General features: G+C 39.4%; 1 protein-coding gene across 1 annotated transcript; it reads right to left on the reverse strand.

The window, feature by feature from the left end:
• Window positions 1-7,067: 7,067 nt before the first annotated feature.
• On the reverse strand, window positions 7,068-52,696 carry crb2a (crumbs cell polarity complex component 2a). The gene is made up of 13 exons (XM_085358573.1): window positions 52,630-52,696; window positions 32,278-32,970; window positions 30,086-30,281; window positions 27,293-27,432; window positions 26,829-26,999; window positions 26,558-26,671; window positions 24,962-25,915; window positions 18,363-18,925; window positions 13,426-13,591; window positions 8,728-9,598; window positions 7,867-7,983; window positions 7,543-7,669; window positions 7,068-7,289 (listed from the first exon to the last, which is right to left on the reverse strand). The coding sequence occupies exons 1-13, from the start codon at window positions 52,694-52,696 to the stop codon at window positions 7,068-7,070; spliced, it is 4,401 nt and encodes a 1,466-aa protein (XP_085214699.1).
• Window positions 52,697-65,059: the final 12,363 nt, after the last annotated feature.

A 65,059-nucleotide genomic window follows, 5' to 3' on the forward strand; every position in this document is an offset into this window, starting at 1 on the left:
GTGTGGGTTCTCTCCGGGTACTCCGACTTCCTCACAAAGACATGCAGTTATTGGTTAGGTTAACTGGTGATTGTAAATTGGCCATAGGTAAGTGTGAATGGTTGTCTGTCTCTCTGTGTTAGCCCTACAACAGACTGCTGTCTTGTTCAGGGTATACCCTGCTTCTCACCCTATAGCAGCTGTGGCCAACTTCCCCATAACCCTGAATTGGATAAACAGAATAGAATGGAATTGAACTGAATTAAAATTAAAGTTTATAATTACACCAGTCATGCTTTTTTGTCATGTAAAAGCTGGCATCATCAATTTCTTAGCAGTCTTGTCAAGGCTTGCTGTGTGGCTGGCAGAATTTAACCCAACTGGACTCCGAAACAGTTTTACTGCAGAGCATACAAAGTAAACACAACATAAGCCAGTTACAGATCATCCTGGAAAGGATCCTCTGTAGCCATGTGAAGAGGGACACACAGCTTGAGGGAGAACACAACAAAGGGCAAGGGAAGACTACCCCCTGAGCATCTACCAAGGTGGTTGCTGGCTATAGCTCTACCCCCTGTGCTACAACTAACTACCCCAATAACCATCCTGCCCTGTCCATTCATGTCCATCCAGAATTTTTTATTTACCTTTACTCTGTAGCATGCAAGAATGGATGCAACACTCTTGGTTTGAAGCAACCTCAGGGCTCTAGACTAACTTTTTGACATGGGCGCACCGGTACGCCTAACTTTAAAAATTTAGGCGTACCGGCACAAAAGTTAGGCACACTCAAATTTTTCAACCGCATCGCTTAACACCGCAGTTTTACATGTGCACTTTCTTTGGGGGGGGAAGTCCATACAGACAATATTAATTTCTAAATTATTAACTAACAAACTTGTGCTTAAAGTGCTTTGTCAATATTGTAGAAAATGTTAAAAACTTAATCATCATCTTGGCCTCCTCTGACGACCTGTTTGCTGCTGTCTGCTGCTGAAAGGCCGTGGGGAGAGGGGACACTTGGGCAGTGCATTTACTGCAGCATATAATGTGTTTTCTGGATACACTGTGCTTTTTCAGCATTCAAATATTGATGGCACCGTGTCAGAGCACTGGCTATGAATTTCAGACAGATCAGGCCTTAACTTAACAAAAAAGTTATCAATAGTTCTTTTCATCTTTTCTTATTACCCACAGCTACAGTACATCCACTTCTCTCAGGCCTAGGCTGCTCACTAGGGCTGAGTATCATCACTGATTTCTATAATCCATTCAATTCCGGTTCTCAAAGTCCTGATTTGATTCAATTTAGCCTCAGACAGTCAGAAATATTATAATTCTGATCATTTATCAGTACTGATACACATGAGACTTCATCAGAATTGTGAAAATCACAGCAGATGCCTTTGTGTGAAAGTAACTGAGAATAAAACACAGGAAAACATGAAGGAGATTTTCCTGGTCTGGCTTTTTATAGCAGATAACCTTAAAAATATTCTGCAATTTTGCATAATTTTAAGAAATTTAAATTTCTTCAGTATTGAACAGCAGAAATTAGGCTTTCTTGTCCGAGGTCATTTAAGTGAAAAAAGAAAAAGCGCTGTAAACAACGCTAGACTGGTGGGTAATAAGCGAATGAATAATGCAGAAAACAGATTTGAGACGGGAAACTGTTCCTGAAGTACAGAGAGAGAGAGAGCTGTGCAGGAAGTGTGATTTTTATCGTGGTGGAAGCAAAACAGCAAAAGTCAGAGGGAATTCATGACGACATTGATCAAATGTGAAGCGCAGTTTGCTGCTTCTTTTGCTGCAGGCTCGGTGAATTTTGGTTGGAGAGAGGCAAAACCTGCAGCTCAGAATCAGCGCAAAAAGACGTAAACACAGCGCGGACCCGAAGAATCGCTAAGCTCCGACAGCGTGTCCGTGTTTCAGGCCGTCGGGTGAGAAAGCCGAGAAAGACGAAGCTGATTCTGATGTGTTGGGTCCGCTCCGTGTTTAGGTCTTTGTGTGGAATCCGTTAATGAATTGATATCGCTTTATTCAAGCTACTCACCTCTCTCTTCCACCTGCACTTTCAACTGGACCACGGCCAATCAGAGAGGTCCCGCCCCTGACTATCTCTGATTGGTTTAGTCCACGATAGGGGCATAATGTGTGTCTGTTGTTGACCACACGGAGAGTTACAGAGATTTTTTTTTTGTTACCGGAACAGTTGGTCGCACCTGTGCGACCAAATATTTATTTTTAGTCGCACCACTGAAAAATTTGGTCGCATTTGCGACCAAATTGGTCGCACTCTAGAGCCCTGAACCTATTGAAAGAACCTTCTGGTTCTTCATAAAGAACACCTTCTGTGTGATAAGTTTGCTTGTAGTGATGATGAGGATAATTTGCATGGAAATCTTCCAAAAAGACAAAAAACAAACTAAAAACCAGCAACAAACAACTTAAACATAAAAAATCACAAAGAAAGAACAATACAGTATCCACATCTGAACCAAAGAGTAAAACAGTGAAATGTGGATTATTAAATATTAGGTCTCTCTCCTCCAAGTCTCTGTTAGTACATGACTTAATAATTGATCAACAAATTGATTTGTTCTGCCTTACAGAAAGCTGGTTGCAGCAGGATGATTATGTTAGTTTAAATGAATCAACACCCCCGAGTCATTCTAACTATCAGAAACCTCAAAGCACAGGCTGAGGGGGCGGTTTGGCAGCAATTTTTCACACCAGCCTATTAATCAACCAAAGACCAAGACAGACTTTTACTTTTTCGAAAAATTCAAAACCAGTGTTATTTGCTTTGATCTATTGTCCGTCGGGCCTTACACTGAGTTTCTGTCTGATTTCTCAGACTTCTTATATGATTTAGCGCTCAGTTTAGATAAAATAATTATTGTGGGTGATTTTAACATTCATGTAGATGCTAAAAATGACAGCCTCAACATGGCATTTAATCTGTTAGTAGACTCAATTGGCTTCTCTCAAAATCTAAAAGAACCCACCCACCACTTTAATCACACTTTAGATCTTGATCTAACATATGGTATAGAAACTGAACATTTAACAGTGTTTCCTGAAAACCTTCTCTTGTCTGATCATTTCCTGATAACACTTAAATTTACACTAATTGATTACACAGCAGTGGGGAGTAGATTTCATCACAGTAAATGTCTTTCTGAAAGCGCTGTAACTAAGTTTAAGAATATAATCCACCCACTGTTATCATCTTCAATGCCCTGTACCAACACAGAGCAGAGCAGCTATCTGAACGCTACTCCAACAGAAGTCGATTATCTTGTTAATAATTTTACCTCCTCACTACGTACGACTCTGGATACTGTAGCTCCAGTGAAAACTAAGGCCTCAAATAAGAAGTACCTGACTCCGCGGTATAATTCTCAAACACGTAGCCTAAAGCAGATAACTCGTAATCTGGAGAGGAAATGGTGTGTCATAAATTTAGAAGATCATCATTTAGCCTGGAGAAATAGTTTGCTGCTTTATAAGTAAGCCCTCCGCAAAACCAGAACATCTTACTATTCATCACTGATTGAAGAAAATAAGAACAACCCCAGGTTTCTCTTCAGCACTGTAGCCAGGCTGACAAAAAGTCAGTGCACTCTTGAGCCAACCATCCCTTTAACGTTAACTAGTAATGACTTCATGAACTTCTTCACAAATAAAATTTTAACCATTAGAGAAAAAATGACTCATAATTGTCTCACAGATGTAATATTATCCACAGCTACTTTCAGTACCATTGATATTTATTTAGTCTTTTTTTTCCAATTGATCTTTCTGAGTTAACTTCAATAATTACTTCCTCCAAACTATGTCTTTTAGACACCATTCCTACAAGACTGTTCAAAGAAGTCCTGCCATTAATTAATGCTTCAGTCATGATCAACCTATCTCTAAAAATCGGCTATGTACCACAGGCCTTCAAGCTGGCTGTAGTTAAAACGTTACTTAAAAAGCCAGCTAATTATAGGCCAATCTCCTACCTTTTTTTTATATCAAAAATCCTTGAAAGAGTAGTTGTCAAACAGCTCAGTGCTAGGACCAATTCTGTTTACATTATGCATGCTTCCCTTAGGCATTATCATTATAAGGCATAGCATACACTTTTATTGCTATGCGGATGATACCGAAGGTTATCTATCCATGAAGACAGATAACACACAACAATTAGTTAAACTGCAGGACTGTCTTAAAGTCATAAAGACCTGGATCACCTCTAATTTTCTGCTTCTTAAATCTGATAAAATTGAGGTTATTTTACTCGGCCCTGAAAATCTTAGAAATATGGTATCTAACCAGATTGTCAAAGGAGCTTGCAAAGAAAAGCGTCTGGACTTCTTTAAGTTGCTTGAAGACGTTTCACCTCTCATCCAAGAAGCTTCTTCAGTTCTAAGGTCAAATGGTGGAGAGTCCCAGATATAAACCTAGTGGGAGTATCCCCCCACAGAGGGACAAAAGGACCCCCTGATGATCCTCTAATCGCCTGAGCCAAGGTGTGAAACTGGGTGTGGGTCCCAATCAGCCAGAGTTTCGGGTGTGTTCATTGTGAAACCTGGCCCCACCTTATCATGCGAATTCCTGAGGTCAGATGGCCCAGGATGTGAGTGGGCGTTAAGGCGTCTGGGAAGGGATCTCAAAACTGGATTATAGATGGCAGAGAGTTGGTGTCGTAAACCCCCGCCTCTGTTCAAAGATGGTCGCTCACAGTGGACATAGATGGCTTCTTTCACTCCTCTTTCAAACCATCTGTCCTCTCTGTCCAAAATGTGAACATTGGCATCCTCGAAAGAGTGTCCTTTATCCTTAAGATGAAGATAGACTGCTGAGTCTTGTCCTGTGGAGGTGGCTCTTCTGTGTTGTGCCATGCGCTTGTGAAGTGGCTGTTTGGTCTCTCCAATGTAGAGGTCTGGGCATTCCTCGCTGCACTGTACAGCATACACCACATCGTCTTCTAGTAACACAAACGTCTTCAAGTAACTTAAAAAAGTCCAGACGCTTTTCTTTGCAAGCTCCTTTGACTACGATGACCTGGATGACTGAGAACCTTCACAGACCTATCTAACCAGATTCTTACTCTGGATGGCATTACCTTGGCCTCCAGTAACACTGTGAGGAACCTTGGAGTGATTTTTGACCAGGACATGTCCTTCAATGCACATATTAAACAAATATGTAGGACTGCTTTCTTCTATTTGTGCAATATCTTTAAAATTAGAAATATCCTGTCTCAGAGTGATGCTGGAAAACTAGTTCATGCATTTATTACTTTCAGGCTGGACTACTGTAATTCATTTTTATCAGGATGTCCTAAAAATTCCCAGAAAAGCCTTCAGTTAATCCAAAATGCTGCAGCAAGAGTACTGACAGGGACTAGAAAGAGAGAGCATATTTCTCCTGTTTTGGCTTCCCTTCATTGGCTCCCTGTTAAATCCAGAATTGAATTCAAAATCCTGCTCCTCACATACAAGGTCTTAAATAATCAGGCCCCATCATACCTTAATGACCTTGTAGTACCATATCACCCTATTAGAGCACTTCACTCTCGCTCTGCAGGCCTACTTGTTGATCCTAGAGTATTTAAAATAGAATGGGAGGGAGAGCCTTCAGTTTTCAGGCCCTCCCATATGGAAAAGAAATAGAAAAAACTTATAAAAGACTTGCATAAGATGTGGCCTGCTTCATATAGTGAATCATATAACATCATATACTTTCTCATTACTTTCATATATTGTTTTAGTAAGTATCCAAAACATACAAGTTTCATTTATATAATTTTTTATGGGATCTTATATCTGTTTTTATTCTTGTATGCTTTTCATACAAGTTTCACATAAGACAGATACAAACTTTATAAGATTTATATATATCTTTTCCATATGGGCTTCTTCTATGGAACCAGCTTCTATCTTGGATTCGGAAGACAGACACTATCTTTACTTTTAAGATTAGGCTTAAAACTTTCCCTTTTTGCTAAAGCATACAGTTAGGGCTGGACCAGCTGATCCTGAATCCTGACTTAGTTATGATGCAATAGGTGTAGGGGGATTCCCATGATGCATAGAGTATTTCTTCTTCACTCACCTTCCTCACTCACTATGAGTTAATAGACCATAGCTTCATATATGAAATACTTTTTAAGATATACCAAATGATCACATTTTCTCAAATTTGTATGCAAATCAGAGACAGTTGAGCAGAACCCTTGGTTGATTTGAGACCGAATGACCCTAATATCAAAAATGGGATGTTGTTTTTGTTTGTTTGTTTGCTTTTTTGAAAAAAACAAACAAAAAAAAAGAAGAAAAAAACCTTGACAGAAAGAAAATCTGAGCACAAGAGACAATGAAAATCTAGACTAGAATTAAAAATAACAGCAAACAATTTAACTTTATCTCTACTGTCTAAATTCTTTATAACAAGCATTCTTCCTGGCCAAGCAGTAAAAACCTCTAATTGGCCTTTATTACATTTATAGATTTAATTAATGTGCATACAAGTGGACACAAATGTAAATAAATGTAATCTTTTACAAGAAAAAGCATTTCTAAAAATTGCTACAAAGTCCCATATTACCAGGAAAACTGAAAAATAAGTCATGTTGCCAAACATGTCTATCAGAAAAGAAAGAACAGTAAAGAGTTTTCTCAGAGCCATACTGTCTCCACTGGAGCAAAGTTTCCGGCAGCAGCACCACTGGTGTGCCATGAACCTGTTGGACATTTTCCAAAGGTGACCATGTAGTGGAGAGCTTATTTGTCCTCTGTTTAGCAGTTTTGAGCATAAAAAACTGGCATGATTTCTGATAAGAGGGGGTCATCAGAGGATAAATTGATGGCTATGAGTTCCTGAAGTTCATAGGGCTTATTTCCTCAGATGATGAAATATGCACAATTTACATTGTCAATATATTTTTGTAGCACAGGTCTATAAGGAGGGGGCTATAACATCAGATGAGCCTGGACATTCAGAGGATCTAACAGTTTGACAGTGACAGCCCTGTGCACCTCCCCACAGCATCGGATCACCTCTAGCTCCCTTTATCGATTTGTGTTCCTGTCAGATCAGATAAGCCTCTCCTCCGGTGGTACTTTGAGCATGCTGTCCATCTCTAGCCGGGCTCCAGCTAGTTCCTGAGCACTGGGGCTATAAGCGCCCTCTGACTGGCGCTTCTTCCTTGCTGTGAGCACTACAAAGGTCAAGCCAATAATCATTAGGAGAATGCACAGGCAGAGCAACGGGATCACAATTAGCAGCCAGGGGATTCCCTGTATACGGGCTTCTTTCTGCAGAGACAAAAAGTGTAGAGGTTTGGTCTTACTGATGGATGTTTCCATTACATAGTTTGATTTTCAGTCATTTCAAAATTAGAAAGATGTGAATCTAAATCAAGTTTATACTGCTGTTGTGAAACTTCATGTAAAATATGAAAAGTAATTTAGTTTGGGAAACACATATAATATATCATTCGTTAAATGTTGCAACTAAGTTATTGATCTCGTCTATCTAGCTCTGAAGAAGAAATTGAAGCGAACATACGTTACTGTCACAGACTGGACCACTGTAACCGGGCGGGCATTCACATACAAACATGTTAAAGCGATCCAAACAGGAACCTCCATTTCTACAGGGGTTAGACCCACACTCATTGATCTCCATTTCACATCTGCAAGACAAAAATTACCTGAATTACCAGAAATTACCTGAAGTCAACATTAACTGTTACATTAACAACTCTGAAGCTAAGTCATATTTATGGTTATATATTTATATATATCCCCTCTACCATGATATACATACACACATGTGGTATTACTTAAATTTAGTAACAGTTAGAGTAAAATGACTCAGATGTGAGCTTACCTGGTGCCTGTGAAACCTGGCATGCATGTACAGTTAGCCCCCCACAGTCCATCATTGCAGACACCATCGTTTGCACACATAACATCTTTACCACACTGTATAGGAGGATAGACCCACCTGGAAGAAATAGTGTTTATCTTGGCAAGATGTGCAGGAATTCTTAAGTGCATGTGTAGTGTGTGCTAAATCTACAATGTTATTGTCTTTTCAAACTAATAAACAAAAAATTGTAAACAAAGACAGAAAAACAATAACGCTTCCTTGCATTTTTTTTCAATTGTTAAGACAAATATGGTTTAAAATAGGGCAGATTAGTTGTGCTCTTAACTCACTCAGCACAAGCTGCTGGCAGCATGCATATCTTACATACACCATAGGAACAAAAGTATTGGGCAAAACATTTGAATCTTTCAATTTGAATGTTTTCAGTATCATGGCCACATGTATAATATCAAGCACCTAGTCATACAATCTGCCTTTACAAATATTCGTGAAAGAATGGGTCATTCTAAAGAGCTCACTGAATTTGAGCATAGTATTGTAATAGGATGCCAGTGCTGCAACAACTCATTTCAGGAAATTTCTTCAAGTGATCCATAATCACTCATAACTACTAATATTGCAAAGTGGTTTTAATTCAGCCATAAAGTGGATGACCATATAAAACAGAGTAGGATTGGCATTAACATCAGCAAAAAACATCAGTCTGCAGGGAGTTTTATGGAATGAATTTCTATGGCCGAGCAATTCCTCTAGGGGTAATGCACAGGTGGCCCAATACTTTTGTGTAGTTTGGCTTCACTACAGCAGTTCACCTTTAACTACAGGGAATAAACAAATGATCAATTAGTGAGAACTCACTGGCAGTGTGGGCCCCTGTACTCCTTAGGGCATATGCAGGTGTACATGTTGGGTCCATCCTGACAGGTTCCTCCATGTTCACAATTATGATGCTCACACTCATCAATATCTTCATCACAGAGAGTGCCAGCATATCCCAGGTGGCAATTGCACTGAAAACCAGCCAAGTAGTCCTTACAGCTTCCATGAACACAGGGCTGAGATGCACAGTCATCAGTGTCCATCTCACACTGGTCTCCCTCCCAACCAGAGTTGCAGATACATCCAAATTTATTAAAGAGGTCTTCACACGTGCCTCCGTTTAGACATGGATCTGAATCACAAACAGGGGTACCAGTGCAGCCCAAATAAATCTTTGGTTTTCCAATTAAATGAAACTGAGAAGGTTGTGGGGCCTTATAATCATCCACAAAAGGAAGGTAAACTCCTCCGAGCCTCACTGCACCCATGCAACCATTGAAGCTCTCTGCAAGGGCTAGTAACGCCCCCTTCTGATTGAGAAAGCGAATACTACCTGTGCGCTCTGGCACACTGTTAGCATCTGTGATTCCATCCACAGTGATGATCCAGGGGGAGGCTTTGCGGTCCTTTTCAGTCATGGAAATGTTCACGCGGTGCCAGCTCCCGTCTGCAACCTGACGGACGCCTGTAAAGGTCAGAGGCTCAAAGCTGTTGCTTAGCTGGATCTCCACCCGGACTGATGAGTCCAACAGACCCACCATTAGGAGATCAGAGCCCCAGGAGGCCCTCAGGAGCACAGCATTTTCTGACCGGGTCCTCAACTCCATGTATATGTTAGTGACAGGCTCAACCAGGGAGCCTCCAGAACTGTACTGCACAGCGTTGTTCTCAAATGTGGCATTATAAACACCTAGGAGTCAAAATGAACAAAATGAACAATTTTTCCTTATTATTTCAAAATATGGATGTCATGTAGAAGATATTCTCCAAATTGCCTGTAGATTTGAAAGTGAGAGTGAATGGTTGTCTGTGTCTATGTGTTTGCCCTGCGACAGACTGGTGACCTGTCCAGGGTGAACCCTCCCTCTCGCCCTAAGACAGCTGGGATAGGCTACAGCCCCCCCACCCCCACCCCAATATATTGAAAAAAAAAACCCGTTTAGGAGTGATTTTTTGGATGTGCCACTGCTCTCTGTTGAGTGTGGGAGAAACGTGCTTGCACATAGACACATGGACTGAGATGGACCTTATATGTTTACCTCCCTAACTCACCTCCAGTAACATTACAGGTTGTGTGAACACTGTGCAAACTACCCAGAGAGTGTTCTTCCTGTATCTGAGCTAGTTACCCTGGACACTGATCTTCTTTTGCCCAGGCTTACTGCTGAAGATCTTCTCCCTGTGGCTGAATCAGTTACCCCTGAGTCTGGTGATATACTGACCTCTGCAACACTTGATTCAGAGGGTAAGCTCCTCCTAAACCATTCCTCTTAGCTTTATTTTTTTAGCCAGTACCATTGATCCATATGTGCATTTGCTAATAGTAAATCATCTTTAATTCTTAATCAAAAAATATAATCAAAGTATAAGTCTAATCGATATGTTGAATTACAAATGTAGTTTGAGTAATGACAATGATTCTAATGTCTGAATTTTGTGTGTGTGGACATGATCCAGCTTTCATCGTGGCAGATTAATGCCTTTGTGTGTCTGAGACTGGCTGCAGGAATGTGAAAGATAGGAAATGTGTGTCTGACACATCATTATACATAATTCTGAACATAGAGTCATAATTAAATGTGATATTGCTGATAGTTAATCATACTTAACTACTTAATACTGATCAGAATATAATCAGGTATAAGATTAAGCAGTAAAATGAATACAAAAATATAATCTATGAAATTAATAACAGGCCTCTCACTTAGGTTTTGTGTAGAGTGGCCTTTTTATTCCGTCATAGCCTTCGAGGCTGCATGTGTATGTGTGCACAAGAAGGATTGGGAGACTTTAACATATATGATTTAAAAAATAAATTATGCTGAGCATATTGTAAATCACAAACACAAGTGTTTTCAAGATAAAAAGTGTGATTGAGCTAATGAAAAATCTAGTTGAAGTTAAATAGCATAAACTAAATGAAACATGAGGGAAAGTATATTGACATGTGATGGAATTAATGATAAATCTTGTTAAAATACAACACAGAAAATAAAAAAAAATGTAATGAAGGGATTTCAATTGTGTTTTAAATCATTTTGAAGTAAGAAAGAGAGAAGGAAAAAGGATGATAAGGTGTGGCAATAAATTGGCAACAACAGTGATAGGATGTCACAATGTGTGAAGCAAGAGGTAATCTCAGAAGACATGATATCCAAAAAAGATTTTTTCTTAGATGATTATATTTTCATAGGCAAGTATTAGTTAGCTTTTTATTCGCACTTTGAGAACTATAGTCATATAGGAAAACATATTGCAGTATTTGTGACTTATATGGCTTTTTCATATAAGTACTGAAAGTAATAGACAATTTTTATTGTCTTCTCACTGAAAGTGTTTCATAATCAGAAAACCTTGATTTTTATAACTGGGGAAAAAGTAATTGTGAAGAACTGTTTTTGTTTTACTGTTGTATTTTATCAAGTGACTTCAGTTTAACGAGTTATTACACAAAGAAGACCTACAGGCAAGATCATTTTATTAAATCCACTTTGAAGCACTTTGGGCTGTTCCTTAACCGATTCAGTGTTAAGTGTGAAATGTCAAAAAATAATGAAATACAATGTATTGCCAAAAGTATCCACTCGCCGATCTAAATAATTGGAAAGTAAAGTGTCGGACACACACCACTACACAGTGTAGAACCACTCGACTCTGGAGTCTATCTGGCAATCCAATGGGCGAGGCTGGGTATGGTGGTTGCCAAGAGAACAGTACTTGTCTGACTGCACAGGGCTGAGTGTAAAGTTTGGTGGAGAGGGATTATGGTGTGGGGTTGTTTTTCAGGAGTTAGGCTCAGCCCCTTAGTATCAATGAAAAAACTCTTAATGATTCATGATACCAGGATATTTTGGACAATTTCATGCTCCCAACTTTGTGGGAACAGTTTGGGAACAGTCTGTTCCTGTTCCAACATGGCCGCACACCAATGCACAAAGCAAGGTCCATAAAGACATGAAGACCTTGACTGGCCTACACAGAGTACTGACCACAACTCGACAGAACCCCTTGGGATTAATTAGAGCAGAGACTACAAAGCCGGGCCTTCTCGTCCAACATGAGTGTCTGACCTCACAAATGTGCTTCTCAAAGAATGGTCAAAAATTCCTATAAACACACTCCTAAACATTAAGGAAAGCCTTCCCAAAAGAGTTGAAGCTGTTGTAACTGCAACAGGTGGGATAGCATTATATTTAATGTCACTTGAGATGTCACTCAAATTTCATATAGGTAGATAAACAAATACTTTTGGTAATATAGTGTATCTAAGAATCTGGTTTCGGATTTTGTGCTAAAACAGTTACTATTATTACTATTTATTATTTTGCAATAATATTTTATCTTTTTTGTTAATTATCTGTTGGACAAATAAACTAATTATATTTATTCTTTACTTTCAGCCCTTGTTTCCCTAGGCACACAAAAACCAAGAGAATCTGCCTGGGTGGTAGGCAGTGTTGGTCAAGTTACTTGAAAAAAGTAATCAGTAACTAATTACTGATTACTTCCCCCCAAAAGTAATCCCGTTACTTTACTGATTACTTATTTTCAAAAGTCATTAATTACTTAGTTACTTAGTTACTTTTTAAAAACACGATTTACAACCTGAATAGGTGATAAAGCGATAGATCTTTCAGCCCAATTCTACTTTTTCTGCATAATCCATCATACAAAATGTAATCAAATGGAAAAGTCTCTTTTTTTTAACTTGTTTTATCAGTTTTAATCTTTTAACTCTATGCATCAAGCAAAAATTTAATTATATGCAACATTCTCTGACTTGAATAAATTAGTTTAACATTTAAACCTATTTTCTACACATTCCAGCACATAAAATAAAATATTTTTTGTGTTTACACTCACTCTTTCAAATAGATGCAAGTAAAACGCAGCAGAAAAAAAATAAAGTCAAAGACTCAGCGGTCTTGTTGCTCTATTTTCACCTGTAAAGCAGGACTAGGGGTAGGCGGAGGTTTACCTTGGTGCAGGTGTGCCGCGGTCAGTTGTGCATTACGTCGTTGCGCACTCGGTGCTTGCTTGGAAGTTTAGGGGTTTTTTTCGCTGTAAAAAGAAGTTTTCTTCCCACACACGATGGACGCTAATGTTTTTGTCACTTTTTATGGAATCAAACTCAAAGTAAGGTCAGTACTTCCATGCTTTAAATGCTGCACGCTCATACTCTCTCCCACAATCGATATGTGATCCATTGTTGATCTGCACACAGCTGTTGTCACTGTCGTGAGACATTCTCGCAAAGAAATCACGGTTTTAGTAACGCAGTAACGCAGCGTTCCTACGGGAAGTAACGGTAATCTAATTACCGTTTTTGCAATAGTAATCCCTTACTTTACTCGTTACTTGAAAAAAGTAATCAGATTACAGTAACGCGTTACAAGTAACGCGTTACAAGTAACGCGTTACAAGTAACGCGTTACTGCCCATCTCTGGTGGTAGGCGAACAGAAATATATATTTTTTGCTCCATGGCATAATAGGAGTTGAAGTTTTATAAACTTACATTCATATCCATCAGGTAGATCCACACAATGGCCACCATTGACACATGGGTGGCTGACACACCACACACGTTCTTTGCAGGTCTTCCCAGTGTATTCCTCAGAACAAGAACATGTAAAATCGTTGAATGTGATGGTACACCATCCTCCATTTTGGCAAGGCTTCATCTATAAAAGGAAGCATGCAGATTACATTTTTGTAGAACAATGAACTGATATGGAAATAATCAATTACATTTTATTATTTGATTAAAATAATTTTATTTATATAGTGCAAAATCACACCAACATTTGGTTTGATTAATTACGGCCCTACAATAATACAGAGAAAAGACAGAAAATTGAAACAATAAGATGACCTCCTATAAACAAGGGCCTTGGTGACAGTGGGAAAGAAAAACTCCCTTTTAGCAGGAAAAACCTCTGGCAGAACCAGGCTTAGGGAGGGGCAGTGATCTGCTGTGACTGGTTGGGAGTAAAGGGAAGAAAACAGGACAAAGGCAGTGGAAGAGAGACAGAGATTAATAATAACTAATAATTAAATGCAGAGTTGTGTAAAAACACAAGGGGTGAGAGAAGGAGAAACACTTCAGCCCCAGCTAGGCCTATTGCAATGTAACTAAGGGAGGATTTGGGGTTACCTGATCCAGCCCTAACTATATGTTTTATCAAAAAAAAAAAAAAGCCGAATTTTAAAAGCAGAGAGGGTATCTGTCTCCTGAATCCAAACTGGAAGCTGCCTCCACAGAAGAGTGGCCTGAAAGCTGGAGATCTGCCTCCCTCTACTTTTACATACCTCAGGAACCACAAGAAAACCAGCAGTCTAAGAGTGAAGTGGTCTTTTTGGGTGATATGTTACTTGGATGTCTTTAAGATAGGATATTTTATTATTATTATTATCTGATTATTCAAGACCTTGTAAGTGAGCAGAGTGTCACAGGCTGGGTGAGCTGCGGAAAAATTCCACTGGGTTCCTGATTCACCTGTGTCCACATTACTTAAGAACTGCGTTGACGTCTCTTCACCATCAGTTTGTCAACTAATCCATGTTGGTAACAGGCTCTCACACTCTCTCACTGCTATTGTTTCTAGTCCTTGCACTTCCCTTGTTATCTTGTGCTGCAGTTTTCTGGTCACATCTCAGCTCCGTTCTTCAGCTTCGCTCACTCCTCGGATTCCCAGTCATACTCATTGTTACTGGGAAAACTTCCTGCTCAACACCCGCCTGCCCTCCTGCCACCATTGCTCACAGGATTTCTTGGAACCCAGGGTAGTCATTTCTCTCTGTTCAGCTCACCTGGAATTTCACCTCCTCCTCTTAAAGTACCTCTGACTCCACCTGCAGCACAAGCTATTCCCTCTTTTAAGATCCACATTCACCTGGAGAAGTTCTCATTCACTCATTCATTCACTCTAACCTCCTTTTCCCTTTCCGTTCAGTGCAATAACTTGTATTACCTGCCACGACTCAGTCCTCCTCACTAGTCCTCCCAGGCCCAAACCCCTCATCCATCAAAGTTAAATGTTGTGTTCACTTTAAGTTTGCTACTTTTCTATGCCAAGTTATTATTCTGTTTGTTGCAAAGATAATAAAGTCTATTAAAACTACTTCAGCTGACTCCGCACTTGGTTCTGCACTTCGGTCCAGCTTCATGTTGCGGGAATTGCCGTCTTGTGTGTGACTGGGTGCAGTAAGGAGTGTATGTGACGTGTGTGTGAGCATGCGCATGAAGGAAACGCGGGGGAGCGAAAGAGAGAAAAATGGAGAGAGTGTGTCATGGGTAGAGAGGGCGACCGGGAGCAGCGTTCTAACGGGCTACAGGCTATGCAGTGTGTTTTCGAAGTGTGCAGTACTGTTATTAAAGCCTCATCTCTTCAGTACTCTCCGGGCCCTCGGCTGATTTCTGTCTGCCTCACTACTCCACAAAAGTGAAGGGAGTTAACCCCGAAGGAGGACAAACTTCGGCCCTGGAGGAAGCATCTCCCCTCGTGTCTCCCGACCACGGTCAGGGGACTGACGGCGAGGAATGGTTAACATTCAGTACAGGCCTTTGGCCCCCTTTGACACAGAGGGATTTAAAATTTGATTCTGGATTTAACAGGGAGCCAATGATGTGAAGCCAGTATGTGTGAAATATGCTCTTTCTTTCTAGTCCCTGTCAGTACTTTTGCTGCAGCAATTTTGGTTCAAATGGAGGCTTTTCATGGAGTTTTGGGGAAATCCTGAAAATAATGAATTACAGTAGTCCAGAAGTAATAAAGTAATATTACTAGTAGTAATAAATGCATGGAAAAGCTTTTCAACATCACTCGGAGAAATTTTAGGTCAATTTTAAGACTTTCCTGCAGTTTAAACTAATTGGTGTGTGTTATCTGTCTTCATGGTTAGATAAAGTTGGGTGTCATCGACATAGCAATGGAAACGTATGCTATCCCTTCTAATGATACTGCCGAAGGGAAGCATGTATAATGTAAGAACAACTGGTCCTAGCACAGAACCCTGTGGAACTCCATAATTGACCTTAGTGTGTGAAGAAGACTCTCTAAGCCTCTAAAAGGATTTACAAATGAACAAATTGGAATCTATTACATAGACATGATTCAAATCACTGCAGTGCAGTGCTTTAATACCTACAGCATGCTCTTATTGCTGTAATAAAATATTTTGGTCAACAGTATGGAACGCTGAGGTCTTGCAGGACAAGCACGGAGAAGGTTAAAAATGATCCTAGAAGGATCATTTTTAACCTTCACTAGCACTATTTCAGGACAGTGATGAGCTCTAAAACATGACTAAAACTCTTTAAATAAAACATTTCTCTGTAGCTGTTTTGTAATTATTCTTTCAAGAATTTTAGAGATAAAAAGAAGTTAGATTGGCTTGCAGATATCCAGTTTATACATGTAAATGGATAGTCCTCTTCACACAGCTACTTTCTTCAGTCACTTTTTTTTCAATCTCTGTGTTTATACACCTCTCTGCATTTAATTATTAGTTATTATTCATTTCTCCCTCTCTTCCACAGTGTCAGTGTCCTGTCTTCCTCCCCTAACCCAGCTAGACGTTGCAAATTGCTGCCCCCCTCTGAGCATGGTTCTGCTCGAGGGTTCTTCCTGTTAAAAAGGAGTTTTTTCTTCCCAATGCAAAGTGCTTGCTCCAAGGGGGTCATATCATTGTTGTAATTTTCTGTTTTCTCTATATTATTGTAGTTTTTTTTTTTAAACTAAAGTGTAAAGTACCTTGAAACTTGTGATTTGGCGAAATATAAACAGAATTTAATTAAATTGAATGCTAAGCTTATTTATGGAGTTCCACAGAATTAGGCGCTATGACATTATACATGCTTCCGTTAGCAGTGTCATTAGAAGGCATAGCATGTATTTTCAATACTATGCGAATGATACCGAAGATTATCTATCCATGAAGCCAGATAACATACCATACAGTTTAACAAGTAGTTAAACTGCAGGAATGTCTTAAAGGTTTAAAGACCTAAATTCAGATAAAAATAACCTCAAATTTTCTGGTTCTAAACTCAGGTTATTGTATTCACCCCTAGAAATCTTAGGAATATGATGTCTAACTAGTTGTCTACTCTGTATGGCATTACCTTGACATCCAGTAACCCTGTGAAGAATCCTGAAGTCATTTTTGGCCAGGATATGTCCAATGCGTATATTAAACAAATATGCAGGACTGCTTTCCTTTTATTTGTGCAATATCTTGAAAATGAGAAACATCAACCAAGGCAGCCCTACAACATCCAGTGCCTTTGGGAACTCAGGGCGAACCTCATGCATCCCAGCCTGAAGGCCTGGCAGAGAGAGCCTTGTTCAGCTTGCAGGTCCTTCTTCTGGGAACCAGCTTCCAGCTTGGATTGGGGAGACAGACACCCTCTCTACTTTTAAGATTAGGCTTAAAACTTTCCTTTTTAATAAAGCAAATATTTAGGGCTGGATTAGATGACCCTGAATTTTCCCTTAGTTACACTGCAATTGGTCAAGGCTGCAGGAAGCTGTTTTCATGCCATATGTCAGAACAAAATCCAGTGTGATTAAAATAATGTGTGGTTTCTTTTACATTTTGAGAGAAGCCAGTTGAGTCTAATAATTGATAATTGACTTAATGCTGTGTTGAGTCTGTCATTTTCAGTATCTACACAGATCTTAAAATCAATAATTACATAACATAATAACAATAATTATTTCATATCACATGAGCACTAAATCAGGGGTGTTGATTCATATAAACTAACGTAATCATCTTACTGTAACCAGTTTTCTGTAAGGCAGAATAAATCAAAGAAAGGTTTGTTGGTCGATTAATAATTGATGTACTAAGAGAGACCTAATCTTTAATAATAATGGGGTTTCGGGGGGATAACAGGAAGTGATGAGCTACAGAGAGAATTGCAAGACTGCAACTCTGCTTTCTCGTCCTGATTCTGCATAGACACGTTTTTGAGGGTTTAATAAATTTGGCCAGATTTCTAGAAATGAAAGCTGCTCCATCCAAAGTGGAATAGTGGGATGGATGCTGTCTCTTCTAACAAGACCAGGTTTTCCCCAGACGTTTCCCAATCATCTACCAACATGAAGTGAGAGCCGCCCAGAACTGTTGGCTTCGGACTAGTATCAAAATGGTCTGTGTTTCATTTATAACACTTGGGTACCATTTTGGCCTAAATATCACCTCATTAGTTTAGAGAATGGTTTAAGGAAAAGTGTAACCTGTCTTTTTATAATAGCAGTTTACTGATGTCCATTAAATACATCATAAGCAGACAGTTAAGTTACTTTTTCAAAAAGACATTAGTTACACACTCACTGAGAACTACACATCCAAACAACATGAAGGTGAACAACATACCTAAAGGTATTTTTCACAAGAACACAAAGACACAAAAGAATATAAAAAGATTTAGGAGGTTTGTCCTACCTTGCAGGTATTGTCACTGACACATCCCTTCTTTACATTCTCAGAATAGGTTAATGAATAAATGTCCACTTTATTCAAGGTGTTCCAACCATCCACATCCAAATGCACGGAGTCTAAACGAAGATCCTGAAGGCAACCTTTGAAACGTCCCCCCCAGGTATCAGAGGGCCATTCCTTTGGAAGTCCTCCCACATAGGCCTGATCTCCACTGTTAACACTAACTTCAGGGATCTCTCCCATTCTGTAGCGAATTCCCGCATGCTCAAAGATGACCTGTCTGTGTTGCACTTCCACCTGCAGAAGCTGCTTCTCACCATTAGTCACAAATATTGGAGCTGTAAGTGGAGCACTACTTGGCAGAGAGCTAACAAAAACCCTCCCCATGCCCAGGTAAACTGAGAAGTAGGCCTCCTCTGTGGGCCTCCTCAGCTGGAAAAGCAACCCATCTGGCTTTAAAGAGCGCAGGATGAAAGACACACTGAAGCTGCTCCCGTGGCTTTTAACAATATCATATCCACTGGAACTCACTGTGTCTTCATGGTTGTAGGTCCACCAAGAAAATTCTGTCAGGGAACAATAATTGAACTACATTAAAAACATCATGTACACCTCTGCAACAATGCCCCAGGGTGTTCCATTAATAACGTCCAGTTATATTTTATGTTTAGCACACATCTAAGTTAAAATGTTCTGTAAAAAACATGTACACCTGGATGTCTGTAGTAAAAGTAGTAAAGTCTACATTAGGTGATAGCAAGGTAACTGGACATGTATTTGTGTTGTAATTTCTGTTTTTCTGACCACTCAAAGCACTTTTACACTAAAAACCATATTCACTCATTCATACAGATAGTTTATACATAGCTTTCAATTTCACTGTAGTATTATTGGTAAAAAAAAAACCTGGACCCCAAAACACGAACAGACAATCCCCTATGAGCAAGCACTTAGCAACAACTGGAAGGAAGAAATCCCTTGCAACATGAAAAGCCCTTCAGCAGAACAAGGCTCAGTGAGTGAAACTGTAAGCTTTACCAAAAAGGAGTCTTAAGCCTAATCTTAAAATTAGGCAGGGAATCTGGTAACTGGTTCCACAGGTGAGGGATCTGATAGCTGAATGTTCAGCCTTCTATTCTGCTTTTTGAAATGGCAAGTAACCCTGCACTCTGAAAGCAAAGTCCTCTATTGGCATAATATGCTACTAAGAGGTCTTTAGGATAGGGTCTGATTGTTTACTTTGTATGTGAAGAGAAGGAATTTAAATTCAATTGTTTATTTAAGAGGAAGCCAATGAATAGCAGCCAGTATAGGAGAAATAGGACATCTTTCTAGTCCTTGTATTCTTATGGTGACATTTCAGGGAGAGTTGAGCTAAACCTAAACCTCCAAGTTGTTTGTTGGACTTCTGTACTAATCACAGTTTGTCCATAACAAACACCATGGGGAGCATGGTGGATAGGTCTGGTGTAACCAAACATAGAGTGAGGGTACATTGAGAGTGTCTGACAGAAGCCCCATGAGATTTTTGAATCACACCACCAACACAACTTTATGATGGAGAATAGAGAGATTGAGCCTGAATGGCTTGTGTTAAATGCCGAGACAGCAGTACAAAGCTGTGGCCTGTCGTGGCAGTAATCCCCTGAACAAATGATGGACACCAGAGGTGGGAGGGACCTATCAAGCGGAAGTAGGAATCAAGTGTGGTGAGTTTGTGGGTCTCCAGAGTTGGAGGCGAGTTCTGCAGATGATCAGATAACATTTACTCTTTCAAAAAATGTTGAGATAAAAGGAAGATTGGAGATTGGCCTATAATTAGCTGAGACAACTGGGTTAAGCAATGGCTTTTTAAGTAATGGTTTAATTACCTCCACTCGAAGGCTATAGTATGTTGCCCATTTATAAACAGATTAATCATGGCAAACATTTAATAGACACATTGATGACTTTGAAGAAGATATTACTGAAGTTAGCTCAGAAAGTTTAAACGGAAAGAAAAAGTCTAAATAAACATCAGTAGTATTGAAAGTAAATGTACGTAATGATACATCTAATTCAATTCAATCCAATTTTATTTATAGGGCACCAAATCACAACAACAGTCGCCTCAAGCCACTTTATATTCTAGAATAAAACATACAGAGAGAAACCTAACAATCATATGACCCCCTATTAGCAACCACTTTGGCGACAGTGGGAAGGAAAAACTCCCTTTTAACAGGAAGAAACCTCTAGCAGAACCAGACTCAGGGAGGGGCGGCCATCTGCTGCGACCGGTTGGGGTGAGAGAAGGAAGAAAAGACAAAATACATGCTGTGGAAGAGTGCCAGAGATTAATAACAAGTATAGTTCAATGCAGAGAGGTCTATTAACACATAGTGAGCGAAAAAGGTGACTGAAGAAGAAATACTCAATGCATCGTGGGAATCCCCGGCAGCCTATGCACATAACTAAGGGACGATTCAGGGTCATCTGATCCAGACCTAAGTATATGCTATAGCAAAAAGAAAAGTTTTAAGCCTAATCGTAAAAGTAGAGATAGTGTCTGTCTCCCGAATCCAAAGTGGAAGCTGGTTCCACAGAAGAGGGGCCTGAAAACTGAAGTCTCTCCCTCCCGTTCTACTTTTAAATATTCTAGGATCAACAAGTAAGCCCGCAGTTTGAGAGTGAAGTGCTCTAATGGGGTGATATAGTACTACAAGGTCATTAAGATAAGATGGGGCCTGATTATTTAAGACCTTGTATGTGAGGAGCAGGATTTTGACTTCAATTCTGGATTTAACAGGAAGCCAATGAAGGGAAGCCAAAACAGGAGAAATATGCTCTCTCTTTCTTAGAGTTCATTTAAAAATTCTCATGTTTGTGTTTAAATGTTTAAATGGTCTTGCCCCAACTTACCTCTCTGAGCTTCTGCATCCTTACTCACCCCCCAGGTCTCTCAGGTCAGCTGACAAGCTGCTCCTGGAGGTACCCAGGTCCAAGAGAAAGCTCAGAGGGGACAGGGCCTTCTCTATTGCTGCTCCTAATCTGTGGAACAATCTTTCCCAGCACATTAGAGAGGCCCCTTCACTGTCCACTTTTAAAACACGTCTTAAAACCCATTTTTACTCTTTGGCTTATGACACAGTCTGACCCTGATTTTATTGTTTTAATCTAATGTGCTGATTTTATTGTTTTAAATGTGTTGTTTTTTTGTTTTTTTTATATATATGTTTTACTTATCTTATATTATTATTACTATTTTTCTCATTTTTTTAACATGCTCAATGTATCATGTTTGGCATGTCAAGTGTACAGCACTTTGTGTTCAGCTGGTGGCTGATCTGAAAGCGCTATATAAATAAATTGCTTGCTTGCTCTTTCTAGTCCCTATCAGTACTCTTGCTGCAGCATTTTGGATTACTTGAAAGCTTTTCATGGAGTTTTTAGGACATCCTGAATGAAATGAATTACAGTAGTCCAGCCTAGAAGTAATAAATGCATTAACTAGTTTTTTTAGTGTCACTCAGAGACAGGATGTTTCTAATTTTAGAGATATTGTGCAAATGGAAAAAAGCAGTCCTACATATTTGTTTAATTGAAGGACATATCTTGGTCAATAAAATGACTCCAAGGTTCCCCAAAGTGTTACTGGAGGCCAAGCTAATGCCATCCACAGTAAGCATCTGGTTAGATACCATATTTCTGAGATTTTTAGCGCCGAATACAATAACCTCAGTTTTATTTGAATTAAGAGGCAGGAAATTAAAGCCTGTAGTTTAACTGATTGGTGTGTATTATCTGGCTCCATGGATCGATGTTGGGTATTATCTGCATAGCGGTGAAAATGTATGTTATGCGTAATAAATGGCCCTAGCACAGAACCCTGTGGAATTCCATAATTAACCTTAGTGTGTGAAGAGGACTCAATTTACATGAACAAATTGGAGCCTATTAGAAAGATATGATACAAACCAAAGACCTTATAATTTCTGATGAATTCATCTCGCTGTTGTTGGGATTACCCCCTCCTGAGCAGCTCCCCAGCTTGGTCCTACTATCCATCCCTGCTAGTCTTGATTCATTGCCAGGCAGCCTCCACAATTTTTTGGGATTCTAGTGCCCTTTTTTCTTTTGGGTGGTTCATGTTTTGGGGGTTTAATAAATTTGGCCAGATTTCTTGAAACAAGAAGGTGGGATATATGCCATCTTTTCTAACAAGACCAGAGTTTCCCCAGAAGGTTTCCCAATTATCAGTAAAGCCCACATCATATTTTGGACACCACTCCGAGAGCCAGGAATTCGATGAGAATGTCACTACTGGTCCGATTGGGGAGGGGACCAGAAAAGAAGAGTCTGACAATATATTGTATTATTTAATTTAGTTCAGTTAATTACTGTTCTTACTGTCTTGGAGCAACTGTAACCACGTAATTTCCTCAGGGATGAATAAAGTCTGATTCTAAATGTTTTGGCAAAGTTACACAACAAATAAAGATTCATTTTAAATGTCTCTGATTGATTTAACAGGATTTCATTATTATGGGAATTACTGTTTCATGAAATTTCCGTTTATCCTTAGCTAACAGTTTCAGCGTTTTTTCAGTGCCCCCTGCTCTGGCCCCTGGACAACAATTAGCAATGGTTGCTGGTGTCTCTAGTCTCTAGTACTTTCTTAAAACTGAATTGCCAATAACCAAAATTTTTTCCTTGGTGGGTGTGCACGAGTTCTGTTTAGGGCTGCAGCTCCAGAGAAAGAGAAATGCTGTCTATGACCCACAGAACAACATCCACAGTCAAGCACAGAGTTACATTATGCTTCAGGGCTATTTTTCTGGTAAGGGTAAGGATCTGATGAGGATGATTTTACCACAGTGAGAGGACAATAGTTGGGGCCATGTATCATGAAATCTTGCATAAGAAACTCCTTTCCTCAGCCAGAACACGGAATGGATTGTGAATTGGTCTTCCAGCATGATAATGATCACTTACCATTAAGGCAATAATGCAGTGGCTAAATAAGAAGCATATTAACCTCTTAAGCCCCAACGCCCCCTGATACGGGGGCAAAAGGCAGGAGATCAGTTAGGCTTGGGGCTTAAGAGGTTAAGGAATGGAGTGACCTAGAAATTCTTTAAACCTTAAACCTATAGAAAATCTGTGATGGGAGCAAAAGCTTCAAGTTGCCTTCAAGTAGAGTTTCTGTAAAGGGGAGTAGACCAAAAAGGTTTTCTCCACCAAGTACTTGGTCATGCTTTGCTTGTGATTCAAATACGTATTTCACTCAATAATGTCTGCTGAATGTGTTTTTTCTTGATATTTTCTTTCTTGATATTGGTTGATATTTTGACTCTCTCCGTGAAAATAAAAGGCCCATAAAAATTTGAGACTGTTCTTTATAAGTGAGGAAACTTAAAAATTCAGTAGGGAATCAAATAATTATTATTCATTAACATTTTGATGGATGCCAATTGGAATGTTATTATTATTTAAATGTAATATAGAAATAAAGTGCCCAACAATAATTATTTTGTCTATTTTGGTCAAAAGATGATAAGTGTCTATACATGTCGCCACTGGTTACATTTCAGCATTACATTTATAGATCTGTCATTGATTCGACTGGATATCACTTGAATATCACTCCAGTAATTCTTCCCCAGCTGTTTTAAATTGGTTTCAACATCTCCTGCTGGAGCCCATGCAGCTGGAAGAGCTAGAGTGTACTTTAGCTTCGTATTTTTGAGTATGGCGTACATAGATATGCTTAAATTAAGTATTTTAAGGAGAAATGACACAGGGAAAAAGTATTGAACACACAAAGAAAGTTGGGTACAAAAAGGCATGGAAAGTCATGACATCAGCTGAAATCTATTGCTATTAAATCTATTACTAATCTAATTACTATCAGTAAGTAGAACCTCTCACCAACAAAAGCTTTTGTACCAAGTGTTTCAGTAATTTTAAAAATTTCAGTTAGCATGTTTAATATTTTTCCCTGTGTTGTTTCTCTCACATACACTATGTATATATACCTTTTACATTCATATCTCTTTGAAACTGAAATCAAATGTGAATCTCAGGCCAGCAAAATTAGCATTTAAAAAATAAAATGGAGACTGATACTTTTCAAAGGAAAACCATATAATCAATATAAAGTGATGTCTGTCTGTGTGTGGTTTACAAAGAGCTGGTCTACTTGTCAGCTGGTCTAATTTCCTTTGAATTCACATTCCTTCTTCAGTAATATGAATTTGAGTTCCTTTAAACTGACTTTTATTTGCTTATTATTTTAGCTGGACTATCTCAGGTTTTAGTTTTAGTTTTAATCATTATTGTCTGTGAAGGTTCTCAGTCATCCAGATCATCGTAGTCTAAGGAAATTTAATCATTATTCTTTACATAATCATTATTATTCTTTATAAAATCAATGAATTTGATTTCTTTTTTTTTTAGAAGGTAAAGCAAAGTAATAGGTAAGAGGAATGTATAAATCCCTTCAATTACCCCCCCAGTGGTTCCCCATATATATTATTACAGGCTTTAGTTTCTGGGAAATTGGGATTACAACATATAACAAGCTTGACAAGGAAAGATTTGCCTGTGGTAAACATTTTTACCTTCAGAACAGTTTTCACCGTGGAAGGGACGGTAGCAGTCACACTGGTAACTGGTCCACAGGTCCACACACCGTCCATGGCCATTGCAGGGTTCAGTATTACACCATTCAGTCTTAGTACATCCCAGTTCATGGCCTTGGTCCTCTGGAAGTGTTTGTGGTAGAATAGGCTTAGAGTCAATCATCAGGTCTTCCATACACCCAATGAATCCTGCACCACTTTTAGAGTACTCTAAAAGGTCCTCTGGTGCTCCGCCTATATAAATATGAGTAAAGGCTTCAGAGAGCTCGAAAGGTGGTTCACCTGCACCACTATCTATAACTGTGCATCCATCATTGTCACAGTCAGGACCTTTCAGATTTAAGACTAGACCTTCCTGAGCCATAAACACGTGAGCGTCCCTCCATTTTCCATCACTAACCAAGCCAGGAAATATTACATCCAACTCCGATTCCTCAGAAGAGGCTTTTGCATGAAGACTACCATTCACAATCTCTAGAAAGAGGTGGTTGTCCACATCCCCTCTGAAGAAGACCAACATATTAGATATAGTTGTCCGGAAGCGAAGCTGTATCCCGAGACCTTTGTGAACATGGTGGTCAACTTCCCGGCGAATTCTTTCTTCTACAACAACTTGAATGTGAATAAATCCAGGAGTGGAGAAGGAGAAAGTTGTTCTGGTGGAGCATTTCTCATCTAGGAATCCATGAGGGCACAAGCATGTGTGACCATGTTCTCCATCCTCTAGCCATGGATGGCAGGTGGCTCCATTCTGACATTTATGGTCAACGCAACCAAGGAGTTTCAAATTACAGTGATGACCTCCCCAAGGAAGGTCACCTGCAGCTGCCTCAGGACAGTGACAGGTGTAGGTGGCCCTGCCATCTTCACACCAGCCACCGTTCTGGCAGGGCTGGCTCTCACATTCATCAATGTTCACTTCACACAACTCACCTGGAAGGAGAAAATTGGTGGTTAGATATGGTGGAGGTAGATGACCACCTGATACTGTGCTGTATTAGAAAAAACAGAGATGGTAAATGGACTGGTATATAGCGCTTTTCTGTTTTATCTGAAGACCCAAAACGCATTACACAACTTGTACATTCACCCATTCACACCAGCACTTTCTTTCTAAGTGCTTCCTATCTAACATTCACACACATTCATACATGCATTGGAGAGCAGCATGGGTTCAGTATCTTGACCAAGGGTACTTCTGGTAACCCACAAAGTGACCTAGATGAGTAGTTTTGCTGTCCAGACTTATATAAACAGGTTTAAAAAAATGAATAATAAAGATTAATTGTAAAAATAGAAAGTTGTGTAAAGGTCACACACAGGAGTATATTCCTCATCTTCAAGGTGAAAATCCCAGGAGACAAAGACTTTTTTTCATTTGTTTGTTTTTAACAGAATTGAAATCCAATGTTGCTTAATTGTGTGCATGTATTACTAATTTATTTTTATAAGAGAGAATGGTCACCTTTTGTTTAATTCACTATAAACTAGGAAACACAGACACACTAATACAGAATTTAAATTTTGAGTGTGACAGGGAATTCTGTCTCTGTATTACAAGATTATAAGACCCACCTAAAAATCCAGCAGGACATGTGCAGGTATATCCATTGATCTTGTCTTTACAAATGCCTCCATTTTGACAGGGTTCAGATTCACACTCATCAATGTTGACAGAGCAGTTCTCTCCTGTTATACCAAACAAAATATAACATTATCAGTAGTTTTAATATCTATCTATCTATCTATCTATCTATCTATCTATCTATCTATCTATCTATCTATCTATCTATCTATACGATAGATAGATAATTCTTTGTTCACTGATTCCTTTACTTTTATTGACCTGCAAATCCCGACTGACACTGGCAAATATATCCAGCTGCATCTGCAAAGCTCAGCTCCCAGTCTAGCTCCCAGTGAGATGCATCAGAGCGTTCAAAACACTCCCCATTGTTCTCACAGGGCTGATCAGCACACTCATCTATATCAGCTTCACAGTTTGGTCCTTCATAACCTAGAGAGAAAAAAAGGTGTGCGTCACACACTGAAAATATTTAAAAAACAAACACACACAAAAAAAACATGACTCTGATTTAGTGAAGTGCAACTCTGATTTCTTCTGTAGGCAATTCCAGTATCTCATTGTGGTTTGGTTAAAAAACACACAAAAACAACAACAACAACAACAACAACAACAACAACAGATGGGGGTGTTATTAGAGAGAATCGTGAACATCAGAGGCATTCACAGTTTGTACTCTTGTGTCTGGGACAGAAATGTTTGGATTGGAGCTTGTAGATCAGTACCTTGCCAGCAAAGACAGGTGTATTCTTTGACTCCTTCTTGACAAGTACCACCATGCTGGCAGGGATCAGACATACATTCAGGAATATCTATCTCACAGTGATTGCCCTCATATCCTGTATCAGAGCAGTCACATGCATAGCTGTAAAAGACACAAGGATATCAACATTTAGAGAGCGTGGAACAAAGAAACAAAAAAAAAAGTTGTTATGTATAAACACATATTTGATAGTGAATTATATAGGCAGATTGACGGCATTTTTGTCTTAAGAGAATAACAATATTATTGAGCTTATAGAGCTAAGTGGAAGTTAATGACATAAAAAAGTAATTTGAGGTCATGGAAATTCATTATCTGATCTGAAGCAACTTAAGCAGAAATTATTAAAGTTTTAATTGTGTTACATTTAAGATGCATTACATTTAGTTACATCACATAAGTATTGTAATGTTTATAGCTAACTTGCAATAGATGAATGCTGAATATCTTTGACAGCTATAATGTAACAATTTCTATCGTGAGGTAGCCCAGCATTTAAAATAAATATATAAAATAAGCATATGAGCATGGTGAATGTGGTTAAAAGGGTATTCTATACATTAGTGCAGTAGCTATGATAATAGAAACAATGATAATGACATTACTAACATGACAAAATTAAATGAGCCTTACAAGGACTAAAATGATAAATACTGCACATTGGAAGCCCAGAGTTTTACATCATTTTATAATGTAAGCCCGCAATCTGAGGCAAAGTGCTCTCATGGGGTGATACGGTAGTATAAACTCATAAAGATAAGAGGGGTCTGATTATTGAAGACCTTATATTTGAGGATCAGGATTGTAAGTTTGATTCTGGATTTGACAGGGAGCCAATGAAGAGTAGCCAATATAGGAGGAATATACTCTCTCTTTCTAGTCCCTGATATACACACTGAAGGACATATCCTGGTCAAAAACAACTCCAAGATTCCTCACAGTGTTACTGGAGGCCAAGCAAATACCATCCACAGTAAGCATCTGGTTAGATACCATATTCTAAGATTTTAGCGCTGAATACAATAACCTCAATTTTATTTGAATTAAGAGGCAGGAAATTAGAGCCTGTAGTTTAACTGATTGGTGTGTATTATCTGGCTTCATGGATCGATAAAGTTGGGTATTATCTGCATAGCAGTGAAAATGTATGTTATGCATTTTAAATGATACTGCCTAAGGGAAGCATGTATAAATGGTCCACAGAACCCTGTGGAATTCCATAATTAACCTTAGTGTGTAAAGAGGACTCTCCATTTACATGAACAAATTGGAGTCTATTAGAGAGATATGATTCAAACCACTGCAGCACAGCAGCTTACAAGACCTACTGTATACTCAAATAGCTGCCATAAAATATTACAGCCAACAGTATCGAACTGAGCACTGACGCTTAGCAGGAGAAGCCTGAGATTCAATTCAATTCAATTTTATTTTATTTTATTTTATTCATATAGCACCAAATTACAACAACAGCTGTCTCAAGGCGCTTTATATTGTAAGGTAGACCCTACAATAATACATACAGGGAAAACCCCAACAATCATATGACCCCCTATGAGCAAGCACTTTGGTGACAGTGGGAAGGAAAAACTCCCTTTTAACAGGAAGAAACCTCTGGCAGAACCAGGCTCAGGGAGGGGCGGCCATCTGCTGCGACCGGTTAGGGTGAGAGAAGGAAGACAGGATAAAAGACATGCTGTGGAAGAGAGCCACACAGATGAGTCCACTGTCAGAGGCAACTAGTACTGTTTCTGTACCTGAATGAAACTCTTCAGCTCTTCTTAGATGTGTTCACTATGTTCATTATCCATTTTGGATAATCCATAACACTGGATAGAGATCATACAAAGCCAGGCTGCATCACAGACCACCCATTCCCAGTTTACTCCTCATTAGTTTGTGTGGCTTTCACCACACAAACCTGAAGTCTGTTTTACCAAAACAAAAAACAACACAAAAACATCCACATGGGAACATGGAATGGAAAAACACTGGACCAGGTCTACACTGAAGTCTACCCAGCCCCCATCTCAGAGAGTCATGGACTAGGTTTTTTTTTTTGATTCCCTCCCCTCTAGCAGGCTCGGGGTCAATAAAGCACACACAGAAAGACTGAAAAAGAGCTTCTTTCCAAGGGCTGTGAAAGCTCTGATTGAAGATTGAGCTGGACTGGCAAATTGCACCTTACACCCAACACGTCAAATTCATTGGACATTCACATGAGCCATAATTTGTCTGATATTTATTATTATTTTTCTTTTCATAATTGCACTATTGAACTCAAACTACTTAGTAATAGTCAATTTAGTACCTCCTATTTCTTGTTTTCTTTTTATATCATTTATTCTATATGCTGCTTTGAAAAAGACTGCCATCAAAGAATTTTGCTGAACAAAATTGCACAATGGCAATAAAGAGCCTATCTAAAATAAGGTACAAGGATTTTTTTTAAATATGTTAAGTTATTATGATTATTATGTCTATTTTTCATGTTCAAAAAAGCACACATTATAGTATATGATATTACTGCTTTCCACATGTTTAAACTGTATGTTGTGTATTAACAGCCTCCTGCACAAATCAAACTCTTGCACAAATCATTAGTGTTGACTGAGAGAATTAGTGTGACTACTCGACTACTGCCTTTAGTGGGTGTGATCAGCTCCTTAAAACAGTAACCTGGTAGCTTTCTAGTATCTGTCTTTAGTATTTCATGGTCTATGCTATTGTGACAGCTACAGATGGACTGGCCTACCTGTTAATCATATCATGACAGACTGCACTGTTCTGACAGGGCATACTGGCACACTCATCAACATCAACTTCACAGTGGATGCCACCAAATCCAGGTAGACACTCACAAGAGTACATTCCTATGAGGTCATGACAATCGGCTCCGTTGCGACAGGGATTTGACTCACATTCATCTATTTCAGTCTCACAGTTGACTCCTGGAAGAGAAGGGGGGAGTCAAGCAAAGGAGATAAATCAAAGCGATGAAAGAATAATAAGTTGTCATGTCAAGAAAACAAAGCACAATCAACTACCCATTGAGATCAGCGACCATCAACATTAGTGTGCCTATTCTCGTCTTCAGATACCCTTGATGATTAAAAGCTTCTGGTAAAATCCTTAAACAAACTAATTGAATGAGAGATGAATCTAACCTAAATGCTTAAAATACTCTCTGTGCGGCTGTGCCCAGTTTATCAACGACAAACAAAACAATAGAATTAGCAGAAGCAGAAATGCTTCTATGATGTGAGCGAGCACCGGTCTTCCTACTGATGCATTCTTAGTGAAAATGAGTGTGTGATATGAAACAAAAATTTATGTGTGGACTAAGCAAATAATCAAATCAACCAGTTTCTGTTCAGACCAAAATTAGTGGTAACATATACTGTTGAAATACATATTTTGGAAGTTTATTTGTCAGCGCATTAACAATGTGGAGGTTCTTTCATTTTTCCACTTTTTCACAATACATTTTGTAATTAAAAAGGTAATCCCCGTGGTCCATTGATTTAAGGTAGCACCTTGCTGCAGTTATGTACAAAACATAAAGACTCTTTAGCTTCTGCACAACTGAAGAGTTAATATATTTATAAAGACCCTGAAAACTTTCTGTGAAATTGGGAGCAAATATACAATGAACCAGTGCAAAAATCTCAGAAGAAATTTGGAAAGCAGGTTAACTTCCTACTTCTAAATTCAAATAACCCTGAGATTTTTGTACTCAGTCCTAAAAATCTTGGTTAAACATACCGGTAGTATTTAACCAGATACTTACTCTGGATGGCATTACCTTGGCCTCCAGTAACACTCTTGGAGTTGTATTGGACCAGGATATGTCTTTTAATGCACATATTAAACAAATATGTAGGACTGCTTTCTTCCACTTGCACAATATCTCTAAAATTAGAAATGTTGTGTCTCAGAGTGATACTGAAAAAGTAGTTCATGCATTTATCACTTCATGTCTGGAATGAAGCCTTGAGTTGCCTTGAGTTGATTAGACTCGATGGAGAGCATATTCCTCCCAAACTGGCTTTGCTTCATTGGATCCCAGTTAAATCCAGAATCAAATTCAAAATCCTCCTCATCACATACAAGGTCTTAAATAATCAGGCCCCATCATCTCAGACTGCTGGCTGTTGGCTTTTTACTTCCACCTGTCACCAACTGCTTGTTCATCTGTTTTTTGTTTGTTTGTTTTTATTTATTTATTTTTTACTGTTGTTGCTTTCTCTGTATTATTACTACTATGGAAGTCTTGCCTATGTGAGACTTTGGTTCACATTGCCTAAAAGTGGTAGGAATACAAAGTAAATGACATCCCTACCTGTAGCTGGAAGCACATAATACATTTCAGTTTGATGAATAATTTCTAAAAATGAACATCTGTTTTATGTGAGAGAGCACTCCTTGGGAACTCCTACCGTAGATGTTGCCTCTGCCTATACTTGGATTAACTTTGGTTAAGGTGGGCTCATGAATTTAAGTCTGTTTGGTGATTATATTTTAACAATTCCATATCTCAGTTTGCTGAGTGCGTTTTCAGATATTCTGGTCATATTCTTTGTTACAAATTGCCTGCTCATTTGAGAGCCATTACAACTCTGTGTACGTTCAAAAACATGCTCAAAACCTTTCATGCATACACTTAATTGCTACTGTTTTGTTTTGTGGTGCTTTGTTGTTTTGCTGTTTTCATTGCATCAAGGCACTGTAAACCTTTGCAGGTTCTTATGTCTTTATTTTCTCTGTTAACCACATTGAGTTTTCATATCATGAAATGAAAATAAATTGCCATTTAAATAAATTGTAATTGGCCTTAGCCACTTTAGTATTAGTATAGTTTTAGGCCTTTTTAGAAATATATGCCTATAACGTAATATGGACACAGTTTTCCTCTTTGATGTGTGTGTATGCAACTTTTGAATGTACCTTTAAAGCCCATCAGGCACTCACACTTATAGTGGTCCTTCTCATTAATGCAAGTGGCGTTGTTCTCACAGGGTCTTGAAGCACACTCATTGATATCAATTTCACAGTTATAGCCCTGAAAACCTGGGACACAGAAGCAGTGAAATTCTCCCACTCCATCTATACAGATGGCACCATTCTGACAGGGCTCTGATGAACACTCATTTATATCTTCCTCACAGGTCTTTCCCTCAAACCCAGGTGCACAATGGCATTCGAACCCTTCAGGTTGTAATAAACACGTTCCATTGTTCTTGCAGGGTTCATCAATGCAGTCGGTTACAGGTGTCCTGCAGTCTCGTCCTCCATACCCAGATGGACACCTGCAGAAGTAGCCATTCAGTTGGTCTACACACAGAGAACGAGGCTCGAAACAAGGATTGCTCTGACACTCATCCACCTCCTCTGTGCAGTTATCTCCTGTCAGTCCATCTGGACAGATGCAGTGGTACTCTGTGGTGCCAGGAACACTACTGCAGTCCTCGCACGGAGCAAAAGAGCAGGCGTCATAGAGTTCATCACAGTTTTTGCCCATGTACCTCACCCCATCTCTGGCACAAATACAGGCATAATCATCCATTGTGTCCACACAGGTAGCACCATTTTGGCAGGGTGCAGACAAGCATCTGTCTGCTGTGGCTGTGCAGAATGTTCCTGTGAGAAAAAAAGGAAATACATTGAGTTAATGTCTCTGTTTAAACATTTAATATGTCTTCTATGTTCTATTGCAGCGGTCCCCAACCTTTTTTGCGCCACGGACCAGTTTATGCCCGACAATATTTTCATGGACCGGCCTTTAAGGTGTCGCGGATAAATACAACAAAATAAAACTAGTACCGGTACCGAAAAAAAGAAAATTTATTCATAACACACGTGAAAAGACCAAGGAAAACCGAGTAAACGATAAAAACGATAACAAAATAACGCTGAAAACCGATAAAAACCCTGAAAACTATACATTTCACACCTGAGCCTCAACTCTCGCAGCCCGGTACCAAACGACTCACGGACCGGTACCGGTCCGAGGCCCGGGGGTTGGGGACCGCTGTTCTATTGGGTATAAAACATGGATTTATGAGATTTGAAAGTCATTGTATTCTCTTTTACATTTTACATAGCTTCCCAACTTCATTGGGATTGGGTTTATTTCCAGGCTGGCTGTGTAGAGCAGATCATTTTCTAGGTTTCTGTGTTAAAGGTTGGTGGGTCGATCCCTCGTTGCTCCAGTCTACATGTGAAAGGACTCTTGAACAAAATACTGAACCCCAAGTTGCTCCGGATGTGTTCATTGGAGCATGAATATTAGTAAAGAAGAAGTGAGTGAAAAAGAAGAGGAAGAATATGCTGTATCTAATTGCTAAAAAGACTCTCAATATCTTTTACTTCATTCCAGGCTAATATATCCGATTTTATTATCCTATTAGAATACTGATGCATTAGTATTTAGTATTTTAGTACTTATTTGTGTTTTTTCATCCATCATAATAGATAGAAACTTGGACAGCCTTTATAAAATCTGTCAGATTGTCTCTTTTCAGTTTAAACCTTTCCGAGCATACATATAGCTCCGTGGTCAAATCACTCCCTTACCTAGTCCCTTTCATTCAGCATATTACTGCCACCTCCTCTGTATTCTCAAAGTCTTGTTACAAAGATGACCTATACAAAGATGAGTAACTGGAGTGTGTGGCAGACATGACAGCTCTCGATCAGAGCGTAGGAGAAAAACTATATGTTTGTCCACTGTACAGATTTCCTGCAATGTACAGTGTTACGTTTTGTTAAGTCTTGGTTTTTTTGATAAACTCCTCATAATTTACTGTTTTTTTTGTTTTTGTTTTTGTTTTTTTGTTTTTTTGTTTAAATTTTATGATGACAAAGTTGTTCTTGAGCTGGTCTTTAAATGTGTAAATCTTGATTAAAATTCCTTTTTGCTTTTAAGTTCAAATACCCCCTACCACTCCACATCAGTCAAGACCTTGTGTTTCTCTGCATGTTTAGTCTCAAAATGGCAATTTTAATTGTAATCTAGACAGACTTGACAATTTTTACAAAGTCACAAGCAAAGGAAGATCAAAAAATGGCCCATGTCTAAACAAGGATGGTTTATTCATCAAAATTATTAAATTAAATAACTTTTTTTTGTTTTTTTTGTAAAAAAAAAACATGTTCACAGGAGCAGAACGGTAGCCCAATATCACAAAGAATCGTCACATGATATCAAACAGAAGCTGTCAAATCAGTTCTCTTGAGCAGGCAATCATGATGAAGCAGTTCGTTTTGATTCAGGCTGGTCTTAATATTTCTGGCCACCAGATGCCACCAAAGAGGGCTGTGTTGAAAAGCTTCAAGTAGCACCTCTACTAGTAGATCCTTCTTCAATACAATCTTCAGTAAGTTTCATTTGGCCATTGACCATAACTAATGGGAACTAAAACCTACACTGGAAAAACACTGTAACTGCCAATTTAAGGCAGATATGCAGTATCTAAATATCAGTCCATATTTCACATTTGTGGGTATCTAGGGAAAATGGCTGGGCAAGTACAGTGAATTCTTTCAATACATATTAATGTGTGCCCTCATCAGCCAGTGCTACTAGGTCTCAGTAGAATCAGTTCACATTCCTTTTAAATAGGCCACTCTCAACACACTATCCAAAATACCCCAGTCTACCTCCCGGTCCCCAGTTCTTTGATCAGTGTTATGGCTCCAAATTCTCACTGAAGTGGAAGATATTAAAAGTGACTGAGTTGCAGAGGAGAGGAATGTGGGAGCAGCGTGACAGTGTAAAAGAAAAGAGAGATAAATAATAAAAGTAAAGAAACATGGTTATGATTACAAATTGTCTGCATTTTTTCTGTTACAAAATTCTGTTACAAAATAGAAAGCAATCAAGCCAAAAGATTATACGTGTTATTCTTTCTTTTTGCTCTTATATGCAGTTTATGTTCCCAGTTTTCATCATAGTGAAAAGTGGCATACACAAGTTGCAATTGCGTATAAATTTATTAGACCACCACCCAATGTAATGTTTATGCCACAGGTACCCTAAGCTAACAATACTGGTAATTAACGAAATCATTTTTGGTTATTCAACATTAATTTGTGATTTATCAAACATTTAAAATTTGTTTTATGTCTAAAACATGGAAGTGTGACAAATGTGCAAAAATATAAGAAATAAGGATCAATGACTGTAAATATACTATGCCACAAATCTTAACTTCCATCATTATAAAATCATAGACCACAAAACCTCAACCTGGGATTACATCACCTACAGTGCTGTTTTGTTTTCTTCTTTACACCAAGTCAAATCATACTGTGAACTTTTTAGAACTAGAGCATTTAGTCTGCACATCTTTATTTTTTAAAAGCCTACTGAGTTCTCTATTCTATATCTGTGTCTGACTTCTTGTCTTCCATAACTGCTCTGTGCAAAGCTTGAGATTTAGAATCTCAAATGCTGTTATCTTCAGTGACAGCAGGTGTAGCAAAGTTAGAAAGTGATGCAGTCAGATCAGGTAAATTTTTAAAGTCCAAGGAACAGATTAAACATGTACAAAGGAGAATTGTAGATTTATACAAGTTGGAGAGGTCTCTTGGAGGCATTCCTGAACAACCACAAATTCCAAGTTCAAACATCACATAAATCAGTTCAAATAGTTTTTCTGGATGTATGACTTTGAGATAGGTCTGGGGAAGGATGAGGAGAAAATGGTTTGGAAATTCAAGAATAACCTAGGAACCACCAAGCTCAAGCCTACCGTGAATTGGAAACCGCCAGAACACCAGTATCACTGACACTGTGCCCAGTGAAGCAAGTTTTACATCACTGTGGACTAACTGAAATCATAGTAGAACAGTGATATCAAATGATTGCTCACAGCCAGAGACACTACCTTTAAATAAGAAGACATCTCAGCTTATGGGACTACCAGAGCAGACTTGAGAAAAGCTAAAAGAAATTAAATAAAAATAAAAATAACTACATGCTAGGATTGGAGAGGACTTTTGTAGTACTGGCAGCAGACAGCAGATGTGGCAGGGCACTCAGTCCATCACAGATCATACCAATAAAATGTAACATGTACAAACCAACAACTTTGTCAGCATCCTAGATTACCTTAACTTACCTTAATTGTACAATTTGATAGCTGCAATAGCCCAATATTTCGGGTCCTGTTTTCTATTGACTCATCAGGAATGATGGTTTCTCCATTGAATCAACAGAAGGAGTAGCTTCTCCTAATGGTGTACATGGATACCCACTACAGTCCTGTGCTGACCAACTGGCAGAGGTACTCACACATCTTTATCTGGAAATCTTGAGAGATGAAGACAAAACTGCCCACCATTCCTCGTCTCGTGTATGTAAAAAAAACAACAACCCCCCCCTCCCCAAAAAGTTCTTACCCCAACCTTTTCAAAATGCGTTAAATGACTGATACCCACTCTCATCAAGGAATCCATCCCAGCTGATCTAGATCAAAACCAGATTGTCTACTGAGCAAAAAGATCAACTAAAGAGTCTGTGTGGCTCTTACACACAGCCCTTACTCATAGAGACAAACACAACATTTAAGTCAAACTTAAGACAAACTTCTCAAACTAGTGCCCCCTCAATATGTAACTGTATATTATATTTTCTCATCAACCACCCTCAAAATGTTAAGATAGGGACAAGCACACCATCTTCACTTTGAGCACTGAAGTTCCCCAAAGCTGTGTGCTGAGCCCCTTCCTGTATTGTCTGTATGCACATGACTGTATAACCATCTGTGTATGTTGTTACGTTTCGGTGTTGTCAGTGTTTTGTTTTTTGCGTGACTGTCATGTATTTCCTGCTTTACTTTGAAAGTCTGTGTCATCTTAGTGTGTTCAGTTTACGTTTCCTTGTCTCGTCAGGTCTAATTTGCCCCAGCTGTGTTTCCCTCCTGTGGTCCATTCCCTGATTGCTCCTTCTATGTATTTAAGCCTTGTGTTTCAGTATGTCATGGTCGCGATCTCCCCCCGTGTTGTAAATAAATAGTTTGTTGTAAATAGCTGTAAATGGGTTTTGTCAATACTTTCGTTTTGAGACACTTCCGTTTTGGGAATTTGGTGGAGAGCCTTAGTGGGGGGTTTTTTTGTCGTGTGTTTTTTCCTTATTTTTATTTTCCTGCGTTGCACGCCGGTTGCCTAGGCTGGGGTGTAACAATGTGTACCAATCTAAAGACAGTTTTAACATGCAATATCCTTATATCTGATCTTATTGTTTATGTATGTATATACAGTGGGGTAAAAAAGTATTTAGTCAGCCACCGATTGTGCAAGTTCCCCCACTTAAAATGATGACAGAGGTCAGTAATTTGCACCAGAGGTACACTTCAACTGTGAGAGACAGAATGTGAAAAAAAAATCCATGAATTCACATGGTAGGATTTGTAAAGAATTTATTCGTAAATTAGGGTGGAAAATAAGTATTTGGTCACCTCAAACAAGGAAAATCTCTGGCTCTCACAGACCTGTAACGTCTTCTGTAAAAAGCTTTTCTGTCCCCCACTCGTTACCTGTATGAATGGCACCTGTTTGAACTCATCATCTGTATAAAAGACACCTGTCCACAGCCTCAAACAGTCAGACTCCAAACTCTGCCATGGCCAAGACCAAAGAGCTTTCGAAGGACACCAGGAAAAGTATTGTAGACCTGCACCAGACTGGGAAGAGTGAATCTACAATAGGCAAGCAGCTTGGTGTGAAAAAATCAACTGTGGGAGCAATCATCAGAAAATGGAAGACATACAAGACCACTGATAATCTCCCTCGATCTGGGGCTCCACGCAAGATCTCATCCCGTGGGGTCAAAATGATCATGAGAACGGTGAGCAAAGATCCCAGAACCACACGGGGGGACCTGGTGAATGACCTGCAGAGAGCTGGGACCAAAGTAACAAAGGTCACCATCAGTAACACACTACAACGGCAGGGAATCAAATCCCGCAGTGCCAGACGTGTTCCGCTGCTGAAGCCAGTGCATGTCCAGGCCCGTCTGAAGTTTGCCAGAGAGCACATGGATGATACAGCAGAGGATTGGGAGAATGTCATGTGGTCAGATGAAACCAAAGTAGAACTTTTTGGTATAAATTCAACTCGTCGTGTTTGGAGGAAGACGAATACTGAGTTGCATCCCAAGAACACCATACCTACTGTGAAGCATGGGGGTGGAAACATCATGCTATGGGGCTGTTTTTCTGCCAAGGGGACAGGACGACTGATCCGTGTTAAGGACAGAATGAATGGGGCCATGTATCGTGAGATTTTGAGCCAAAACCTCCTTCCATCAGTGAGAACTTTGAAGATGAAACGAGGCTGGGTCTTCCAACATGACAATGATCCAAAACACACCGCCCGGGCAACAAAGGAGTGGCTCCGTAAGAAGCATTTGAAAGTACTGGAGTGGCCTAGCCAGTCTCCAGACCTCAACCCTATAGAAAATCTGTGGCGGGAGTTGAAAGTCCGTGTTGCTCGGCGACAGCCCCAAAACATCACTGCTCTCGAGAAGATCTGCATGGAGGAATGGGCCAAAATACCAGCTACTGTGTGTGCAAACCTGGTAAAGACCTATGGTAAACGTTTGACCTCTGTTATTGCCAACAAAGGTTATGTTACAAAGTATTGAGTTGTATTTTTGTTATTGACCAAATACTTATTTTCCACCCTAATTTACGAATAAATTCTTTACAAATCCTACCATGTGGATTCATGGATTTTTTTTTTCACATTCTGTCTCTCACAGTTGAAGTGTACCTCTGGTGCAAATTACTGACCTCTGTCATCATTTTAGGTGGGGGAACTTGCACAATCGGTGGCTGACTAAATACTTTTTTGCCCCACTGTATAGATGGGCCAGATATTAATAATAACTAATGATTAAGATATAATAACTTCCATCATTAGCTGAAGGCTCTGCCTCCCATTCTACGTTTTAAATACTCTATGAGATTGCTTATTTAGCTAACTTCATCTTATTAGCAAATGTTCTCCAGGCTATGTTGATGATACTCTTTAGCTTTAATCTGTATGCTATTGTTGATTTCAGAATTATGTTGTTTATATTTTGTAAGTTCAGTTAATTGATGGCCTAACAGAGATTTAGAAGAGAGACACCTAATGTTTAAAAATCCACATTTCACTGTTTGACTCTTTGGTGCAGTTTTAGATACTACATTGTTCTTTTTTAAAATTGGTTTTGCTGAATTTCGAATGTTTTTTTGGTGGTCTGGGGGCAGACAGTCTCTTACAGGATGGAGTTTTGGGGAGATAAGGGGAGGAAAGGAGCTGCAAAGGGGTGTGTAAGATTAAAACTCTTACACTCAGCCAGCCAGCAATGTATAGAGTCTGACATTGTTTTGGAAAAGTTATACAGCAGTAATTTTAGTGTCCTCCAATTCATGTTACCTGTTGTCAGTACTGTTGACATGAATTACAGTTTTAAGGTATTTACATTAATCCTTAGCCAGCAGTTTCAGGTTTCACTCAATGTTGGACAGTTCACTAGACAAATAATGGACACTATGGTTGCTGTTGTTTTACATGTCTCAAAAAAGTTTATCCAATAACTGCAGCATGTTCCTTGGCAGGTGTGTCGCTGAGTGGGGAAAAACAATTATAGACATGAATGGGTTGGTGGTCCCAAGAAATTTCTAGAAATAGTAGATCAAATGGAAGATTAAAGTAACTAAATATATTAATAATATCTTAATTAAGTATAACACAATTCGTGACACCGTTAAGACAAAAATCAGATGCTTTGGCACTCAAATCGACATTAAAGTGAACATACTACCACAACTGCTCTATCTTTTTCAGTCTATTCACCATACAATCTCTGACACACAATTTAAATTCTGCAATAAAGGTATTTTGAGATTTTTATGTGCAAAAGACAGAGGGTCCATTATATCCAGGCAGAAGGGAGGATTAGGCTTTCCTAATTCAACGTGGTATATTTATGCAATATTAAAATATTGACATAGCCCTTGATCATAATTCAAACCAAGATCTAATGATAGTGGATTCAGATAGTAGTGGGACAAGGGCATTACAGCAGTCTGCACATTAAGTCATAGAGGATACTTTTAAAGGTTTGCAGAGCTACAGGAATGTGGACTGGAGTACAAGGTTTTCTTCAGATACTTACAAATGAGTAAATACTATGCTAAAAAGATCAAACTACCGATATCCAGGCAGGTTAATGTATTAACTGACATTTTGACTTACAAGAAGAAGATTATAAAAATAATATTTATCAGAATTTGAGGAAACAAGATGGAGCCATGTTGGAGGTAGTGTGGAAGTTTGGACACCAATCACTCGCACATATTTTCGTCATGCCCCCCCAAAAATCTAATATCAATCTGATACTGTGGAAAAAAACTGCAATACGAGCTCCCCAATACTATTGAGGTCTTTTATTTGTGTCTTGAGAATGGACTTTAGACACATCCATCCATCCATTCAGCCATATCATGGGGATGATGATCTAAGAAGAGAGATCGTAACTCCCAAACCCAGACAGAGCTAAAAAATTCATATTTTTAAATTGATTTTTTAGAATTAAATTATAATTTTAATAATTAAAATGATTTTGAACTCTGACTAATTATTCCTATTATTTAATGCATTATTACCCTTCTTCTACAATTAATTAGTATGTTGTAATTTGTCTTATTTACAGAATAACCATGCAAAAAAAGTAACTCCTCAAGTGTGGCCTCAAGGCTGGCATTATCCACAGTCACTCTGTTAAAGTAGAAGGGTGTTACCATTTCCAGTTCTGGTTAAGGTGCCTTCTGCCCTCAATCCAAACATTAGACACTAACTGCGTTTGATCTTTCCAGATTACAGTGACTCCAGAGGAGTGTTAGCCACCTGTAGGCTGGATGTGCTCCAGGATGCTGTAAGGATTCAAGATTAGCTTCAAGTCTTCTTGATGTAAGATGGAGTATAGGATAAACATAGTAATTAAGTGACATAGACATGTTGCAATAAATCTTATCAAATTACACATCGTAGGGGGACATCGCCCTTTCACTGACTCCCCCAACCCACTTGCACACAAACTCTTGCCCACAAACACTCGGATTGTGTTGGACATTGCTGTTTATATAAGATTGTATTGTGTTGTATATAAGACTTTTATTTTATTTTTATCTTTTTATCTTTATGTTGTTTAGTGTACCCTGCGGGTCGTGGGACCATTGCACTTTCAAATTCCTGTGTATGATCTGTAAATATGGTTTTTAATAATAAAGCTGACTTTGACTTTGACATGAACAGTAAGTATTTTAAAAAATGTATTGCATTATCTTTTCTCTGTACCACTACATCAAGGAGAGGTGAAATAGCCAATAATACTAAATGTCTGTCTTTTTTTAAAATTTGTATCTCATACAGTGCATATGTATTTTGGTATATTTGAATATAATATAGCAACGCTTCTATATCCTTTTGTTTCTTATGCAGAAAAATTGCTGTGATGTAGTCCCTACTAACAAATAAAGAAGCAGTTGGATAAATATAGAAATAAATAAGTAGCTACATTAAAAGCTACTTTTAGCTGCTCCTATCACAGATTGTCACAGCTGGTAGCTCTACTTATTTGATTTGGGAGATTTATTACGCCTGGATATCCATTCTGAAAGAAAGTCCAAAGGATTTGCATCTCTTCCCAGGCTCATGGCTATATTAAGCAGCATAGCTATTTGACGCTTAATATAAGGACTTTGCTAAGTCCTTAGTTAACGGGTAATAAAATTTATAAATATTTACAATATGGTTTATTTTTAAATAAGTGAACAGAGAGTGTTGAATTTTAGAATTAGAAACAGATTTAGAATTCATTTGTAAGATATTCTTGAAGGGAAACTTCTAATTTAACAATATTAATAAGTTCAACTAATTTACTTAGTATTTCATTATTAAACATTTACTTATCCATTGTGTGTTGCTTTATAGGATAACATATAAACACACAAAACATTTAACATATGTTTATTTTTTCAGTTCTTATTAACATATTAATTTTTATTAAGCACCTTATAAAGACTTAAAAGGGCTTTTTAATTTAACACGTATTATAGTGTTATTACATGTTGCGCCTGAAAAGGTTGAACAATTGGAAGGTTGGTCATTTGAATCTTTGGCTATTCCATAACTAAAATAACCTTGGGGAAGACTGAAAACAGAGTAATCAAAGTCTGAATGTGTGTGTGTGACCATTAGATAGAAAGCACTTAGATACGCGAAGCTTGTATGAATTTATGTGTGAATGGGACATGTTGTACAAAGTACTTTGAGTGCTTAAGTACAGTAGAAAAATTACTGTATAAGAAAGCACCCATTTACCTTTCCCTGGCCTTTTCAGTTTATTTTTTATTCGTTTTTATTAGTTGACTCTGTGTTGTTTTATGTTGTTTTTTAATATGGGGCTGTTTTAATTGTCATTTTATGTATTATGTGTTTTATTTTTTGCTGTTTTGTTTTATTCTATTGTTCTTAACTAATTTACTGTACAGCACTCTGATCCTGTGCTGGCTATTTTAAAGTGCTTTATAAATAAAGTTGGATTGGATTACTAACCTTTTCATATTTTACACATTTTCTCACTCATTTGATGTATACCTGAGATTAATTAGACAGCGTTACTGTCCCTCTCTTTCACCAGAAGGCCTCCAGAGCCTTTCCATGTTGTAATCCGTCTGGCCTCTTTGGGTCAATCCCCTTGCTCTTGTAATCTCCAGGTGGCGAAGAGCTTATAGCTTACAGCTTCAACCTCTAGCTTGTTTCCACTCAAGTAACCTACCAAAGTTGAGATTTGCCACCATAGGTTGTGTTACAATTGCAGTAAAACAAAGAAACGATCCATAATGTTTCATACTAATTTAGAAAACCAGTAGCACTTTACAATACAGCTCATTAGTAATATGGTAATAGTTGGAGCGGACCTTTCTACTCTCCCAGAGTACTCAAAGCACTCTATACAACATTCACTTTCCTCTAAACTAAACTGAGTGCTTCCTAGCTACATTCACGCTGAAATGGATGTATTGGAGAGCAACTTGGGGTCAGTATCTTGCCCAAGGATACTTGGCATACTGACTGGAGGAGCCAGGGATCGAACACCAACCTTTTGATCAGTAGGTGACCTGCTCTACCTGCTGAGCTAGTCACCCTTTTGGTCTGACGTGTCACAGATGCATGAGTGCGGGCTTAGTGGTTGCTAGGAGAACGACACGTCTGACTGCATTGTGCCAAGAGAAGTTTTTTTTTAATTTTTTCTAACCGGTTCTGTTCGGCAGTTTTAGTCAGCAGAATCATGGTCTGAATGCTTTTTTGCCCCAAACAGATTTTCTTTTGCCAAGATGAGCTCTGTAGAGGCTCCTCTTGTCACTCTTTTTATTTTATTTTATTATCTGAGTGGAGCCGCTGCTGAAAAGAGGTGAGGGCCATTTTGATGAAAGAGAAGAGATAATAACATAAAGATAAAAGGACGTGGAACAGAAAAAGAAAATGAGACAGAAAGAGAGAAAAAGGGCGTGGAGAAGTGAAAAGTTGCTGCATCTTTAACAAAACAGAGGTGGTTACACAAACAGACATACATATGTGTATGTGTGTGTGAGTGTGTGTGTGAGTGAGAGAAAAAGAATATGAGTGTCTCTGTATGAGCGCTTGTCATAAAAAGTACTTGATAATGAGAGTGAGAGACTCCAACAATGCCCCCCGGGAGCCAGAGGTGGACAGAGAAATACCAAGGAGACCCAGGCTGTCGCAGCACGGTGGCACGGTGGTTAGCACTGTTGCCACACAGCAAGAAGGTCCTGAGTTCAATTCCAACATCACGCTGGGGTCTTTCTGTGTGGAGTTTGCATGTTCTCCCCGTGTTTGCGTGGGTTCTCTCCAGGTACTCTGGCTTCCTCCCACCGTCCAAAGACATGCAACTTGTGGGGATAGGTTAATTGGATAATCCAAATTGTCACTAGGTGTGAATGGTTGTCTGTCCCTATGTGTTGGCTCTGCGACAGACTGGCAACCTGTCCAGGGTGTACCCTGCCTTTCGCCCTATGACAGCTGGGATAGGCTCCAGCGACCCTGAAAAGGATAAGCGAATGGATGGATGGATGGACCCAGGCTGTCCACAATGACCAGTGGCGAGCAGCAGGGAGAAGAACACACCAAAACTAGCAATGACCTTGATACGCAGTGAGCCTAGCACCAAACCACTAGCCAACTGAGGCCCCAGATATAGTACAGGAAATGGGTGCAGGAAGTCTTGCCTCCTCCCCATCTGGCTTGTCAGTAGAGATAGGAATTGCAATTTGGATTCCATTACTGATATTTGATTCCTTATCAATTCTCCCATTGGTTCTTATTGAATTCCCATTGGCTCCGCTTTGAAAGTCACCACCATGGGCAAGCAGCATATCAAGGATATCACATTAATTGCATTAAAGCAAATTAATTGTATAGTGTGTGGTCAAATGTTTATGTATATTGTCATCAATGTTGAGGTTGTTACTCAAACAAAGCATTGTATTACACATATTACACAGAAAACGTTTTCTAAAAGTAATGCAGGGGATTGCACTCCTTGCTGTCACCACTGGTCGCCACTGCCCCTCTCCTCCCCTTGGGATTTGACAGGGCATTTTGGCATGGTTGCTGGCCTGCACCCTTAGGGTTTGTATTTTGAAGTGCCTTGGGATTCTTCGTTGTTTGGTGGGGACTCCACGAGGTTCTGGGGTCTGTGGCCATGTCCTCGACTTTTGCTTGGGGAGCTGGCCTCAACTGCATGCTGCCTCTGATCCCAGCTTTTGGAGCTGTGTCCAGTGCCCATTTCTCTGCTTTCTTCTTATCTTTCACGAATCTGGCCTTTAAGTGCTCTAGCATGTTATCCACTAGACATATGAATAATAAAATAATGTAAATAAATAAAACAAAAACATTAGCAAAAGGAACTTAGAGAGAGGTCCTTCTCTTGGCAAAGCAAATATGTCTGTCACTAGAAAGCATTCAGATCCTAATTCTGCTTGTTACAACTGCTGGACACATTTAAAAAAAAGAAAAAGTAATGCAGTGCGTTACTTAATTATTCCCAGGCGAAGGTCATTCGTTACAGTGCTTACTACAAACGTTTCTCTGTAAAATGGACTGTCTCATAATTACCATTTAACTACATAAACCTATAGGCCACAGTCCCACACACCAGCACAATCCCTATTCTAATATGATCACACCTATGATCTTTCTCTTTGATTTATGTATCAACACAAAGCTGATAGCAAAAACCAAAGTCTGTCCTGGACACAGTTTAATCTTTACCATTGTCCTGTGAAGGTTCTCAGTCATCCAGGTCATCGTAGTCTAAGGAGCTTGGAAAGAAAAGCGTCTGGACTTCTTACTTAAAGAAGTCCAGACGCTTTTCTTTCCAAGCTCCTTGGTCTTTACCATTGTTCTCTTGTCCTTTTGTACAATAAAAATAAAAGTAATGTCCATGCTGTGGATGCTACTATTTTTCTCTTTACGGACATGCACTATAATCAACTGACTGTAGCACAAAGCGGAATTAATAAGCAGAATTGGCAGCCAAGCAGGCTAATAATTCCAAGGAATTGAACCAGTTTTCTACTAAATTTCCATCCCTACTTGTCAGACTTAAAGGTGACCCTTTGGGTGCATACAAGACATTTTGGAAAATTTCATATTTCCAGTTTTTTGGGAATAGCTTGACACATCCTATTCAAACAGGACTGTGCACCAGCGTGCAAAGTAAGGTCCATAAGGACATGGATGAGCGAGTTTGGTGTGAAAGCACTTGGCTGGCCTGGACAGAGTCTTGATCTCAACCGATAGAACATGTTTGGGATGAATTCGAGCGGAGGCTTTTATCCAGTATTGGTGTCTGACCTCTTAATTGTGTTTTTGGAATAATGGTTGAAAATTCCAATTAATAAACTCCTAAATTTGTGGAAAGCCTTTCCAAAAGAGTTGACGCAATAATAGCTGCAAATGCATTCAGACAGACAAGTGAATACTGACTCTTTAACATGTCCACTTTTTATGATAACCCACAGAACACACACACACACACACACACACACACACACACACACACACACACACACACACACACACACACACACACACACATAAGGTTGATGCTTATTGTGCAGATAGCTGGACCTGTCGGACGTGATGCAGAGGAAAAGGTCAAAAATTCAACAAAGCTGAAAATGCCCAGTGTACATTAAAGAAAAGTTGCTGGGTCGCTCCTCCTTTGCATACAGAGCTCTTTAGCTGTCAAACTCCCTATGGCACAAATATAAGCAATCACAAACAATTTTCTCTTCCTGGACACACACACTATTTTGTCTCCATTTTCTGTGAGACAACTCTGATTATTAATTAACTACTAATGACAAAATAAAAATGACAACTTAACCTACAGCAACTTTAGTAACTGCTCATATTTATTTAGACTTCCTCTCTCCTATTGAGTTCTCTGAGCTAGCTTCTATATTTGTTTAGTTAAAAACATCAATATGTCAGTTTTATCCAATCTTGACTAAAGGCATTTGACTACATTTCTGCCTGATGACGCGAGAGCAAACAGGTTAATATATAGGTCCAAATCACAACAACAGTTGCCTTGAGGTACTTTAAATTGTAAGGTAAAGACCCTACAATAATACAAAGAAACAGAGAAAAACCCAACAATCATATGATCCCATATGAGCAACAGTGGGATAGGAAAAATCCTCTGTTAACAAGAAACCTCCAGCATAACCAGGTTTAGGGAGGGGCAACCACCTGCACCAACTGACTGGGGTTAGGGGAGTAACACAGGACAAGACTTGCTGTGCTAGAGGGCCAGAGATGAATAATAATTAATAACTGAATGCATCGTTACTATGGTAGGATTTAAGGTCACCTGATCCAGCCCTAACTTTAAGCTTGATTATAACAGAAAGTTTTAAGCCTAATTTTTTAAAAGTAGAGAGGGTGTTTGTCTGGAAGCTGGTTCCACAGAAGAGGGGTCTGAAGGCTAAAGGCTCTGCCTCCCACTCTTATTTTGTCTGAGAGCAATGTGTTCTTATGGAGTGATATGGGTCTCATGGGTCTCATTATTGAAGACCTTTTATGTGAGAAGCAGGATTTTAAGTGATTTTAAGTGATACTGGATTTGACAGGGAACCAATGAAGGCAAGGCAATATAGGAGAAATATGTTCTCTCTTTTTTAGTTCCTATCAATACTCTTGCTGCAGTATTTTAGGTCAACTGAATGCTTTTCATGGAGTTTTTAGGACAATAACGGAAAATAACGAATTACAGAAGTCCAGGATAGAGGTAATACACACATGAACCAGTTTTTCAGCATCATGCTGACAAAGTGTGTTTCAGTTTGTCACAGTGTTACTGCATGCCAAAGTAATGCCATTCAGAGTCAGCATCTGGTTAGATACCATATTTCTTAGATTTTAAGGAGTACAGTAACCTCAGTTTTATATGAGTCACTTGCCTGTCCTGGTTTCATGGATAGGCAAAGTTGCGTGTCATCTGCATAGCAGTGAAAATGTATGCAATGCCTTCAAATGCTACTGCTTAAGGGAAGCATGTGTGGAAGTATGAGGAACTCAATAATTAATCTGGCAGTAGCTCAGGTGGTACAGCGGGTCACCTACTCACTGGAAGGTTGGTGGTTTGATCCCAGGCTCCTCCAGTCTACACGCCAAATATCCTTGGGCAAGATACTAACCCCATGTTGCCCTCCGATGCATCCATCGGAGTGTGAATGCGAGTGAATGTTAGATAGAAGCACTAAAAACCTTAGATAATGCAGATGAATGCACGGGTTGTATAAGGACTTTGAGTGCTCAGTGAGAGTAGAAAAGCTCTACATAACAACCAGTCCATTTACCATTTAATCTTAGTGTGTGAAAAGGATTCTCCATTTAATTGGAGTATATTAGATAGATATAATTCAAACCACTGGAAGCAGTACCTTTAATACACTAAAAAAAGAGCATGTTGGATTTATTTAATTCAACAGTGGACATTGGTTGCACACAATTGTTTTGCTTTGGCAGAAACTTAAATCTGTAATCAACACAACTTATTCATATGCAATAAACCTTTTTTGTTTTGATAAAACGTGATTGAAACATGTTTAGATGAAGTATGTTGAGCTCTTGGAATATTTTAATCCTTCACATTTTTTTTCATTTTATTCCAATACTATTCTATAACTTTTACCTCAGTACTACTTGGTCACTTAAATACTACTTGTTGTCTTCATATTACATAATGTTCAACAAAGTCTAGAGTCTGGTTAACATAAAAATTGAATGGATTTACAATGACCACCATCCTCCTATCTTTATCCGGGTTGCAGAGGGGCTGGGGCATAACCCCAAAATGATAGGTTAAGAGGTAGGGTATACCCTGGACAGCTCACCAGTCTATCACATAGAGACAAACAACCATTTGCATTCATGGGTAATTTAGAATCACCAATTAACTTAACTGTAATTGCATGACTTTTAACTGTGGGAGGAAACCAGAATAACCAGAAAGAACCCACTGCAAACTAGCCAAGTTGTGGATTTGAAAACTAGGACCTAGGACCACCTTGCCAGAAAGCAACAGCACTATCCACCATGCCACCAATCTAAATAGCGATAGCGTACATGTAGTGTGTGTGTAGTTGTCTGCCTCTTATGACTCCAGTGATTTTCCTGCAGTTTGAAATCTCATGTGATCTTGTGAATTTCATGAATCCCGCAACTAACCACTCTTACTAGATTGTATCATGTCAAATCAACAAGAACAAATTAAGTTGTTGAATTTCTTACAGATCCTACATGATTTAATTACATTCACCATAGAAACATGAAATTATTTTTTTTCAAATTACAAGTTAGAATTTTGTAAATGTAACAACCACCTAATGTCCTTTTCTCGGTATACTGAAAAAAGTAAAGGTGGCTTCTCGACTTGACTGAGATTGAAGCCTTCCTCAAACCACGATCCAAAGTGCGCAATGAAATCATGTGCAGTGTGGCAAGATTTAACATTGCTATATTACTGACTTACTTCACTCAAACATGATATGAACAATTTAATATACCCTCTCTGCATATCATGTAGTTTCTGCACTATATAATTACACTTAACTTTAAAGCATGAGGCAATTGTGTTGAATACACGCAAGATGCTTACATAAATCCAAGAGATGACCAATCCCTTTTTTTCAGTGTACATACAGCATGCTTTAATCGCTGTAATAAATTATAATGGGCAATAGTATCAAACTGAGCACTGAAGTCTAGCAGGACAAGCAAAGAAAGGAGTCCACTACCAGAGCTACTGCCATCTTGAAGGCCTGTGGTACATAGCCAATTAATAGACATAGGTTGATCATATTTGAGACCGAAACAAATATGATTAATGGTAGGACTTCTTTGAGCAGTCTTGTAGGAATGGAGTCCAAAAAAAACATTGATGGTTTGGAGGAAGTAATTATTGAAGATCAATTTGAGAAAAAATAGTGATTTGCATGTGCATAATGATATATCTGTGAGGTGGTTCTGAGTAATTTTTCTCTAATGGTTAAATTTTTATTTGCGAAGATGTTCATGAAGCCATTACTAGTTAACGTTAAATATTTGCTTTGCTCTGACTTTTTGTCAGCCTGGCTGCAGTGCTGAAGAGAAACCTAGGGTTGCTTTTAATTCCTTCAATCAGTGATAGTCAGATGTTCTAGCTTTATGGAGGAATTTTTACAGAGTAATAAAACGGCTTTTCCAGGCTAAATGATGAGCTTCTAAATTAGTGAGATACCATTTCCTCTCCAACTTACAAGTTATCTGCTTTAAGGTGCATATTTGAGAGTTATACCAGGGAGTCAGGTACTTCTTATTGGAAGCTTTCTTTTTCCGTACAGTATCCAGAGTCGTACAGAGTAAAAATGTAAAATTATTAACAAAATAATCAACCTCTATGGGAGTACCAATCAGGTATCTGCTCTGCACTGTGTTGGCACAAGACAATGAAGATGACAGTGGATGAATTAAATCGTTCAATTCAGTTGCAGCACTTTCAGAAAGACATACTGTGATGAAATGTAATCCATTATTGTAAATTTAAATGTTAGGTTTTTGTTCTTTCTTTTTTTTTTTGGGGGGGGGGTTGTTCGTTTGTTTGTTTTCTTTTAGCAAATACTGTTAAATGTTCAGTTTCTATGTCAGAACATATCTAGAGTGTGATTAAAGTAGTTTCATTCACATTTTGAAAGAAGCCAACTGAGTCTAGTAACAGATTAAATGCCATGTCGAGGCTGTAATTTTTAGCATATACATGGATGTTAAAATCACCCACTATACTTATTTTTGTCTGAGCTGAGCATTTAAACAGATAAACTGACCAAGACCCAGGTGGATGGTAAATGACAACAAATAAAACTCTTTTTTGAGTTTTCCAGCTGGGGAGGACAAGGCTAAGTGTCAGGCTTTCAAAGTAATAAAAATTATACCTGTGTCTGTGGTTGATTAACAAGTTGGAATCAAAGCTTGTTACCACACCTGCTCCTCAGGTTGTGCTTCGAGGATTGTGACAATTTGTACAACTCAGGTGTGTTGATTCATTTAAACTAACAAAATAATCGGGTTTCTGTGAGGCAGAGTAAATTGATTGGTGATCAATTATTAATTCATGTAATATAAGGGCTTAGAAATGACAGACACCTAATGTCTAAAAATCCACATTTTCTCTTTTGTGCAGTTGTGGATACTACTAATACTGTTTTCTTTGCGATTATTGCAATATAGGGAGAACATGCGGCTGAAGACGTCACTCCTGGTGCGATTGGAGAGGAGACCAGAGAAAACTAGAGAGTCCGACATTGTTTTGGCAATGTTAGATACTAATTTAGTGACCTCTGATTTCATATTTCCCTCAAATTTCCTTCTGGTCCTTGGAAGGTTGCTGGTGTTTCCAGCTTCACATCTCAAAACAGAATCTTTAATTATCAGAGTTTGTTTCCCAGCAGGTGTTTTGCCGAGTGGGGAAAAACAATTAGACACATGAATGAGTTGATGCAGTGTACTGGGGGGGCTTCTGTTTAGGACTACACTCTGGACAATCTGCTAACTGGCTACAGGGGTTTTTCGAGGGTGCAAAGCTGGGACTCTAATTTAGAGATCTGGACCTCCAGAGCTGCAAACAGGCTACGTTTATTACAAGTATCATTACTAAAGAAGGCCAAGGAGGAGCTAAACACCTGATACAATGAGCATGAGCAGTGTGAAGTGGATGGGATACTTTACAACAGCAAAGGCTATATGTGGAAACAATGGCTGGAAGATGTCATGGATGGGTGGAAGAATGCCCTGTTTAAGATTTTATAGCATTGCACTTCTGTGGTTTGCCATTCCTGAATCCCATAGTAATATATCTGTTCAGGATACTCTCTAGAGTTTTCCTATTTTCTGTGAAATTGGTGACGATCGGTAGTGGGACTCTGGCTCTCTTCGGTGTTCAGGAAGTGCCTGCATTTGCTGGGCCTTTGTTTTTGTTAAAAGGGAGATTTTAAAAAGCTGAAAACATGGTTTGTGCTTTAAATCTTTGTGACCAAGATGTGACCTTGTTTTTGCCCTCCTTTCATGCACATATAGGTGTGAATGAGCTTCTCTCCAGTCAACTGGTTGCACTGATTAGGAATGCATGACTAAGGAGCACAATCTCTCATTCAGATCCAATCATGTGTAAAATCTGACAGATAGAGCTTACAAAAACTAGAAGCAAATGAGGAATTCTGTCTCTAACAAATCAACTTCTCTATTGAATGATCTAGCCACATATTAACTACTAATATTTAAAAATCTGCTAAATATATTTGTCTGACAACAGCCTAGTAATTAAAGTAATGGTTATGGACATGTCTATGTTTTCTCAATATTCTCACTTATTGTTTTCAGTCCTGTCACTGTTGAGAACACAATATAGCACCTCCCTGAAACTTCTTTTCACTCATGGCATTTCTAGGACCTGCTCCTCTTATTGGTTTGTAAAAGTGAGAATCCTCAGGACTCCTCAGGACCATCAAATAAATAAACAAATAAATGTTGAGAAAAAGAAATATCTTAAAGAATATTTTAAATATATGTATTTTTAAAATAGTTCTCCATTTTTTTTTATATCCCTGTGATTACTCTTGCAATGTAATCTGTTACCTTCTCTAAAACAAAAGTGTTAAGTGTGTTTGTACTCACCCCATTTGAACATCATCATTGTCAGCAGCACCGTCTTTAAATTCACATGAACTTTCCCCAACTCCATAGCACAATCACAGACCGGGGTATGTAAAACCACAAGGAAATATCAATTTGTTTTTCAGTAGAAAAAAAAAAAACAAGTGAAGAAGTCCTACAGTAATGGCATGTTGCTGTGCAATGTAAAGGCTCCTCGCTGTGTTGCGGTTGCCCCAATACTCATGCTTGGATACAGACCGAAAGCCCTCCCTGCTTTAGACTGGAGCATAATCAGCCACGTGAAAGAAAACAGGAAAACATGAACTGGATTAGCACCTGCTAATACTGTTTTTCATTCAGAGGCCCTCAAACCGTTTAACTGTCCCACCTAGAAACAGAAAAAAGTAAGAAAATATTATCATCTGTAAATAATTTTTCCTTCAACAAAAGCAAATGGTAAATGGAATGGTTCTTAGAAGCGCTTTAGGGCAAATCTTTGAATTCTGCAACTTTTTGTGAAAAATGTGTAAAACCTGTTCAATTCACTTCAGATAAAGATAAAGAACTTCAAATACTAAAGTGGAAAAGCCAACCATTCCCATTCAGCAGAACTTGGAAACAGTTTGAAGAAAAATAAGGAAGGCTGGCCATCAGCTTCAACCATTTGAGGTGAGGTGACAGTCCACCCAACTGACAGACAGAAGAAATATATGAGAGAAATCCACCACAGCAAAGATAATTCGGAAAGTTCTTAAACATTTATCTATTTTTCTTAAATTTTGTAGTCCCATTTGACTAATGATTCTAGTTTATGCAGCTTTTATCCTTGGTGACTATTGAAATAAAAGTCAAACTCTTCAAAAATAACAGCACAAATAGGAGTCTACAGTTATTTCAAGATGGCTGCCAAGTGGAAAAGCATTCTTGTGCAAGGTCTATGACAAGTTCAATAACATAACAAATAAGGTAAAATTATTACTCTGAAATCAGCAAAAACTGAATGTAGAAGCTTCAAAAACAGAGTTTCGGTATTGTTTTGTAATAGTACATCTCTCAAAGGTACATCTCTTTGAATGTAGCCCTTTTTCTGCATGAGACACCACAATACCCGGGGTTTTTTCAATACATTTGTATCTACACTCAACTCTAAACTAAAGGCAAAAATGCACCCACAATAAATAAAAAAGAGATATATATATACTTGTTTGGTTTTGACAGTGGGTGCATTATATGGATGGATTTTCTAATTTACATCAGTTCCAACATCTACCAGTTACATTTACACCTTAAAGAAATAAACTAACTGTGTATTATGTAAAACTTGTAAAAATAAATAAATAAATGTGGGTTTTTTTTTTTCCAAAAAAACAAAACAAAAGAAATAAACCACTGCCTGAGCCTTGGTTGCAAAAACACATTGACAAATTAGCACTCAATGACTTTCAGGCGAGGTCATGTTGGTCTGTATGTGTAGCCTGAATGATGTAAACCATTCAGCCTGCTGCATTGTGTTAACTTGTACAGTCCAGTGAATCCAGGCCAGGGTTTAGTCCCTGGTCGATTAATGTCGTTATCAGCTTTAGTGGCTCCTTTGTAGTGTGGAGCTTAGCAGTCAGACATCCACCAATTAGCCAGTTAGAGACTTGTCACTTCACTTGTTACAGCCTTAATGCCACACTCCACCTTAAACATTGGCTGCCCCCAATACCTTACCCTCTAATGGACAGATTTGGATCAGTGAACTTTATGTCACTAGCACGTGATCTAGATATTGTGTACTGTAACAATGAGTGCACTGGAGGAATGAATAAGATCAGGATTTAAACAACAGACTTGCCTGAAAACAAAACTTTGTTTAAAAAAAAATAATTAAAAATTCAAGCGTGTGCGTTGTTTACATGCACTGCTGAGAAGATTCGTACAGATTTTTAAAGCAATATTTGTAATACTGTAAATGAAGACTCCTTGGTTTCAAGGATACTCAGCAGACTTCATGTTTTTGTTGTAATACCTATTAGGGCTGTTCGATATAACGATATATATCGGATGACGATATAAAAACGTCTATCGTTTCATTTTACGCTATCGTTTGTTTCGTGCTGTCGCAAAATAAACTGTTTACGGCAATATTTTTTCATCGTTTTGATGGCCACTTTAGTGGCTATATCAATTTCTTAAAGTTCTCTCTTTCTCTTATATTTTATATAACCACACTACAGACGGAAAAGCGCCTGTTTTTATGCGTTGTGGTTAGCAACAACGACGGTAACAGCATCGCGTGTCCGCTTGTTTATGTTCCACATAAACCTTTCACAATAAAACTCAAGATCCTGTTGAGACTTTTCAAAATCAAATATGGTGTGGCAGCATCATGCTCTGGGGGTGCTTCTCTTCAGCAGGGACAGGGAAGCTGGTCAGAGTTGATGGGAAGATGGATGGAGCCAAATACAGGGCAATCTTGGAAGAAAACCTCTTGGAGTCTGCAAAAGACTTGAGACTGGGGTGGAGGTTCACCTTCCAGCAGGACAACGACCCTAAACATAAAGCCAGGGCAACAATGGAATGGTTTAAAACAAAACATATCCATGTGTTAGAATGGCCCAGTCAAAGTCCAGAACTAAATCCAATCGAGAATCTGTGGCAAGATCTGAAAACTGCTGTTCACAAACGCTGTCCATCTAATCTGACTGAGCTGGAGCTGTTTTGCAAAGAAGAATGGGCAAAGATTTCAGTCTCTAGATGTGCAAAGTTGGTAGAGACATACCCTAAAAGACTGGCAGCTGTAATTGCAGCAAAAGGTGGTTCTACAAAGTATTGACTGAGGGGTCTGAATAATTACGGACACCCCACTTTTCAGTTATTTATTTGTAAAAAATGTTTGGAATCATGTATGATTTTCGTTCCACTTCTCACGTGTACACCACTTTGTGTTGGTCTTTCACGTGGAATTCCAATTAAAATTGATTCATGTTTGTGGCTGTAATGTGGAAATGTGGAAAAGTTAAAGGGGGCCAAATACTTTTGCAAGCCACTGTATAAAAGCTGAATGGTAATCTTTCTACAATAGAAATCAAATATTCTCCAGAAAGTTCTTCCCATATCTGTTGCAGAAGTTCCTATAAATGTGTGGTACTTGCAGGTTGCTTTGCTTTCACTCTTCTGTCTAGTTCATCCCAAACCAGCTCAATGGGGTTTAGAGACTGTGCTGGCCACTGTTTTCAAGCTTTTTTCCTGAGGTAGTTCTGGTATAGCTTTGACTTGTGTTTTGGGTCATAATCTTGCTGTAGGATGAACCATTGACCAACTAGGGACATGTCAGAGGGTATTGCATGGTGCTGCAGAATGCTGCGGTAGCCGTTCAGGGGACCTCTCAACTCTGTACAAGTCACCGACCCTGGATCCAGCAAAACAGCCCTAGACCATCACAATTCCCCCACCAGTAAGGAATATACTTTTTTCTCACATGTCCATCACTCCTACTCTCGTCTGGATTATTTTTTGGTCAGCAGCTCACTGCTGAACGACATTTCAGACACTGAGATTCACCCTATAGCTGTCAGCGATCATGGTCCTGTATCTTTAACACTAATGCACAAGAATAATACTACGCCAAGAAAAAACTGGAGATTTAATATATCACTACTTAAAGATGAAGACTTTATTAAATATTTTAAAAAAGAGTGGACTTCATATTTGGACTATAATGACACTCCCGAAACATCAGCTTCTGTTCTATGGGAAGCAGGGAAAGCTGTGATGAGAGGTAAAATAATTTCTTTCTCATCACATAAAAAGAAAAAAGAAAACAAAAATATTCAGGAATTAGAAAAAAACATCAAATCACTAGAAGAAGCCTACGCGTCCCACCAAGATCAGGAAACATTGAACAAAATACGCAAAACAAAACTAGAATTAAATGAGATAATTGATAAAAAAAACAAAATTCTTAGTACAAAGACTACGCCTACAAAATTACGAACATGGCAATAAATCTGGTCAATTTCTAGCAAACCAGCTAAAAATAAATAAAGAAAAAACAACTATATGTGCTGTTCAAGATTCATCTGGGAACACATTATATGAACCGATACAAATAAACAACATTTTCAGGGATTTCTATAAAACGTTGTATTCACCACAAATAAACCCATCTAAAAAAGAAATTGATCAGTTTTTGGACAATATAACTCTTCCAAAATTATTGGACACTCAAGCAATGGCACTGGATTCACCACTGACACCAGGTGAACTCCAGGAAGCCCTGATAAGTATGCACAATAATAAGGCTCCAGGTCCAGATGGCTTTCCTGCAGAATTCTACAAAGAATTCTGGTCGATTCTAGCACCAGTTTTCTACAGAACGTTGTTGGAAATTAAAGAAAAGGGCAGACTTCCATCAAATATGAATTCTGCAAACATTAATCTCCTGCTAAAACCAGGCAAAGACCCTGTATATCCCTCAAGCTATCGTCCAATATCCCTTATAAATGTAGACCTTAAAATAATCTGCAAAGCTCTCTCAAAGAGACTGGAGAAAATAACCCCCCTCTTAATTCATCCTGACCAAACTGGTTTCATAAAAGGTAGGCACTCATCAACAAATACACGTAGATTACTTAATTTGATAGACTACTCATACAGTAAAAACCTAGAAACTACAATATTCTCTTTAGACGCAGAAAAAGCATTTGACAGAGTTAACTGGAAATTTCTATTTGCAACTTTACACAAATTTGGTTTTGGATCCTCTTTCATAAACTGGTTAAAAATATTATATAATTCCCCAACAGCTTGTGTTAGAACAAATGACCAGACATCCTCCAGCTTCTGTCTCTTGAGGGGCTCCAGGCAGGGATGCCCACTCTCCCCTTCACTATTTGCAATTTTTATTGAACCACTAGCAGCAGCAATTAGACAGAATTCAGTAATTAAGGGCATAAAATGCAAGAACGTGGAACATAAAATCAGCCTTTATGCGGATGATGTGTTACTCTTTCTCCAAAATTCACAAACCAATATCTCTGGGGTGATTGAATTGATAAACTCTTTTGCAAGAATATCAGATTACTCAATTAACTGGTCAAAATCTACAGTCCTACCGATTAATTGCTCCTTCCATAATTCCTCTTCTACACCACTGCAATCGGGAAATATAAAATATTTAGGTATTAATGTTTCTCCCAAGCTTGCAGATCTAACTAAATTAAACCATATCCCACTTTTAAAGAAGGTAGAAGATGATCTGGCTAGATGGAAATGTCTACCCATATCACTCATGGGAAGGGTTGCCGCTATAAAAATGATGGTCTTACCAAAAATAAATTATTTATTCTCAATGATCCCAACTAAACCGCCACAAGATTGGTTCAGATCTCTAGATTCATGTATGTCCAAATTCCTTTGGAAAAATAAACCCCCACGTATAAGCTTAAAAACACTACAAAAGACCAAGGATAAAGGAGGATTAGAACTACCTAACTTTCAGCACTACTTCTTAGCCAACAGGCTTCAGTTTATCTCAGGATGGCTAAAACACACCCTCTTAGATGAACCTTGGCTAGATGTAGAACAAGCACTCTGCAATAATCTAGAGATCTCAGACCTACCATTTATCAGCTCAAACATCCAACGACATGAATGCTTTAAAAGCATCAACATCAGCTCTTCTCTGACAGCATGGTGGGAGTTTCTAAAATTGACGGTGTCTTCATTAATCCCATGCAAACGTACACCTATCTGGAACAACCCTGACATATTACAAAACAATAATATGATAAACTTTTCAGATTGGAGTGATAAAGGAATCAAATATTTAGAACATATACTAGAAGGAACAGAATTTATTTCATTTGACGGACTAGTTACACAATATGGGATCAACAAGAAAAGATTTTTAGAATATCAACAAATTAAATCCATAGTAAAAAAGAAATTTAAACCGGGTCAAGTTGAACTACAAACACCACCAAGTGTGGTTCAATTTCTTACTCTTAAACCCCCCAAATTACTATCCAAAATATACAGAATGCTTTCTAAAACAGATGAATCAATATCACTTCCTATTGCAAAATGGGAAGCGGATTTATCAGTTAACTTAGACCTAAACTTCTGGTCTCAGATTTGCTTAAAAACCTTTCATCTAATTAGAAATCCCAGTCTTCAATTAATTCAATACAAAATATTACATAGAGTGCACTATACAGGTCATCGGATGTTCAAGATGGGCTTTACGTCTACCAACAACTGCTCACACTGCCAAACCAATTCACCGGACAATTATATCCACGCTCTTTGGTTCTGTCCACCAGTTCAGAAGTTTTGGCGCGAGATATGTGAAGACTTATCGAAGTGTCTGAAATGTAACATTCCAACTTCCCCCTTAGTGTGTTTGTTGGGCAGCTTAGATAATGTCACTTCAGAAAAGAATATAGCCCATATGGTTTTCACTGCCCTATGCATAGCCAAGAAAACAGTCCTCATGAACTGGAAAAATAAAAATAATCTTAATTCTAACCAATATAGAAATTATCTATTAGACTACATTAGTCTTGATACAGCCTCTGCCACCACATCAGATCAATTGCTCTGGGCTCCTTTGATCAGCTCCATCACCTAGTGGGGGTGGGGGGTCATAGTTTGGTCCCGCCTTCACTGTTGTGATTGGTGTGGGGGTAGGGACAGGCTTAGGGCGTCGGGGGGTTCCCCGGAGGCATCTTCCTTGGGGGGCTCAACCCGGGGTAGCGGTCATGTCCGGTTAGGGGCTCTGTTGGCTCTCAGGTGACTGTTTCCTCGCGGCTGCGTGCAGCGGGGCTAGGGGAGGGTCTGTGCTGACGGACGTGGGTTACTGACCTGGTAGCCTGGCTGCCCCTGGGTGGGTCCGGGATGGGCGTGAGGTTCTGGGGGCGCTCCGTCTCTGGGCTGGGACCCGGACCGGGCCTCGGGGGCTTGGGTCCTGGTTGGTGTGTTGCCGGGGTTGTGGGCGGGTGGGTGCATGGGGGCCCGGCCCTGGAGCAGGGTGCCGCCGGTGCATCGAGCCACCTGGGGGGCTCTTCAACTGGTGGGGGAGATTGTCACATCTTGCAGGAGCTTTCCTCTCCTCAGGAGCTCCCTCTGCAGGAGGGGGAGATACAGGAGAGGTGGAGGAAGATCTCAGCCTGGGTGTTTATTGTCTTATGTAGTCTGGAAGATGAGTGGATGGTGGGGTGGGTGCAGTTTTCTCTGTGGTGGGGTTGGGTGGACTGTCCCGGGCTCTGTGGGGCCGGGCGGCGCTGCTGCACTGGGCCCCGGTCTGGATGGGCCTGGGCCCCCTTTCCCTGGCGGGTCGCGGAGTGTGGGGGTGCCTACTGGGGTCAGCGGGGGAGCTGGCCCCAGGGAGGGGTCACTTGCCCCTCCCTTCCTTCCCTCCCCATCTCCAGCTGCCTCCCTCTTCCCGCTCCACCACAACCACCCACACATGCAGGGCCTTGGAGTAGGGGTATGTCACCAGGGTGCAGAGGAGGCTACCCCCCCCTCTGTCCCCTTCTGGCTGCCTCTGCCTCAATTTTATCCCACAACTTAGACATTCACATTACTCACACTCTCATTACACATACATATAGGATCTTGGGGGTGGGCACGATACACGGAGTCCAAAGTACCATCAGGGTGTACACCCCACCCCTGGCATCGTTGCCCACCTCTCAATTTTAAATACACATAGACATTGAGGGCTAGCAGGAGGGACCATGCGCTTACCTGCTGCTCTCTGGCAGGTAGCTCCAAGCCCTCCTGGGTTTTAAATGCACCTTAAAACACACATGCATCAACACTACAATGAGCGGGTGGAGGGAGGTTTGGAGTCTTCTCTCACCCCCATTCTCTGCGACCTGCTGGAGCAGGGGGGCTAGGAGGAGGAGTTGGCCGTCCGACTGCGGTCTGGAGTGTGGAGCCTTCCTGCTGCTGTGGAGTCGGGGCGGTCTGCCTCCCCCCACCGCAGGAAAAAGGGAAACACCACCTGGGTCTGGGTGCAGTTCCCCCCTCCAGGGGCGGGGGCACCTAGACCCGGTTTGTAGAGTACGCTTGGGGAGTGTGATCGTGTGTACAACGTCTTTTTATGTCTGTCTCCACGTTGGTTGAGTGTGGAGTAAGTGCATATGAGAGCATGAAGGTGGGAATGGATGTTTGCATCTGTGTGTGCCTGTATGTCTGTGTCTATATGTGAGGTTGGGTGTCAGGCGCCACCTCTCTGGGGACATCTCAGGCCCTCCAAGGTTTGGAGGCCTATCTCCCCCTACCACCACTTCCCCTGCCAGTGGCGGACTCCCTCAGACATCGGTGCGTTGGTGGTTCTTTGTGTCCGGGGGTGGGCGTCCAGGTACACACCGGCTCACTCCTTGGCGGCCGCTTATCGGGGCCTGGAGCCTGGGGCTCGCTCGGGCCACTTCGGAGGTGGGGTGCCCCCGGCCTCTCGGCCTGGGGCTCGGTCACTCAGGTGCAGCTGGCTGCCGGCGGAGCTCACGGGCGCGTCACTGCAACCCCCCCTGGCTTCTGCTCCGCGGCTGCTGAGTGAGCCCTCATCTGGGACTCTCCTCAGCTCTTTCCGGGACAGTGGCGCAGCTGCCCCTCTGTTGGTCTTCCTTGGTCTCTTGTGTTCTGGGGGCCTCTGGATGTCTGGAGTTTTGATCTCCTCCACACCTGCTTCATGCCCTGGAGGACGGGGCTGTGGCCCCCCCACACCCTCTAGCAGATTATTACATGAAGGAACCTTTTAAAAAACAAAAAACAAGCGCGTCCATGCTCACAGGTGTACACACGGGTGATCACACCCACAAACTACACCCTTTTTGGCTCCTACCTCAAAGCACACTGTGTTCTGTTGATCTTATGTGCTGCACAATAATGTTTAACATTTAGTATTTACTGTCATATTCCCATATATCATTGTGATGTTGTTTATTCTATTACTCTTGTTCTCTTCTGCTTGCTTTCTTTTTTCTTTCTCAGCAGGTGACCCAGGTGATTGATATATGCATTTTTTTTCTCTGCCCGTTCTGTTGGTTTTTGTCTTTTGCCCTTCTCCCCCGTCCCTCTTCTCAGCTGTTTCTCTTTCCCTCTTTCTTTCTCCCCTTCTTTCCCCCAGTCAAGTCTGTCCCGTATTCAGTAAGTGAAAATAAAATAAACAATAAAAGGTGAATCAAATGGACCATTACGGCAAGGCTGGGATGGTCAGTTTGGTAAAGTAAATCCGTTGGGCATCTTTCTTTGCCTTTAGACAACAATTCTGAGGGCAAAAGAGCCAAACGGGACAGGCCAAAAAAAAAAAAAAAAAAAAAAAAAAAAAAAGACCATCACAATTCCTCCTCCATGTTTTGCAGTTGATGCCACACAGTGTGGAACCATCCTTTCGTCTACTTGACGGCATACAAAGATCCTATGTGATGAACCGAAGATCTGAAATTTTGATTCATCAGTCCATAATACCTTCTTCAAGTCTTCAGTAGTCCAATTGTGGTTTTACATGGCCCAGGCAAGCCTCTTTGTCTTATTCAGACATCTGACTTTCTTGCTGCAACTCGTCCTGTCAAACCTGACCTGCAGCTCGAAGTCTTCTCTTCATAGTTGAAACTCAGACTTGCTTACTACAACCACTATTAAGCTGTGCTTGAAGCTGTTGTTCTGTGAGCTGCCTATCACACAAGCTGATAACTTTCAGAAACTTGTCTTCTGATTCAGTTGTGGCTTTGGGTCTTCCAGACCTCTTCCTGAGTTTGCTCCAGTTTCTGAGTGCCTTTTGATGGTGAAGGAAACTGTACTCGCTGACACCTTGACTTTCTTTCCAATTTTTCTGTAGGAAAGACCTACACTTTCAAGTGTTATGATGATCTGTCTCTTCCATTTTTAATTGCCTTTTTCTTGCCATTTTTGTAGCAACAAACTACTTTCTGCAGTACAATACTGTTCAACTGATGCTCATGAGGGTATGGTACTAGCAGTGTGTTCCAGTACTGCTTTTATGCACACAGAGGGGGTTGTAAGTAATCCAGAAAAGTTAGAACACCTGTAGGGATTAGTAGCACCAGCTTTCAGGACTCGACCAACCTCCATTGCTGCAGAATAGCTTTAAATTGTTAACCTATTTTGTGTTGCTGTCATGGTCCTGGGTCTGGTAACCCAGTGCTTATGTTTTGATTAATGATATTCTGTGATTTAGTGGTTTTTCTAGTGGTTTATTCTTTTGTATTTCTAGCTCCCTTAGTTATTCTTTCGTATTTTGTGATTTCTAGTCTTTAGGTTTTGTTACTACCTCCCCTGTGTTCCTTCGTCATTCCTTACTCTATGTTCCTGTAGTTCCTGTTTTACTTTGACAGTCCCGTGTCCTGTGTTAGAGTATTCTGTTTTGCTTCCTCCCTGTCTCATGTGCGTGATTAGTCCCAGCTGTTTCCCTCCTGGTCCTCATTCCCTCGTTATCCTTTTGTGTATTTAGTAGGGGTGCAATGATACACAAAATTCATGGTTCGGTTCAATACTTTGGTGTCACGGTTCGATATTTTTTCGATACAAAAAAATGTTCATGCCTTTTTAATTTGTCATTTATTAAAATTATAAATATATATTTTAACTCAGAAGTACAGTTTTTAAATTTAATGTTGCTGAAACAACAAAATAATGGAAAAAAAATCTGATTGAGAAATCACTCATCTTTGGAGAAGAGAGTTTATTACAGAGAAATGGCTCTTTCCAAAATAAAAGCTATACTATACGCTTCTTCTGGGGTATACTCTCAGCAGCATATTAAACATATCAGGTCCCCATAAGGAGAATCATGTGCTAACGGCTGTCTAAATGACTCGGGTAAAGTTTGTAGCATGCATGCTTGTTGTTTTTGTCTGCTTCCACTTGTCTTTGCACTAGGGTGATGTCGGCGTAAATGTGCAGTCATATTCGTTTTGTTCCCACTGGTAGTGTAAGTGAGGATGATGCATCATGTCTATGAGGAGAGCTAAACAGTAGTGAGGTGTGCAGTTGAAGAGACAGATGGGTACAAAGTGGGGCTAGGATTACATCATTGATTGGTGCCAAGCCCGATCATGTTTGACATGGTGATAGATAGTTTGACAGATGAGATCAGGAAGGTGTCCATGTTAACAGACATTGTGATCTGTTATGAGTGTAAGGAGCAAGTGCAAAGACAGAATCGAGAGTCTGTAGAAGCAAGATGGAATACACATTTGTGAATGAGAAAGAGGCAGGTAAAACAGTGAAGTTGCAAGGAACAGCAGTAGAGAAGGTAGACAAGTTTAAACAGATGGGGTCAATAATACAAAGCAATGGACAGTGCACAAGAGAGGTGAAGAAGAGAGTACGGACAGGGTCAAGCAGGCAGAGATGAGTTTCAGGAGTGATTTGTGACAGGTGGATAGCAGCAAGAGTGAAAGGAAGACATTAAGACCTGCTATGATGCATAATTTGGAGGTGGGGACATCAGCAAAATGACAGGAGGTGGAGCTGGAGATACCAGAGCTGAGAGCCAGATATTAATAATAACTAATGATTAAATACAGTGGTATATAAATACAATGAGTAAAAAAGGCGAGTGAAGACTCAAAGGAAGTCTCCAACAGCCTAAGCGAGGATTCAGGGTCAACTTATCCAGCCCCAACGATATGTTTTTTTCTTTATTTTTTAGTTTTAAAACTAATATTAAAAGTAGAGAGGGTTTCTGTCACCCAAATTAAAACTGGGAGCTGGTTCCACAGAAGAAATCTGAAGGCTCTGCCTCCCATTCTATGTTTAAATACCCTAGGAACCACAAACCTGCAATCTGAGAGCTTAGTGCTCTATTGGGGTAATACCGTACTATGAGGTCTTTGAGGTAAGATAAGGGCCTGGATATTCAGGACCTCATATTTAATGAGAAGGCTTTAAAATTCAGTTCTGGATTTAACAAGGAGCCAACGAAGAAAAGCCAGTATATGAGAAATATGTTTTTTCTTTCTAGTTCTAGAAAGCAGGTTTAGCAACCATGATGATGATGTTGATTGAACCAACTTGCATCTGCCTTTTTGGGACAGAAAACCTGAAAAAAAAAAAAAACTTCACAATGTTATGTTGATGTCAGTAAAGCTAATTTAACATTTAAACTGGCAAACAGTGAAAAAACAAATTTATCTAAAAGTTGGAACTGAATCTAAATGTTGCAGTTTGCAATCAGTTTTATTTTAATATTTCCAGGGAACCCTTTCGCCCAGTGTTAGGAAGATGTAACCTATAGATTTTATAGATCTCCTGTGCCTTTAAAAAAAAATCCATGTCCACTGAGTGATGTCAGCCTTTCAATTCAATAACTAATTATAAATTACCTCATGGTAAACACATAACGCAACTCTAATATCTAAATAGGACTACAAGTTTACAAAGTTGTAAACTTTGGCAAATTAATTGTAAACCGCCATTTCCTTTGATATCTGTATGA

The sequence above is a fragment of the Diplotaxodon limnothrissa genome, linkage group LG7, assembly GCF_057381915.1.
Source record: "Diplotaxodon limnothrissa isolate DT_005_m linkage group LG7, D_limnothrissa_male_GT1.1, whole genome shotgun sequence".
Classification (NCBI taxonomy): domain Eukaryota; kingdom Metazoa; phylum Chordata; class Actinopteri; order Cichliformes; family Cichlidae; genus Diplotaxodon; species Diplotaxodon limnothrissa.

Bases quoted from the DNA above. Each gene is read 5' to 3' on its own strand.
- crb2a (XM_085358573.1), bottom strand. From the start codon at position 52,696: ATGGAGTTGGGGAAAGTTCATGTGAATTTAAAGACGGTGCTGCTGACA. The intron at 32,971-52,629 runs GTGAGTACAAAC...TTTTTCTCACAG, and splicing joins AATGATGATGTTCAAATGGG to GAACATTCTGCACAGCCACA. The intron at 13,592-18,362 runs GTAGGACAAACC...TTCCTTTTATAG, and splicing joins TCAGTGACAATACCTGCAAG to ATGAAGCCTTGCCAAAATGG.